General features: G+C 43.9%; 2 protein-coding genes across 2 annotated transcripts; one reads left to right on the forward strand and one right to left on the reverse strand.

The window, feature by feature from the left end:
* Nucleotides 1–4418: 4418 nt before the first annotated feature.
* VDAC2 (voltage dependent anion channel 2) lies at nucleotides 4419–21702 on the forward strand. Its single transcript, XM_069980861.1, has 9 exons — nucleotides 4419–4522; nucleotides 7300–7372; nucleotides 7921–7970; nucleotides 12649–12801; nucleotides 14401–14453; nucleotides 14896–15123; nucleotides 15522–15672; nucleotides 19573–19630; nucleotides 21098–21702. The coding sequence occupies exons 2-9, from the start codon at nucleotides 7306–7308 to the stop codon at nucleotides 21187–21189; spliced, it is 852 nt and encodes a 283-aa protein (XP_069836962.1). The 5' UTR covers nucleotides 4419–4522; nucleotides 7300–7305; the 3' UTR covers nucleotides 21190–21702.
* A 6654-nt stretch (nucleotides 21703–28356) lies between these two features.
* COMTD1 (catechol-O-methyltransferase domain containing 1) lies at nucleotides 28357–53582 on the reverse strand. The gene is made up of 7 exons (XM_069980862.1): nucleotides 53463–53582; nucleotides 50792–50919; nucleotides 47905–47995; nucleotides 45885–46003; nucleotides 42671–42725; nucleotides 39060–39196; nucleotides 28357–30236 (listed from the first exon to the last, which is right to left on the reverse strand). The coding sequence occupies exons 1-7, from the start codon at nucleotides 53542–53544 to the stop codon at nucleotides 30084–30086; spliced, it is 765 nt and encodes a 254-aa protein (XP_069836963.1). The 5' UTR covers nucleotides 53545–53582; the 3' UTR covers nucleotides 28357–30083.
* Nucleotides 53583–72089: the final 18507 nt, after the last annotated feature.

Below are 72089 nucleotides of genomic sequence, written 5' to 3' on the forward strand. Positions count from 1 at the left end.
AGGGAGCTCTTAAACAAAGTCATAATTTTTAAAAACTGTGAGTTTTTAAAGGGGTAGTGCGGCACTAAACAATTATTCACTAAATAACACACATTACAAAGTTATACAACTTTGTAATGTATGTTATGTTAGTGAATCGCCCCCTTCCCCTTGTTTCCCCCCACCCACACCAGACCCGGAAGTGTAGTGCTCTATACATACCTGCCTCTTGCCGACCCCCTTCCGCCATCTTGTGGCAATGATGTCATCTTCGAACGGTCGGCCAAACCGATCCGACCGTCCCTCCCTAGTGCCGGCCGTCCCTCTGCCGCGTCATCAGCTGCTCAGCCACGATTGGCTGAGCACAGTTATGCTCAGCCAATCGTGGCTGAGTAGCTGATGACGCGGCAGAGGGCGGCCGGCACTAGGGACGGTCGGAGCGGTTCGGCAGGTATGTATGGCTTTTAAACCAAGGTACCACTGTATATACATAAATATACATACATATTGAGGTGATGTGATGCAAAATCTGTAAAAAAAAACCTGTCCTGTGTTTATTGTGCAATGCTAATGGCAGCAGTCGGCAGGAAAGAAAGCTAAGGGGGCGAGTACGCAAATGGAGCAATCAGGGAAATACATGATGGGAAATGTAGTTTATATCATGGTTATAGATCGGCTTTTAAAAAAAACTTGTAACTCAGGAATGGCAGCAGTTAGAAAGACAGGAGATGGCTGAAAATACTCAGAGGGACTGTGTAAAACCAGCTAGCATTTAATTTTTTGCACAAGCCAAAAAGACAGAAATGGCTGCACATCTGGCTGCGGAAAAAGTGGACGCCAAGCAACACAAGTGTGAACAAGCTCTTACCTCTCTCTCCATTCCTCTGCAGGTAGAATGGGAGAATATTAGGAGATCCTCCCCTTATGTACACAGGTGCTTCCTGCTAATTTGGATCACATGGGTCTTACAAAGCACGAGTGCTAGCCAGGGCAGTATTACCAGCTGCTGCTGCCCTAGGCACTAAACCTGAAGATGCCCCATCGTCACGCACCTATTGGCGATACCAGACCTGACCAATACCACCATACCCCCCACCCCCTGGAAAAGACACCAGATTTTCTGGCAAGTCTGAACAGGAGGAGGGAAACTAAAAAAATAAAAACAAAAAAAATTGTTTTTTCTGTCCCCCTGCTCCCTGGTGCTGCCCCCCTGCAAGGTGCTGCCCTAGGCACCGGACCACGGGTGCCTAGTGGTAAATACGGCCCTGGTGCTAGCCACAATGAAAAAAGGGACAGAATACATAAAATATACACAAGCCAAAAAGACAGAAATGGCTGCACATCGCACCCATGGCCGACATGAAAGCTTATTCAGCTACATTTAAAACCAACATCAGAAGTTAGTATATAATTTGGCCAAACCATATTGCCTCATGTACCACGTGCAGGTCTTCTAATACACGAGTCCCTAACCAAAAAACATCACTGCGCCGGTCAGCGACCACAATCCCCGCAAAACGTGCGCAAGCAGAGAAGGGGGGCCACGGGTGGATAACCCCTTTAAAGCCTGCAGCCTGATAAGCAGAATGCAGATTTGCTTTGTTCCTACTTTAGATTTACTCATCTCTGTCAGTAACTTCATATCTTGGAAACAAGCTTTTATTATGGCAAGTGAGGTATGCAAAGTGCCACAAGCTAGGCATCTGGGCAGAGACCAGGCCATAAGTAATTATGGCTCTCTGTCTGTCAATCACTTTCGCATAGAGTGCTGTAAGGCAAAGAGGCTTCTAATGGGCCCCTTTGCCTGTCAATCGCCCCCACAGAGCGTGCGGAGAGTGGTGAATAGTTATGGCCTGGTCTCTGCCCCATTACCCCCAGGGTCTGCATACCCCCATATGCTGTAATAAAAGCTTGTTTTTCAAGATATGAAGTTACAGATGAAGATACGGAAGGAGAGCAGATTAGCAACACTTTTAGGTACTGTGTGCAGCTTTATCAGCAAAATCATGCCGATTGGTTTCCTTTAAAGCATTACTGTCATTGACAAGCCAAAAGTTCAGACTGGATGAGGTGAGGACAACCAGACCCCAAACAATCATTAGAGCCAGAAGCATGGCACGGCTGAGCGCTTCACTCCCCACCTTTCTGCTCTTCCCAACTTGTATACAATGGATTCCATTGTAAGTCTACGGAGCCCGTCTTATGTAATCCGTTGGGGAAAGTCTGAAATCCCAACTGATCTAAACGTGTGACATGTTATTTAACAGTGTTCAGATTAAAAAATTCAGGTAATTTTTTTTTTCACACTAACATACATTTTTATAATGGCTAATTTCTCCTAAAACTAAGGCTAACATATTGCCCGATACAATACAAGGGATAATACAGCCCCTATTACGATCAGTTGATGAAACGATCATCGGCTGATTGTTTCTTTAGGCCCAGGCCTAAAATTATCAATTGCCCAGTTAATACTTTACCTGTCCACGCTCCCAGTCTTCTGCGCTCTGCATGTCTGAGGCTGCCCAGGTGATCGCTAGATTATCCGGGCAGCCCATGGAGGATAGTGGCGGCCTGCTTCTGCCATTCCTGCCCTGTGACATATCCCAGGGCCATGAATCCACCCTCACATACACCATGCATACACCCTCACATACACTATGAATCCACCCTCACATACACCATGCATACACCCTCACATACACCATGCATACACCCTCACATACACCATGCATACACCCTCACATACACCATGCATACACCCTCACATACACCATGCTTACACCCTCACATACACCATGCTTACACCCTCACATACACCATGCATACACCCTCACATACACCATGAATCCACCCTCACATACACCATGCATACACCCTCACATACACCATGCTTACACCCTCACATACACCATGCATACACCCTCACATACACCATGAATCCACCCTCACATACACCATGCATACACCCTCACATACACCATGCATACACCCTCACATACACCATGCTTACACCCTCACATACACCATGCATACACCCTCACATACACCATGCTTACACCCTCACATACACCATGAATACACCCTCACATACACCATGCATACACCCTCACATACACCATGCTTACACCCTCACACCATGAATCCACCCTCACATACACCATGAATCCACCCTCACATACACCATGCTTACACCCTCACATACACCATGCATACACCCTCACATACACCATGCATACACCCTCACATACACCATGCTTACACCCTCACATACACCATGCATACACCCTCACATACACCATGAATCCACCCTCACATACACCATGCATACACCCTCACATACACCATGCTTACACCCTCACACCATGAATCCACCCTCACATACACCATGCATACACCCTCACATACACCATGCTTACACCCTCACACCATGAATCCACCCTCACATACACCATGCTTACACCCTCATACACCATGCTTACACCCTCACATACACCATGCATACACCATACTTACACCCTCACATACACCATACTTACACCCTCACATACACCATGCTTACACCCTCACATACACCATGCTTACACCCTCACATACACCATGCATACACCCTCACATACACCATGCATACACCCTCACATACACCATACTTACACCCTCACATACACCATGCATACACCCTCACATACACCATGCTTACACTCTCACATACACCATGCTTACACCCTCACATACACCATGCATACACCCTCACATACACCATGCTTACACCCTCACATACACCATGCTTACACCCTCACATACACCATGCTTACACCCTCACATACACCATGCTTACACCCTCACATACACTATGCATACACCCTCACATACACCCATTCACAGCTCAGGTGTTATGGCAGTCCTGTGTACACCAGACAGTTTTTGGAAACATTTTCCACGCTTGGCACAGTGCAGCCCTGACCTAAAAGTAACTAATAAAGGCCTGTGGTGGTCATGTTATGGCGGCTTCACTTCCCCTCATGACACGGAATTCTCTGCTATGAAACATATTAAGAGCTCGTTTGTATATGAAACCAAAGCAACCAAGCGAGGTGAGGAAGCCATACTACTAATATATTACAGCGCCACCTGCTGCACAACTGCCGTCAGGTCGCCCAGTACAGCTCCCACCCCGCCTCACTGGTTCTCCCGGCTATATTCCCGCCCTCACAAGGCCCCATGTTCGGATAGGGCTACCTCTCGTTTTGCCAATTGACATTTTCAAAAAAATAACGCGCAGTTGTATCTTCTAGTACGGCCTTCTCGCACCGTTAACCCGTGCCTTGTGTGTATTAACGGGAAACAACGCAAAGCGTTACCGATGAAGAGGAATCTCGGTGAAGACGTGCGGATAGCGGCGCAGGCGCTGGGCGGGCAGCTGTGGGCGTGTAGGGGCGTGGCCGGGTGGGAGGAGCCGTTCCGTGACAGGCTCTGTGTCTCCTTCACTTCGCCCTCCAGCCGCACGCTCCGGATAGGACAGGCCGCTCCGCGCTAAGCACAGGTAACCCGGAGCCGGCCGTGTGCTGGAGCCTCCGCGCCGGGCCTAGGAGGTCACCGGGGGGGGGGGAGCGGCGGTGTGCTGTGCCGGGGAGTGGGGACGGGAGGTGTGCGGAGCGGAGGCCTGTGCCGGGCGCTGCCGCAGCTCCATAGTGTATATGTATATATGTAGTATATAATGTGCACTATATCAGGTATAGGCTGAGCCGCTCCCACGTGTGACCAGCAGGTGGAGGTCACGTGTAGCCGGCTGTCTGCACTGTGTGAACTGTGCTCTATGTGCGCTCCCCAGCATGCAGCAGAGCTGGTTCTGTACAGTATATATTATAACACGTGTTTATTGCTCCAGGCTTCTTTGTATAGGTGTTGTGTGGGATTCCAGCATTGTGCATGCCCTGGGGCACTGCAGCTCCCAGCATGCCCTGCTCTATAGCTGCTGGGATTAGTAGTTCCCCCTCAGCATGGTGGGTGCTGTCCCCACCCTGAGGGGCTGCCCTTACAGCTGATGCCCCAGTATTGGCGCTGGGCACACTACTATTACTATACTACATTCTTGTCCTCAAGGAATTGTGTTGAGGAAATGTGTTAATTTCCCCCAGGGATGTGCATGCTTCCAAGATGGCTGCCCCCACTGTGCGCCTGCATACCCTTGTAGCGGCTGCTATATATAGGATGTCACTATGTGACCTTAGCCGCATGTGTGTGGCCGCTGCTGCTGAAGTCTTGTGACTTTATAGTCCGCACACGTTATAGATGTGTCCGTCAGCTGTCGTGCCGTCACTGTGGAGGTCACACATGATGGCTTACGTATGGGGCCCATTCTAGATTTTCAGCATTTGTTGCCAGTGGATTAGATGATATGAGGAGTGGACCCCTGGGAGTAGTCGGGGATTGGTGGGCTGTAAGGAGTAAGCTGCTGGCCGCCTCTGCAGTGACGTGATGGACGTGACCCCGCTGCTGCTGCTGGTAGAGCACAGCTCTTCTGTTACTGGATGTTGCATCAGTGGCTGCGGGGAGGGGGACAGGCCTCATTGTGACACTTCTCATTACATTCAGCCTCTGCTTGGATGGGCACGAGAGACTCCACAGCATGGCAGCACAGAAGCTGGGAAAGTGAGGAGCCCTCCAGGGCTGCCACCCAAATATCATCTCAAAATTTGCCGGGACTAAAGTCACATGACCTGTGGTTATAGTAATTCTACAGAACACAGCCTGCACACTCCGTGCCATGGCTTCTTATTTTAGCAGGCTCCTCCTCAGTCAGGGTGTGTGCCGTGAGTGATCTGTAAAGTATGCAGGAAAGAGCCACAAACTGGTACTAAAGCAGCCGAGGCTTAATGTGCACTGGAATGTCCCAGTCATAGACTGGGGACTGGATGGCGTATTATAAAGAGTGCATATAATAAACCTGCCTGTAGGTTGTGACATCTGGGGGGGTGAAAATATGTATATATAGATATGTGTATAACACTATAGCGATATGTGTGTAATAAAAAAATAAATAAAAAAAAAAAAATATATATATATATATATTATATTGAAAATCCACAGAACTCTTAAATGTACAATGAAGAAAACTGGTTTTATTAAATCACAGCGCAAAACATCAAGGCACGATGTTTCAGTGGCATCTCGTCATCATTTTCAAGCGTGCATATGTGTAAAACATCAAAGTATATATAGGTCACATAGTAATCACGTTTTGCATTAATTTACTACTGTTTCTAACCTATATATACTTTAATGTTTTACGCATATGCACGCTTGAAAATGGTGGCGAGATGCCACTGAAACACTGCACCTTGATGATTTATTCAAAAAAATAAATAAATCCAGTTTTCTTCATTGTACATTCAAGAGTGATGTGTATTTTTTACAATATATCAATACCGGTCCGTGGTCAAGACCTAGATCTGCAGGCACCAACGACTTATCAGCCTCCTTTTTCTATCTTAAAAAAAATAAAAAATAAAATATATATATAATTCTCCCTCTCCCCACACAGCGTTCTGCGTTACCTTCTGTAATGTGAGATGAGGTGCATTCCTTGGTGGGAGACCCCTGGTTGGATTACACTAGATAATTGTTCAAGGGGTTATTCAGGGTTAGGGTATGTGCACACTGAGTAATTTTGTCGGAAACTCCGTTGCGGAATTCTCAGCTCACGTCCGCCGCAGTCCGTGAGTGGGCACGAGCTGAGAAATCCGCAACAGAGTTTCCGTCAAAATTACTCAGTGTGCACATACCCTTAGAGAGACATAGCTGTTTTTTTTTGTTTTTTTTTCTCCCCAGAAACAGCACTAGAGATGAGCACAACCCCAGCATGCGGCATTTGATTAGCAATGGCTGCCTGGAAACCATAGGCTGTATCAATGTTTTCCAGGACTCCCTAGGGCTCCATCCAACTTCTGCAGGCACTGCTAATCAAATTCAGCATGCTGGGCCTGCACTTAAATCTGAACAGCTCCTTTCCTTAGTCTGTGAAAATGATATTGCAGCTTATTTTGATTCCATTCAGTTCAGGTTATCAAATTCAGTTTTGCACTGGCCTCTTGTAGTTTCGCTCCCCTGGTCACCACCATTCCTCCTATTGACCTGTGCTGTAGATTTTACAGTTGTCGGCCTGGGACTACCAAGTTACAGGCTTTTAAAGTTATGGCTTTGGGATAGTTCATCATTTCTTCCATGTGTCGGTGTATCAGTACTAGGGAGTATGTTTTCTGGTCTTTTTGACCTAAGCATTGATTCTAGAGGATTTTAATGATTTTTTTTCTTTTTTAGGTAACAATGGCTGTCCCACCATCTTATGCTGACCTTGGCAAGTCTTCTAGAGATATCTTCAACAAAGGATATGGTAAGACTACAGTGGACATTAGTGTAATGATGGCGTCTATATTCCACAGCCGTGACTAGCCCAGCATTAGCTGAGAGGGTACTCTACTGGCTTTGTAGTTTGTGATTTTCTAGATTGAATTTTTAGTTTTAAAGATTGTTCCCTTGATTTGAGTTTGAATCCAAATTTACAATTAACCCCTTGATGTATGGTGAGAGGCATCTCTGGATAAACTATTTAATAATCGCAAACCTAGATCTATTCTCTCAATTGCTTGTTGGGGCAGAAGTTTCTTGCACTACAGAGGTAATTTGACACTCCAGGGCCCAATGTAGGATCTATAACAGGGCCTTCACCTACCGTGTGCTATTTAGAGACGCTGTAGCAGAGAGGCCTATGTGCTCTGTAAGGCCACCAAGTCCCACGTCCTGAGAGCCATTGCTATCTTTACACCCTCTTCATTAATCAAGAACTGAACAAAAATTCAATAAGGAGTTTAACTTGTGTCTTTTCTTTAGTTGTGAATTATCTGAATCTTTACTAACTATCTTTACTCTGCTTCTGTTCAGGCTTTGGATTGGTGAAACTTGATGTCAAGACCAAGTCTGCTAGCGGAGTGGTAAGTTTTTGGCCTCAGTAATTATTTAAAGGGGCACTTTCATCTAGATATTTGACGCATCTACAGGCTATTGAAAAATGTAGGCCAGTATTTTAACAACAAGACCGCCAGGGTATACTGTGAACGGAGCCAGAGGCAGTTGACTTTGTTTACTCTGTAAGGGTACAAACACACTGGGTGTATCCGCAGCGGGTTTATTGCTGCGAATTCGCAGCGAGACCCCTCTGTGGATCCCTGCACTGTACACTCTATGGGCAGACAAACTCGCAGCAGGATGGACACCCTGCTGTGAGTTTGTAAGCAGCCCGCCCCGTTGTATACGTATCGGTGGTGGGGGGTTATCACCTGGTCCTCGCTCTGGCTTGCTTCAGGGGTTCCCGGCAGGCCCTGTTCAGCCAATCAGTGCGCTGCCCCGCCGCAGTGCACTGATTGGCTGAGCGGGACATGAAGACGCCGGGAGCCCCAAAGCAAGCCGGAGCGAGGACCAGGTGATGTATACGCGTCGGTGGGGGGTGGTAACGGGGCGGGCTGCTGACAAACTCTCAGCGGGATGTCCATCCTGCTGCGAGTTTGTCTGCCCATAGTGTACAGGGCAGGGATCCACAGCGAGAAATCCGCTGCGGATACGCCCAGTGTGTTTGTACCCTAAAGGCAGGTTCACGCTACGGAATTCTCGTGGAAAATGTCTGCCGTTTTCCGTCAGCTGTCCGCCGGCTCCATAGACACCATTCTATGGGCCGGCGTATTCCGCTGAAAGAATTGACATGACACTTCTTTCAGCGTATAGTGGAATACGCCGGCCCATAGAATGATGTCTATGGGGCCGGCGGAAAGGCGCCCAGATGTGCGGGCGGACAGCTGACTGAATTCCGCGGACATTGTCCGCGAGAATTCCTTAGTGTGAACCCGCCCTAATAATGGTTTGTGTTACGAATGTAAAATTTCTAGAAAACCCCTTTAGGGTCCATTCATACATACAGGGTCTGCTGCAGATTGATTTTGCATATTTAAATCTACAGATATCCGTGTAACTACATGACTAAACACTATAAAATCTGCAGCATCAAATAGGGCTGGGCGATTAATCGAATTAATTCGATTAATCGCCCAGACAGTTAGAATCGATTTGATTTTTTGTGAATCGTAAATTCGATTTTCACAAAAAATCATTGCGGGCGGCGCGGTAAAGTGTCGGGTCCGGAGAGAGTTGCAGGACGGCGCGGTGAGGTGCAGGGCCGGCGGTCAGGAGAGATGTGGTATCGGCGGCTCCAGCCTCTTCACAGAGCCGCGGCTGACCTCTCCCGCCCCTTACACGTTAGTGCCGCGCTGAGCTGCGTCCCGCTCTCTTACTGTCACACGTGCAGGTCCCGTTCTGTGGAGGAGGCGGCAGGGATCGCAGCAGAAGGAGAGAACGTCGCTGCGGGTCCTGGAGCTGTACAGCGGGCAGCGACGTTCTCTCCTTCTGCTGCGATCCCTGCCGCCTCCTCCACAGAACGGGACCTGCACGTGTGACAGTAAGAGAGCGGGACGCAGCTCAGCGCGGCACTAACGTGTAAGGGGCGGGAGAGGTCAGCCGTGGCTCTGTGAAGAGGCTGGAGCCGCCGGTACCACATCTCTCCTGACCGCCGGCCCTGCACCTCACCGCGCAGTCCTGACACTTTACCACGCCTGCCTAGTCCCCCTCAGCTGCCCCATACCCCCTCAGTGTCCCCTCAGCTGCCCCATACCCCCTCAGTGTCCCCTCAGCTGCCCCATACCCCCTCAGTGTCCCCTCAGCTGCCCCATACCCCCTCAGTGTCCCCTCAGCTGCCCCATACCCCCTCAGTGTCCCCTCAGCTGCCCCATACCCCCTCAGTGTCCCCTCAGCTGCCCCATACCCCCTCAGTGTCCCCTCAGCTGCCCCATACCCCCTCAGTGTCCCCTCAGCTGCCCCATACCCCCTCAGTGTCCCCTCAGCTGCCCCATACCCCCTCAGTGTCCCCTCAGCTGCCCCATACCCCCTCAGTGTCCCCTCAGCTGCCCCATACCCCCTCAGTGTCCCCTCAGCTGCCCCATACCCCCTCAGTGTCCCCTCAGCTGCCCCATACCCCCTCAGTGTCCCCTCAGCTGCCCCATACCCCCTCAGTGTCCCCTCAGCTGCCCCATACCCCCTCAGTGTCCCCTCAGCTGCCCCATACCCCCTCAGTGTCCCCTCAGCTGCCCCATACCCCCTCAGTGTCCCCTCAGCTGCCCCATACCCCCGCAGTGTCCCCTCAGCTGCCCCATACCCCCTCAGTGTCCCCTCAGCTGCTCCATACCCCCTCAGTGACCCCCAGCCTGCCTCATACCCCTCAGTGACCCCCAGCCTGCCTCATACCCCTCAGTGACCCTTAGCCTGCCCCATACCCCTCAGTGACCCTCAGCCTGCCCCATACCCCTCAGTGACCCCCAGCCTGCCTCATACCCCTCAGTGACCCCCAGCCTGCCTCATACCCCTCAGTGACCCCCAGCCTGCCTCATACCCCTCAGTGACCCCCAGCCTGCCCCATACCCCTCAGTGACCCTTAGCCTGCTTCATACCCCTCAGTGACCCTTAGCCTGCCTCATACCCCTCAGTGACCCCCAGCCTGCCCCATACCCACTCAGTGACCCCCAGTCCACCCCATACCCCCTCAGTAGTACTACTACACCCATCATCTATACCTGTACTACTACCACACTCCTCATCTTTACCTGTACTACTACACCTCTTATCCACTATACCCTCACTACTACTCCCTACCTAGATGAAGGCACAAAGAAGATCGCCTATACTATATGGGGGCACAGAGTACATAGGGCACATATTTGGGAAAACTACTTATATGGGGCACACAATGTGTTTGTCTACTACATGGGGGCACAGGGGGAGTACTGTTACACTGGGAAACAATATAGTTGTCTCAAACGTCAATAAAATCGTATCTGATGCTGCAGGGAGAAAAATGTCCTATTTATTTAGCAAAAACAAAAAAATCGAGATTTAAATCGAGAATCGTCCAAAATTTTTTAAAAATCGAGATTTTATTTTTTGGCCATATCTCCCAGCCCTAGCATCAAATCAACAACTCAAATCTGCTGCAGATCCTGTAGTGACTTTCTCAGCTGCAGTTCATGTTCCCAGTTTCTGACACTGTTTGGTAGCTGTAGTGTCAGTGTCGTTCTCCCCGTTCCGCCTCCCATACCTGATTGACAAGCAGCTGCACTTTAAGCAGGGGAGGGGAATGAAGAGGTGTTACAGCTTGTAGCACTAGAGGGGGTCAGGAAAGCCACTTTAACCATTTGTACTGGAGAGTAAAAGTATTTTTGTGGAAGCACAGACAGATATACAAAAGGTACCATGTATCTTTAAGCTGTCTGACTGTCCGCAATTAAAAGTGAATTGCAGCTGACAGATTTACTTGAATGATGGAAGTGTTGTCTAGAGCAGACATTGGATAAAAATGTTAGCATTTCTTACATTATCCAAACATCTGTCAATATCTGGGTCAAGGTTGTTTTTCAAAAGAAATTTTCATGCCTTATCCCTATAAACTTACTTTGGAGGTCTGACCACCTAGTACCTCCTGGGCACTTCATTGTGCAGCCAGGAATTGCAGCAAGTCCCATACACGACCCCTTCATTCTAATTATAAGGAGAGGTCAGACCCCCTCTAATCAGTCATTGATAGCCTGCACTATGGATGGACTATCTCTTCACTGCAGCAAACCTCTTAAAGGATGACCTGTGGCCTTTCCTAACCTGCCATAGTAAATGCATGCCTTCACCAATTTGTCTTTTTTTTTTTTTTCCTTACTAGAAATATAGGACTTAATAGCCAACCGGGTGTTGGCGTGTGCCTTATAAAGTCTGGCACTGTGAGCTCTGATTGGATAGTGTCAGTGTCGAGACACATCACCGACTAGTAACACCTGGTTGGCTATTTAGTCATACATGTCTAATAAGAATAATAGAGGAACAGCACAACCCTATAGCTACGACAAATTTGGTCAGTTCTCCTAGAACACCATTCACACTAGGCAGGAGCACGTTGCTATGGCTGATGTTGCAAACACAAAAACACAAAAAAGATCCACTATAGCTAATCCATTAATAATAAAAAAAAGTGTGATCCATAATTAGTTCATGGGGAATATATGTATATGCTAGAATAAGCAGGTCAGGAGAGGCCATGGATCCTGTTCAAGCCTACGTCTTGGATTACATGCTAACATTTTTAAGCTAAATGAATGTTAGCCCCCATCCCATTGAGTTGTAGTGGATTTGCAGTATGTATACTGTGATATACAGTTTACCAGGACTGGATCCAGCTTTTCCTAGCACCTGCGGAGGAGCGGCACGGAGCAGACTTCAAAGCCTGCAACCTGATAAGCAGAATGCAGATAGGAACTAAGCCCTTAGCTTCTTTCCTACTGTAAATTCTCTCATCTCTAGTCTCTATCACAGGCTTAGCTATGCAGCAGATGAATATCACAAAGTATTAATCTTGAAACTGATCAATATGATATGTATGACAGTGAACCATTGCTTCTGTTCTCATCTTCACAGAAACTACAAGTATGATGTCTGCCTGTTTCCAGCGAATTTTGAGAATTTTTGAAGCTGAACCCGTTTTACAAAAAGTCTGCCATACTAATATTGTCGACTTTTTTGTTTCAGGAATTTACAACATCCGGTTCATCAAACACAGACTCTGGGAAAGTGAATGGCAGCTTAGAGACCAAATACAAGTGGGGAGAGTATGGGCTGACATTTACAGAGAAATGGAACACGGATAATACTTTAGGAACAGAAATTACCATTGAAGACCAGGTAAGCAGCCATATTCTTCTTTTAGCGACATGTGACATATGATATACATTAGAGGGCTGTAGTACAGATTGTGTGTAAGTTGCATCTTGGATCTCTTGCTCCCCCCCCCCCCCCCTATGTAGTTATGTACATTTTTCTCAACCGCATTCCATGGTTAGTTAAAACAGGAATTTCTGTATTAACTTAAGGGAAAATAGGGGATTTCCGGGCAGGGAGGGTTTTTTCATTAAATGCTAGGGCTGCAGGGAAAACATCAAAGCATTATACAACATGTAGAGAAAACACTGTGGCACCTGCCCAGAAAGCTTTTTCAGTGCTTTTATTAACAGAACAAACATGGGCAGAGTCTGTGGCACTCAGTATCCTTATACATGCAACCCTGCTGCTACTGTACTTCTGAGCACCTGGTCCCTGCACTGGCTCTCTACTTTTTCCTTCCTATGACTATGCCGTGTGGACAGGAACTGCCCTCTTAGCCAATCATTGTGCTGAGGAGGCATACACGATACATCACAGGAAGGAGGAAAGATTACCCTGGGGGAGACTGTGCACTTGGCAGTACATTGGGAGTGGGGTATATTGCTTTGTTTTCCCTGCAGCCTGAGCCCTTTAAAGCAGCACTATCAGCAGGTTCTTCCCAGAGAACCTGCTGATATGCCTCAGTAGCTGTGTACCTCAGTAGTACATAGCCATTAGTTTAACCTCTGTCCTTCCCTGCATTGTTTGTAAACTTGCTAAATGCTCTTATGCAAATTACTTGCTTAAGAGCATCTAGGGCTTGCTTGGAGCCGGAGACCATTGCCGCGCCTGCCCCCTCCTGTCCTGCCCACTATGCATATTCATAACTGCATAGTGGCCTCTATACACTGCGGCTGCGCAGGGAAAACTGTCCCGCTGGAGACAGGCTGCTTCCAGTGCATTCGTGGATCCTCCCCAAGGTTCCTCAAGACGTCTATCTCATACTTACGTCCTGAGGGACCTCTGGGAGGATCAGCAGCGGCCTTGGGGGTTCACGCATGCGCTGGAAGCAGCCCATCTCCAACAGGACTGCTTCCCTGCGCAGCCGGCGTGTATAGCGCCCACTATGCAGTTATGAATATGCATAGTGGGCAGGATGGGAGTCGGCTCCTGCTGTCGGACAGTCCAGTCCTCAGTGTGGTCTTCTTCCTCCGCCTGATGTCCTGCAGCTTCTGTGAGAGATGAACATCATTGGAAGGAGGCAGTAAGTGTGCGTGTTTGTGTATATATGTAAGGCTTGCTTCACACACACTTTTGCAGTCCGTTTAAAATATGCATTTTTAAATAGTTACTTAACATACACAAAAACGTGGTCAACCACATTTTTGTGCACGCTAAAGAAAAAAGCATCAGGTTTTTGTTTGTTTTTTTTATAATGGAAGTCAATGGGAAATTGAGTTCAAACTGATTGCACGATATTGCAACTGTTTTCCCCCACATAAAACGTTTGTTAAATGGACTGCAAAAACGCAGTGTGAACACATTTCCTTTAAGACTAGCTTCGGTTATAATGCACTTAAGTAAATGGAGGGTTTGTGGTGTTGTGTGTTCACTCCCTGATGGCTTTCTTTTCCCCCTCAGATTGCTAAAGGTTTAAAGCTGACATTTGACACAACATTTTCACCAAACACAGGGTGAGTAGCAGTTTTATTAATACAGATAAAAAGTCGTTGTGTTCCTTCCTCAGCAGCAAGCTGCTTTACTTGTGGAGATGAAGGTAAGCCGCTGACAAGGATTAAGCTGCAGTAATAGATGCTGAGCCCTGGCAGAGACTTCCTTTTTTATGGTCAAGCTCTGTATCATAGTACACTTGATCCCAGATCAAGGCTTCTTTGCAGGGAAGCGACTTGGTTTACTCAGACTTGTACCAGGAATATGGCGTGTATATACAAAGCTGATCAAACCCAATATAGGTTCTTCCGTCTACTTTGTGTCAGAAGGCTCTAATTTATTTGTATTTTTTTTTTTTAAACTCCAGTCCCTGACAGCATCAGGAAGCACCAGCTACGCACTTCTCATATGTAGAACATGCTGGTTGATATGAATTATTTTTATACATATTTTCTGTTTGATCAGTAAGAAGAGTGGCAAGGTTAAAGCTGCCTACAAGCGTGAGTTTGTCAATCTTGGCTGTGACGTGGACTTCGATTTTGCTGGTCCTGCCATCCATGGGTCAGCTGTCGTGGGTTATGAAGGCTGGCTTGCTGGTTATCAGATGACTTTTGATAGTGCCAAATCCAAGTTGACCAAGAATAACTTTGCAGTCGGTTACAAGACAGGAGACTTCCAGCTTCACACCAACGTGTAAGTATAATTCAGTCTTCCAAGGACACCACAGTCATTGTGTCACAATGGATGACTGCTGCTTATGTTTGGCTAGAGCTTTTGCAGTTGCAGAGGCACAGTGAAGTCAGTTTTAACAGGGAAAGGATATATTTGACTCTTCTTGGTTTAATGGAGTCAGAAAACAAGATGTATGTATTATATTATGTGACCGTACTCTGGCTGGTTGAGCTACGGTACAAAAGTTTGGGAAAGTGCCTCCTATTTTGGCTAAAATTAAAGGATCAAGAAGGTGGCTTGCAGAACAACGTTGAACATATACTGTGGAGCTCTGAGTTAGAATTTGTGTGTTGCTCAATGTTAAGAATACAACTTAATGGGTAACATACTGATTTGTGCATTGTTCCTTCTCTCTTTAGCAATGATGGAGCTGAATTTGCTGGCTCCATCTATCAGAAAGTTAGTGATAAATTGGAGACCGCAGTTAACCTTGCTTGGACATCTGGAAACAACAGTACCCGCTTTGGAGTTGCTGCTAAATACCAGTTGGACTCTCATGCATCTATCTCTGTGAGTATTGAACAATCACCTCTGTTGTTTTTTGCGTGACCAGTGCTGTTGCAGCTGCTTGCACGTGTTTACCATATGTGAACGCCAATAACGTTGGATCTCTAAGAATCTCCTGGCCCTCTTCCCAGAATTTCCAGTGACTAGGGGTTGTGATATAGTATGCAGGAAGGTTAAGATGACACCTTGTTTTCCTGATGTACATATGACTGAGTTTGCATTTACGCTAAATGTTCTGTGTGGGTTGTATATGTACTTTTTGCCAAAATAGCATAAGCTGTAACTCCCTACAAGACTGCACAGACTGGTGTGTGGCTATGTGAATGCATCCTACGTGTGCCTTCATTTACTTTTACATGTGTGTTTAGCTATTATATAATGTCTCATTAGGAAACAGTGGCTTAAAGGGGTATTCCCCCCCCAAGAGCAAAAAAAAATGTAATGTTCCCAAACCTAGCTGACCTTACTCACCAAGCCCCCCTGAGTATTTTGAGCCGTCTCCCATCTTTCTAGCTGCTGCTGTTCCAGAGTTACAAGTTTTTTTTAAAGATGGTCTAATATAAAGATAAGAAACTACATTTCCCATGATGCAATGCTTATGCCTGATGGTGATCGTGGAGCTGAGATGGTGAGCTGGGGTAGGAGAGCTGCGCTGGGGTAGTAGAGCTGAGGAGGTGTGAGGGGGTAGCAGAGCTGAGGAGGTGTGATGGGGTAGCAGAGCTGAGCTGGGGTAGCAGAGCTGAGCTGGGGTAGCAGAGCTGAGCTGGGGTAGCAGAGCTGAGCTGGGGTAGCAGAGCTGAGCTGGGGTAGCAGAGCTGAGCTGGGGTAGCAGAGCTGAGCTGGGGTAGCAGAGCTGAGCTGGGGTAGCAGAGCTGAGCTGGTGTGATGGGGTAGCAGAGCTGAGCTTGTGTAGCATGCAAGGGGTGTTGGGGGACCGCGAGTGAGAGGGAGGGTGGGTGCCGCGGTGAGAGCATGGTGCCTGACCGATCCCTGCACAACCATAACGGGCGGATGTGGTCTTTGTGCCAGCTCTGCGATTTAGCCTGGGGGGGGGGGGGTGCCGTGGGTGAGCGGCGGGTCACAGGCATCTAGGGGGAGGTTGTTCGGCGTGGGTTTGTTAGGGGACGGCGCCGCTGCGGGTGACGGTGGGGGTGCTGCGATTTAGCCCAGCGGGGAATGGCGGTTGGACTGCCGCGGGTGAGCGGCCGGGGACAGGGGTGCCGCGAATTAGCCCAGCGGGTGAGTGGCGGGTCACAGGGGTCAGCCAAGGCACCGTGGGGGCACCGCTAGGGGTGGGCGATATGGCCTAAAATTTATATCGCGATATAATTTGATGCATGCACGATATAACGATATATCACGATATATCAATTTTTTTGTGTGTGTATACAAATTACAACACTAAGATTTTTTTAAGATGTGTATTGTATAACAGATCTTTTTCCAAACAATGCAAAGATTAAGTGTTAGTAAAACACAAAATTGTTTAAAATAAAGTGCAAATTAAATGTAAAAAATAAACATAAAATTTCGTCCTGTTGTCCTGATAACATAATTATGTGCAGCTTAAGGCTGGGTTCAGCGGCTCAGCCCTGTGCAATCAGCCCCCCTTGTGCCAGTCATCGGCCCCCCCCTTGTGCCAGTCATCGGCCCCCCCTTGTGCCAGTCATCGGCCCCCCCTTGTGCCAGTCATCGGCCCCCCTTGTGCCAGTCATCGGCCCCCCTTGTGCCAGTCATCGGCCCCCCCTTGTGCCAGTCATCGGCCCCCCCTTGTGCCAGTCATCGGCCCCCCCTTGTGCCAGTCATCGGCCCCCCCTTGTGCCAGTCATCGGCCCCCCCTTGTGCCAGTCATCGGCCCCCCCTTGTGCCAGTCATCGGCCCCCCCTTGTGCCAGTCATCGGCCCCCCCTTGTGCCAGTCATCGGCCCCCCCTTGTGCCAGTCATCGGCCCCCCCTTGTGCCAGTCATCGGCCCCCCCCCCTTGTGCCAGTCATCGGCCCCCCCTTGTGCCAGTCATCGGCCCCCCCCCTTGTGCCAGTCATCGGCCCCCCCCCTTGTGCCAGTCATCGGCCCCCCCCCCTTGTGCCAGTCATCGGCCCCCCCCCCTTGTGCCAGTCATCGGCCCCCCCCCCCCTTGTGCCAGTCATCGGCCCCCCCCTTGTGCCAGCCATCGGCCCCCCCTTGTGCCAGTCATCGGCCCCTCTCAGTTTTCCCTATGTGCCAGCCATCAGCCCCATGCCAAGCCATCTGCCGCCCCTGACCCCTCTGCTACTTACCTTTCCTGCAGGGCTGGCTGATGGAGTCCGCGAGGCGAGACGGGCCGCGTCTTCTTCCCAGCATGCACTGGGAGAGACCTGACGTCACACGCATCGTCAGCTAGCGCGCTGACGGTGCGTGAACGGAAGGCCCTGCAGCGCGGTACCACGGAGCGGTAAGTGAGAAGCTTATTCACTACCGCTCCGTGGGCATGTATCGCGATATAACGATATGCCAAAAATCTATATCGTCAACCGAATTGATGACAATATTTTGGCATATCGTTTATATCGCCCAGCCCTAGGCACCGCCACCAGTCAGGGGGAACAGTCAGAGGGCGAGGTCTGGGGCTGGGGGGCACACGGTGTGAGTGACAGGGGTGCCTGCTGTTAGAGAGGGAGACAGTGACAGCTGCACTGATCACTGTCTCCCTCTCTAACAGCAGCGGTGCCACAGGTGAGAGGGAGGGGGGTTTCAGTGATGCTGCGGGTGAGCGCCGCCGGTAAGCGCTGCCGCGAGTGACCCACGGGTGCCTCTGGTGACAGGGGTGCCGCAATTGAGCCCAGCTAAGGGATGCTGCCAGTTAGCGCCACCGCGGGTGACCCACAGGGGTGTCACGGGTGACAGGGGTGTCGCGAATTAGCCCAGACAGGGTGGGGGGTGCCGCCGGTAAGCGCCACCGCCGATGAGGGGGCACAGTCAGGGGAAACAGTCGGGGTGAGCTCTGGAGCTGGGGGACACGGCGGGTGACGGCGGTGGCTACTGTTAGAGAGGGAGTCAGTGACAGCTGCACTGATCACTGTCTCCCTCTCTAACAGCAGCCACCACCGTCGGTGTCCTCTCTCACTTCAGATTGGCTGGGTTAGAAGCCTAACCCGGCCCATTGAGGACACATGATGCCGTCTCGGAGGGTCGGGGCCAGAAGCAGGGAGCGTGTCGGAGTGGACTGAGGTTTGATGATTCTATATGTTGGTGGGGGTGAATGTACCTAAATAACAGCAAAACTGCAGAATTCGTAATACATTGATATTGGAGAGATGGAAAGCTATGGGTGGGCAATGTATTAATGCAAAAATAATTTTGGGGGGAATACCCCTTTAACACTAACTTTAAAGTGTGATAACCAGTTTTGTTTTTAAAGGGACTTTGTCACCTTCAACCCATCCCCCTTTAAAACCTTTAACTAAAGTCATCTGTCAGTAGGATAAAGGATGCTGACTCCAAATCTGTAATTTGTAGCTTTCTACTCCGTTGTATTTTCCCATCTGTAAGCCTGCAATCTGGGCATGTTGACTACTTAGCTCAAGAATATAATGGATAGGACTACATAGACTCCTTCATTTGTGGCTTATAGCAGAGGAATGCAAGAAAATAGAAAGATAAAAATTGTGTATGTAGAATCAGAGTTGTATACGCTATAATTGTATAATCTACTGATAACTTAAAGGGGTAGTGCGGCGGTAAACAATTATTCACAGAATAAAACACATTACAAAGTTATACAATAATTGTTTACCGCCGCACTACCCCTTTAAGTTTAGCAGGTGTTTTAAAGGTGACATAGTCTCTTTAAGTTAAATATCCATGTATTTGAGTAAGAATGCACAGAATTATAAACTATTCTAATATCTAAATTTATCTCCAATAGGCTAAGGTGAACAATGCCAGTCTTGTTGGTGTTGGTTACACACAGACTCTCAGGCCAGGTGAGTGTTTGACCTGTTCTTCTTTCTGTGTTCAATGTAATTCTATGTAATACTTTCAATCATATTTTGGTGATTCTAATGGATAACTATAGGATTATGGATCTTATTCACGAGACCGATCATCAAATTTCAGGTATTGCGCCTAAGCTCTGACTTGAAAGGGGTAGAGCTGCAGTACACCATACATCCTGTGGTGCTGTTTTTAGAAGAAAGCAGCCAAGTTTTTCAAATACTTGATTACAAATGAACGAATTCTCCATGGTCCCCATTGACTTTTGATTGTGGCCATCTCCTGCAGTAAGATCGAAAATAGTTTTAAAGTGTACCTGTCACCCGAAGGAAAAAAAAAATGAACATCCCTCAGAGCATGTCAAACGTTTTTATCAGTATACAGACAGCGTGACCGATTAGGAGAACAAGTGTGTAAAGATGCGCGCTGCCTGCGCCTCTCTTCCCGCTTTGCATCTATGTGAGCAAGACGTTTCATAGGCTTGCATTATGAGTTTGTCTTGGTCAAAGGATGGAGCCAGGAGAGATTGTGCCAAGCACAGACTTCTCCCAGGTCCTCCTCCAGACTGGCCAAGACTGAACACTCAGACACCAATATTTAGCACCTGTCCCTGAATAATCATGACGCAGGGGTCCCGAACACTTACGCTGACAGGCAGGGGTAAAACATTTACCTCCGTCCTGTTGGATTGGCGATCTGTGCAGAGTCTCTGTTCTCAGGCAGACTCTATGCACAGATCACCCATAGTACTGATCAATGTCCCTAATAAAAAAACTATATATCGCAGTGTGCGGAAATGGCTGATCTATTAAAATATAACAAGAGGGGGAGAAATCGGGATTGCTTTTTTAATTTTTTTTTTTTTATTATATTTCAGAAAATAATAAAAAGAAATGAAAATTTTTCTTTTATAATGCCAATAAAAACTAGAGATCATGGTGCAAAAAATGACACCCCAACCAGCCCTGGAGGTGAAAAAAAAAAGCATTATGGCTCTTAGAGGGCGAGGAGGAACATTGATTCAATTTGACCTGGACATCTGTGCATTAATGACCTTTGGCATAAAAGGGGTTAAAAACCCATTTGAGGGTGCGTTCACACGTACAGGATCTGCAGCCGATTTGATGCTGTGTTCAGTCATTTAGATCAAATCTGCTGTGGATCTGCAGCATAAAATCCACTGCGATACAGTGTGTGTGAAGGTAGCCTAACCGCGCTTGCTCTGACTGTATAATCTTTACAGCAGTCACTGTGCTTTTCATCCATAGTTTTCCTTATGTTTACTTTGTATCTTGGGGCTCATCCACACCAGTCTTTTTTTTTTTTTTCTGTCCATGTATTGGGTCATACACACATCAATTGATAGCTCAGTTGCTGCAGCCGCACCTGTAATTTGTTATGGCAAGATATAATTGTAGTAAATGACAATGTTTTTAACAGACTGTTTCTTTCTTTAGGGGTGAAACTGACTCTATCTGCATTGGTAGACGGAAAGAACATAAATGCTGGTGGCCACAAACTTGGCTTAGGTCTGGAATTGGAGGCTTAAGCTTTTCCCTCTTCTTTTTGCAACCACCAAGGGATATCCAGGAAACTCTGCCTTACCTATATATTTGTTTTCTGAACCATAACCAGCAAAGCTTCTATTTTGCCTCCCTCTGTTCTCCCCTACCCACTTCATAGGACAGGAGCTGCATTGAGGTAGAATTTCCATGCTCTCTGGATGAGCTTAGTTAAATTTAAGAGTAGCTTCCCTCTTGGGATCTACAGAGAAGCACTCCCTTACATGTTATTTATATGTGTAACTAATAGGAAGTGCTCCCCCCCCTATGGTTCACATAGGCCTCTGAAGAGAGGAAACACCAAATGTACATGTGTATGCATGTTTGTTTTTATGTTCCTTTTTAACATTTGATAACGCTAAGTCCAACACAAGCATTGGAGTAGGTCTGATCATCCAGAGGGACAGCAGTTTTCAGTAAATCACCTTTATTTTGTGAGGGTTTTTGATATCCCAAACAGGAAAATTAAATATGAATTAAAACATAACTTACATGTGCAACTTGTAACAGTGTTTTATTTACAGTTTCATATTTGTGCAATGAGCTTTTCTAGAGCTTAATAGTGATCAGTGAACTTGCCGAATGTTTGGGCTTGTGCAAACTAGGACGCTGTGCATTTGACTCCCGCTGTCTGGAGAAATTTAGATGCAGCCCTAGGGAGTCCTGGAAAACATGGATGCAAGCCATTGGTCGTATCCATGTTTTTTTTGTTACCCCTAGGGCTGCATACACCTTCTCCAGACAGCAGGAGTCAAATGGGTAGCATCGGATGAACACGAATGTTCAGCAAGTTCACTTATGCTCTGCATTTGATTACCGGTGACTGAAGGTGAGTTGGATGTAGCTCTAAGACTGCCAAGAAAAGCATGAATACAGCCTATGGCTAAGGGTACTCTTACAAAGACCAATGAAGGCCCGATCAATGTTTAAAATGGGCGTCGATCTGCGTTTACTGGGCCTATTACATGGCCTGATTGTTTAGCAAGCACTGCATGTGCTTTGTTAGCGATGCCTGTGCAGCCCTTGCCCAAACAGTTAATACATTACCTGTCCACATTCCCGATTCGGCACCAGAATGCTTGCGCAGCTCAGGAGAACATCAGGTACAGGAAATGTGTTTAGCTAGCTGTTCAATGGTCGGCCACACATTGCTATTACACGTAGCGTCGCACGGCCAGCCACCTGATGATTTTAGGTCTGAACTTGCAGCTCTCCTGGCGTCATGTATCAATATGATGCTGAAAAAGAAAGAGGCCTGGCGGCATGTGGAAAGCCTTAGCAGGTGGGACAAGAACAATCAGAGATGTGGAGCTGCTCACCTATTTGGGCCTTGTGCATATCACCCCTCATGGATTTTGGGGGTACCTATGTTGGTTTAGTCTACATGATGCTGTGTAGACAAGCGGTATGCTCCCAAAAGGGGCCTGTATAAACAGTAGGAAAAAGTGCTGTCCAAAGGAATGCCCATGATAGCCAAAGTAAGTAGAATGGAGTTTATTGCAAATGGCACAGATATTACATGTCAGGAGTTGACAAATCAAGATGCTATACAGAGCGCTATGCCGCAAGAACAGTGCGCAAAAGGGGAGGAAATGTCACATGTCAGGGGAATTAGATGCAATACCACTTGCGGTATTGCGCTCCTATCATAATTTCTGACAATCGTTGACATAATGCCATCTGCTAATGTTTTGTATTAGATCTTATTCTGTGTACATGTTTATTTACAGTTAATCCCTCCCGTTTTGAGGAGTGCCTTTATTTTTGACCTTTAAAATCTGTATAGCATCTTGATTCATACACCGTTATCTGATGAAGGGAGTCAAGCTCCTGAAACGCAATAAACTCCATTCTACTGACTTTGGCTATTATGGGCATTCTTTTGGACACAGCTGGTAAAAAGTACCTTCCTTTTTTTATTTTTCATACTCCATGTACTGCTGGGAGAGCCAAAAGGCGTTTAGATCTTTGTGGGACTGTACTGATACAGTATTGTGTGTGTGTGTAGATGTCTCTCTCTACTGGAGATTGCAGAGAAGAAAGTCCATATTTTTCAACTAATGGATATCCACTATGAAAGGTAGCTGACAATGTAAACACTGTATAAGAATGTTTAGATGGGATAGACATCCTTTATTATACCACACTGCAGTGTTACACCTCTGTTCCTGGAGCTTTTATCAAAGATATGTGGCTTTCCTTGTGCAATGTCAGTAATAATACAGTATTAGTCACTTAACACATATAATTGATGAAAGTATCTTCTATATGATGAATGTATTCTCCCAGGTCAGCCACATCTGCTCTGTAAACAGCAGACATTTTCTTTGTACATGACAGTTAAAGTGACACTGTCACCCCCTTTGTGCATTCTGACATCTCTACACAGGTGTAAAGGGTAAATTTAGCGTTTTTCATACCTTATTTCATATCATACGTCATGGTGTTTGTTCAAGTAAAAAGTGTACAAGTAAAAAGTGTCCTTTTATCAACTGCAGATTGTATTCAGTGGCCTCGCGGCATTAGCGCCACTTAGCCTCGCCCACAACGGCGCCGTTGGTCCTGCCCCCTTGAGGCCCATTGGTTGGCTGTCGTAAAGGGGGTGGGGTCTAGACCTTTCGCCCACTTAACTCAATCTGCAGTTGATAAAAGATGACTTTTTACTTGCCGTACTTGACGTATGATATAAAATAAGGTATGAAAACCGCTAAATTTACCCTTTACACCTGTGTAGAGATGTTAGAATGCACAAAGGAGGTGACAGTGTCACTTTAAAGGAGCATACCCACCAAAACTCTTCTGGGCACTTACTAAGCATCATGTAATGCCAAATGCAGTCATTTTGTTTAATGGCATCTTTACTGCAGAGCTATCTGCTCCGTTCTGGTATCCGGCTGTACCATGTGAGCGGCAAAAAGACTTCTTAAATCTTACACCGTCCTGTAAGGTGAGTGTTAGAGTATAAATCCTTTCCTATAAGACGTACATTGAGCCTCTCATAGCCAGGAATACAGAAACAATTCTTAATAACATGATACAACCAGAGTCCAGAACAAAGCAGAAATCCCTCCAATTAAGGTAAGCAAAAAAATGCTGATTTTTAGTTACATAATGTAGTTTAGTAATGGACCAGAGGATAAAAGGTTTGGAGGAAGCGCTTCTTTAATGTGCATTATGCTTAATATTTGGTAGGTATCATATAAATTAAATAGGCACATAATTTACATTTTATTCATCACATTGTACTCCTCTAAGATTTAAAGGAGCAATAATCCTACATAATAAAAATTATTCAATTCCTTCTCTTTTCTCCTTTATTATTATAATTTTTTTTAGCTTATTTAACACACATTACAAAGTTATATAACTTTGTAATGTGTTTAAATAACCGGTCTGGCCTCCTTCCCCCACTTTCGGACTTTTCTCCCAGTACGTCACTAGGCTTAATCGAACAGCGGAAAAAGCTAGGTTTGCTCCAACTCAAACCTAGCCGGATCTTCCGCATTTCATTCCTGATGCCTTTTTTTATGTCCATGTGGAAGGAGGAAACGTCCCGGGGACCACCTGGAATTCCGGGATACAGCCTATTACCTAGGCTGAATCCTGGAATTCCAGGCGTTCCCTGGGATGTCTCCTCCTTCCCCACAGACCGGGAAGGCATCGGGAATCAAATGCGAAAGGTCCGGCTAGGTTTGAGTTTCATTGAACCTAGCTTTTTTCGCTGTTCGATCAAGCCTATACATCACGTCCCGGGTTCAAAGACCCCCCCCCCCCCCTGCCGCCTGTAATGATTTTTTAACATCCCCCCCACTGGACTACTTTTTTTTTTTTTTTTATTAAAAAATGGAACACATGAGCTAGAGATTATAGAGTACCTGTCACTATGCGCCTCTCCATAATTACAATCTTCTGTTTACTTCTGTCATTCTTTTCTAGGTTTGATGTACCTTTATGCCTCTGCCCTGTTTATGCTTAAGGAGTGTTCTTTTAACCTTTACCAGCCCAGTATACATTGGTATATATCTTGTTGTGGCACAGAATAGCATAGCAGTAAACAGTACTTGCATGGCATACTGTACTTTTTTTTTCTTTTAAAGTGGAAGCCTATTAGAGACATCCCACTGTATGTCTACCTAGTGCGACTCCTTATAACTGCCTGTCAGAGGTTTATGCTGGGAGATCCTACAACGTTGGTTGATCGCTCTAGTGATTTGAACAAAGCAAAAGCCATATATTTTGTGTTTTTGTGTTCAATTTAGCTATTCTATACTGCTATACTGTAATACTCTTGACCCAACCAATATGATTGCACAGTGAATTAGAAATAATGTACACATAGTATGCTGCAATATGTAGCAGACTAATGTCTCTTCACACCCACCAAAAAGTAGCTGTACAGGATCCATATGCAATGGATTTCAGCGGCTGTGGAGTAGCCTTAAATTTTTACATGTAACATGTATGATTTTGCCTGCTGCATAAAAGTGATATCTGTGGCAAATTATAAAAAATAAAGACATACGGCAAGGTGCCCTCTAGCAGTGCCACTATGGGGTTTTGTTTCATCTGATCTATGTGCATTGTATTTTACCTTTGTCTGCCACAACAGCCTTGATTGATAGTTCCATCATTATACCCAAACAGATCTAATAATCAAGGCTACGGTGGGGAGAAGCCACTGGGAACCATCTGGATGGCTTATGGTTCGGGCAGTATGAAAGTGATGACAGGTTCCCTTTAAATCTGCAACATAAAAGCAACATTTTGTTGCAAAGGAATTTTATATCCTACATTAAAGGGGTTGTCCAGCGAAAATTTTTTCTTTCAAATCAACTGGTGTCAGAAAGGTATATAGATTTGTAATTTACTTCTATTAAAAAAACCTCTTCCCATACTTATCAGCTGCTGTATGTCATGCAGGAAATGTTTTATTTTCAGTCTGTTACAACGCTCTCTGCTGACATCTGTTTTTTTATGAATCCCCATAGAAAACCTCTCCTTCTGGACAGTTCCTGTCTCGACCAGAGATGTCAGCAGAGAGCACTGTGTCAGACTGAAAATAAAACATTTCCTGCATGACATATAGGAGCTAATAAGTGTGGGAAGACTTGCAATTTTTTTGATAGAAGTAAATTACAAATCTATATAACTTTCTGACACCAGTTGATTTGAAAGAAAAAGATTTTCACTGGATAACCCCTTTAAGGCAATATTAGATGAGTGCTAGATTGCTTTGTTTTAGTCAGCTGTAGGATGCGCATCAGTTATTACGTGGATTGTGCGACCAATGATTTTTGCGACATTTTGGAAGACAACAATCAGCCAGCGAGTGCTTGCTTGCTTTGGGTATGTGCACACTACAGAATCTGCTTAGATAACTTCCAGCAGATTTCGTGTGAGCTCCCGCTTGAAGTTCTGCCCGTCCCATAGGCTCTATTCTGTGCTCAGGCAGATTCCGCAGATTCCGTCAATTCTTTGGGGGGTAGTGTCGGAATCCGCTGGAAGTTAACATTCTGGATGTTAATGTGTTTTCCCATTAGTCTCAACAGCGACACAATGATGGGGTTACTATTGCCTCAATGAGCTTGGCAAGACAGGAATTTTCAATAGTAAATTAAACAATTAACATAGACTCCTCCACAGAGTATATAAGGTAGCCTGCCCTCCACCCCAGTGAATAATTATCATGCAAAAACAAAACAATAACAAAAGGGAGGGACGCTTGTGCCGCTGTTGGGACTAAAGAGAAAACACTAACATACAGAATGTTAACTTCCCTTACGTCCCACAGCGGCATAATGATGGGGATATAGCACTTAACAAACCCACTATGGGAGGGCCTCACGCACTGCAGAAGTTAACACAGACCTAGCAAATGCCACGCTGGAGGATGTTACACTAGTAATTCTATAATGAGAGAAAAACCTCCTCGGAGTGGACCAAGAGGCTGAGAGACAGATCTGGTCCAATGGTATCAAAGCCTTTTCAGCCCAGGAAATAGACACTGCTCTGGTTGTATGGGCATTAGTAAATTCTGGAGGCTCTTGACCCTGATTGCAATAGCAAAAGTTAATACATTCAGAAATCCACCTGGATATAGTGGGCTTTGATGCTTTATTGCCTCTATTTTTTCTTATGAAGGAAACAAACAGATTCTCCACTTTTCTGAATTCTTCTGTTCTTTGGACATAAGATTTCAAACATCTGACAACGTCCAGATTTTCAAGCAATGGATCTTCAGAAATTAGTTCAGTAGAAATTCAAGGAATTGACACCATATGGTTTAGATTTGGAAAAGAAGGATATTTAGGCGAGAAAGATGGTAAGTATCTTAATAACACTTTATCCTCCAAAAAGGTAGTGTATGGTTCTTTGGCAGAGAAAGCTTGGAGTTCTCCAATTCTCTTAGCTGATGTGATTGCCAACAGGAAAGCAGTCTTCATGGAGAGCAACTTGAGAGATGCACTCTCTATATGTTCAAAAGGAGCAGAACCTAAAGCTTTAAGGACAAGCGACAAATTCCAGGGATTAACTGGCCTACAAATCCAAGGTCTTAGGTGGGTTATGGCCCTGATGAAGTCTTTAATCTCCTCGATCTGAAGTAGCTTTCTTTGCAAGAACGCAGACATGGCTGCTAACTGAACCTTCAAAGTGCTTGGTGTCAACTCTTTATCATATCCATCCTGGAGAAACTCAAGGATCTGCGGCACTGAAGGGGTCTATCTGTTTAGGAGTTCACCAGTTTTGGAACACTTTCCTAACACGTTCATATGAATGATTGGTGGCCTCAATTCTAGAGTGGGATAATGTAACAAATACCCTTTCAGAGAACCCACCGGTGTTCAATAGGGAGCGGCCAGCCTCCATGCCGTCAGATTCAGGGAGAGATTCTGGGGCCCCAGATGTCGGCAGAGCTGTGTGCACTGAGACACCAGGTTCTGCATGGGTGGAAGCCTCCAATACGTGCCCCGACTTGGGCCAGAACAGTATTATCGCTATCACTGACACCTAATCCTGTCTTATCTTCACCAGAACCCACGGTATCATGGCGGTAGGTGGAAATACATACACCAGGCTAAAGTTCCATTTGACTGTCATCGCATCCACTATCTCAGGATTGTCCTCCGGATACAGGAAACAGAATCTCGGCATTCTTGCGTGTTGCCATCAGGTCTATCTCTGGGTTCCCCCATCGAGCCACCAGTTGATATATTAACGGATTTAGAGCCCACTCTCCTGGTATCAATAGGTTACTGCTGAGTCTGTCCGCTAGGACATTCCATGGTCCCTTCACATGGACTGCGGATATTTTCGTCAATGACGATTCTGCAAAAGTAAGGATCCTTCCAACTTCCCTCATCAGGGCTAGAGAACAGCCGTCGTCTCCTAAATGAGCTCCCCACCCTGACCCCGAAGCATCGGTTGTCAGGAGGGTCCATCTTGGCTCTAGGAGACTGGCGCCATCTTGAATTTGGAGCCACCAAGTTAAACATCATCTTACCGTGGGAGAAAGTGTGATCTTCCTGTATAGATCTGTATACCTCCTGTTCCATGCTTGAAGTACTTCCACCTGGAGGGGTCTCAAATGCCACAGTGCCCATGGTACAGCCTCTGCTGATGACAACAGTAGGCCTAAATAGCTCATGAGAGTCCTAAGTGCCTTAACGAGGTGTCCTCAAAAAGTTTGCTCCATTTTGGATTCGGGTTTTTCTTTCTTCTGTTAGTCTCATTTGTTGAGAGTTTATGTGGAACCCTAGATGCCTCTTTGTTGAAGATCGGATTTCTCCTGGTTCCATCCCAGAAAAGATAGGAGTTCTAGAGTGACATGAACATGGTGGTTTAGAAGACTGACTGATTTTGCTAACAAGAGCCAATTGTCAAGGTAAGGTATTATATTTATACCCTGCAGTCTTAGGATTGCAACCACTGAAGCCACAACTTTCGTAAAAACAAAGGGGGCAGATGTTATTCCGAAAGGTAGTACTTTGAATTGAAGATGTTTCAATTGTCCCTTGAGGTATACTGCAATTCTTAGATATTTCCCATGACCAACGAATATGGGAATATGGAAATAGGCATCCTTGAGGTCCAAGGATGTCATGAGGTCCTTCTTGTAAAATCATCTTGACCGATCTTATTGTCTCCATACGAAACCTCTCTTGGTTTTGTAGCGATTGAGAAATCCCAAGTCCAAGAATCAGTCTCCATTTGTTGAAGGGTTTGGGAACTAGGAATACTGGTGAATAAACTCCCAACCCTTTTTCTTCTTCTGGGACTAGTTCCAGAGCTGATAAGTCGATTATTTCTAGAATGGATTTTTCTAATATCGACTGTTTGGAGGAAGACGTGAGGATACTAAGTATCTTCCTGGGGGTAGAGGATTGCCTGCCATTCTCAAGGTCAAAAATAAACTCACTGGGGTGGAGGGCTGGCTACCTTATATACTCTATGGAGGAGGAGTCTGTTGATTGTTTAATTGGTTTTACTATTAAAAATTCCTATGTCCTGCCAAACTCAGAGGGGCAATAATACCCCATCATTGTGCCACTATGAGACATAAAGGAAGTTATCCACATGGATCCCGTAGTGTGCACATACCCTTATTGGCTAATCGCTGTCTATTACATGGGGATATATCAGCCTGATTTGGCATATAATAATAATAAGGCCTGTGTAATAGGCCTTAAGGAAATCATTTTCACCTGACTTCTGATACAGGCTAAACCCAGAAATAATGCAGTGCCACAGTTTCTGCTGTTTGCCTGTACATCTATGTGCAGGGTATTTGTTTTGTGTTCCATAATTTACTCTGTGTGCATGAGGCACAAGTCTTTTTAAAAACAATATACATATTTTCTATTTGACAGAAAGATAATTTGATTTAAAGTTTAAAACATAACATCAGTCCATCACCAAGAGGTAGTATGCTTAGGAAAACACGAGCATCCCGCAAGATGGCTTCATTCATCTGTTGTATGCTTTGCACCTTGTCTGTCAATGAGTTCATTTTAAGGACCGCTCCATTGCACAGCACCTGTTTTATAACATAACATTTTTAACTATACAATAAAGTATAAACCAAATAATAGACACAAATACATCAAATCACAGAAATGAGAGAAAACAATGTTTACTAGCTGAACGTTCTGGCCTCAGAAAACATACAAACAAATAAAAAGGAATTCAATTAATTCAATGTGTTTTCCAGTTTAAGTAATGGGAAAAAAATTAATTAATTAAAAAAAATAATATGGACTCCATTTATAATATCCTGAAGATTTTGAGGCTATCCGGACTGTTTGCTTGTCCTTGATTTAGTTATGACTTTTCTGAAGTCTTCATGAGAACCTGTGTACTGATCTCCCCGGGTCCTCTACCTGACATGCAGCCCTATATCATAAATGAATAGGGATTTTTTTTTAAATTAGAATATTTAGATCGATAATTTATTGGATACTTTACCAACTTACCAACCAAGTACTGGTGGCAACAAACAGATATTAACTTGTTTGGACAACTACCCAATCGTGGATGATGGAGGATGAATGTCGGTGGAGTTAGGGATTGACGTGATGGAAAATCACTGCCTAACCCCTTTGCTCTCAGACAGCTAAGCTGCAGCCAGAGCAGTGTGGTTGAGGCTTAACCCTCCCCATGGAGGGAGGATGAGTTAAGCATGCCAGTATATGGGAAAGACAAGAGAGATAACGGTCAGCCAAAAAATTGTTTGTCTGTTTCAGTAAAAGTGGTCATACACCTTCAAAACTATCTTTACACTGTAGGTACAGGCATTACACCCCAGCTCTATACCTTATTTTTAACACAGTATTTCCAATTGAGCTATTCTTTTTTATGTATTTAAAACTAGACCAGACAGGAAGAAGACTGACAAGTTCCCCACATATATGTTCAATTCATAGTATGTTCAAGATTCATGGTAAAAAGCGTATTACTTGTAGTGTTTTTGTTTTTTTTTCTTTACAGGATCCAGCTCAATGGAATAGCATGAGCCATCCTGCAGACACTATTGCATACATCCAAAATAGAGTCCAAAATAACACACTTTCCTACCTACCTCTGCTGGATCTGGGTCTTGGGTCTGTTTTACTAAAGGGCCGGACTGGAACTAAAATATAGTCCTGACAATGAATAGCACAAAGACCCACTCTCTGTCTAGTTTATGTTAAATATGTTTAATGGGGTGGGGTTTTTTTTACAAAATTTTTGGGTGTTTTTACACAATTTCTTAAAGGGGGTTTTCTGGGAAAAAGAGACTGACGAGCTTTCCTGTGGATGGCTCATCAGTCTTTTTTGCCTGGAAAACCCCTTTAATTGCTTTAAAAAAAGGAAAAAAGACAATACAGGGTGTACAGCAGGGAAGACCATTTTATTCCACACTAGACCTACATAAATTAGGCCCTAAAATTTGTTCCCCTCTATTAAGGTCGTTATGCAATATACTATAGACCCCCATTATCAGGGGTATAACAGATCCCATAATTAGACAACAGCATCAAGCCCCAGCATAATACAGACCCTGAATCAGGCTCCCAGCCTAATACAGACCCCAGAATAGGGCCCACAGCATAACACAGACCCCAGAAGCATGGCCTAAGCATAATACAGACCACAGTATCAGGCCCCCAGCACTAGTATCCCTGATGTCTATTCTAATGCATCTTAGCATTACAGACGTTACACTTGGGAGAGCTGTCTGCTGCACAGTGAAGCAGAGCGAATGGGGATAACTGTCTGCTGTCATGTTGTACAAACCGGCTATCTCTGCATTGTCCTAACTGTACAGTTTGGGCGATTTAAAAGGAAAATTCTCAAAAAAAAATACACAAGCCACGCCCACAGTATGTCTCACCCCTAGTTGTTAACCCCTGTACGTCCTCGGTCGGGTAGGGGAGTTCAGAGCTGGGTCGCTGCGCGATCCCGGGTGTTATTAGTAGCCCGGGCTGACAGCTGCATCTAAACCGCAGTTTGTGCCCCATCCCTGGTGTCTAGTAGGCAGATCCCCCCCCCCTGCGCGATGCGATCGTGGAGGGGCGATCCATTTAACTTACACGGCCGGGCCTCAGCGTCAGAATGACGGTGATCCCGGCTCGGTATTCTGCTGATCTGTTCTGCAGCAGACCAGACCAACAGACCACCGATCTAATGGATCGGTGCTCTGTAATATACGCAGCATTAATCTCAATGGGAGATTAATGCTGTGTATATAGAAGTGTATCAAGTTTTTTAATTAATAAAAAAAAAACCTTCCCTAATAAAAATTAAAATCACACCCCTTTTCCCATTTTATGAATAAAAATAAATAAATAAACATATTTGGTATCAAGTACAGATCATGGTGCAAAAAATGACACCTCTACCAGCCCCATAGACCAAAGGATAAAAGCGTTATAAGCATGGCCATAGGGCAATTTTAAGGAGCATTTAGATTTTTTAAAAGGTTTTAATTTTTTAAAAGCCATCAAATAAAATAAAAGTTACACAAGTTACATATCGTAATCGTACTGACTTGAGGAACATAGATAAAATGTCAGTTTTACCATAGGCCAAACGGTGTAAACACAACACCCCCCCCACCCCTAAATAAAAAAAAAATGGTGTTTTATTTTCAATTTCACTGCGCAAATATTTTTTTTCTGGTTTCGCAGCATATTTTATGGAAATATTAAGTCTGTCATTGAAAAGTACAATTAGTGGCGCAAAAAATAAGGGTCCGTGTGGGCCTGTAGGTGAAAAAAAGGAAGTGCTCCGGCCGTTTAAACGCGAGGAGAAAAAAACAAAAGCGCAAAAACGAAAATTTGCACAGTCCTGAAGGGGTTAAAGCCAAAGCATCCCTGGAAAAAATTCAAATCTTGGTAACTATATAACATGGTATGATGTATAGTGTAGAGATGCCTGTACTGTAGGGTCAGGTTCTGTATTTGTAATAATTTATTATATACTACTATTTAGGTGGCGCTCAGTACATTGTATGTATTTAATATTGATTGGTTGTTAATAAAGTTTCAACTTCCATTTTCAAATCATTGTGCAGTCACAGAGATCTGAGGGTCATCGACCAACTGCTGCGGTGAGTGGAGCTGTAAACAAGTCTTGTGGTTTCTGAGGGGCAATTTCCTGCCCATTTTTCCTTTCCCAGACGCCTGATGGACGGCACAGCTCCCCGATACATCCCAGAACATCTGCTGGTAAGTGTTACTGGTACACACCGCACACAGGACAGCGGAGGGGGACAGGTTGGGGGAGTCATGTTAGGGGTCATGTAAGTAGCTGACGTTTATATGACTGATCTGTACATGACATTAGTGATGGCGGCCATGGACGTCTGTAAGGAAAATAAGACTCCAAGACACATCAGCCAGTAACCTGTAGTGGTATATGGCCGCCATTCATTTAGTTTATATAGAGATCCACACATCCTCCATCCATTACTAGACTCCTCCACATCACAATATGTCTCCTCAGCGTCGTATACTAATAAATATAAAACTGTTTACAAGCAAAACTCTCCTTGTTGCCCATAGCAACCAATCACAGCTCTCATTTCTGAAGAACAAAATACAAAAAGAAAGCAACATAGTGATTGGTTGCTATGGGCAACGAGCAGTGTTTTTAACAATCTGCCCCTATTAAATGTAGGTAAACATAGAAACCCTCCTTGTTGCCAATAGAAACCGATCCCAGCACTTGTACTGAGCTCCCCAATAATGAAAGCTGGGTGCTCATCGGTTACTATCTTACTAATCTGTTCTGCCTTGGACATTGCACATGAAGCACCATCCACAGGAAGGAGAGAGCCATGATGGATCCGGGATGTCAGCAATGGTGGCCGTGAGTGGAGGGTGGAAGACATTGTCTTCCCTGTGATGCTGAGGTAGTTTGGACTCCACTACTAGAAGGTCTAGCGGGGTGGTGATTTCTCTGAACCTAGACCCAGAGTGGACTCTGTGCCTTAGCACCCCATGGGCAAACTGTATATATTCCGGTAAGTTTAGGTGTTAGATGTTTCAACAATGTTGTTAGCCTGAATTTGCAAAATGTTTATATTTTTAATGTAGCGGGCCACTTGGAAAGGAAACATTTAAATGAAATGTTTTTATTATTTTCACATACAACATACTTCAAGGAGGTAGGAAAGGATAGCATATATCCAGAAGGGATTTTGATGCAAACTTGGGGGCTGGGGTGGGCCTGGGGTGGGCCTAGGCTGGGAAGGGTGCCAGCTTCCGCATTAGGAAGCTGGCCTGGGTGCTGGGTGGGTCTGCAATAGGGTCCTGGGAAAGGCGCCAGGAGCGACCACATTAGGGGTCAGGAATGGCCTGAGCTGCAGCAGGCATAGGGTGGGTCTGCGTTAGTGGGTTGGGGCCAGTCTGGACTAAGAAGGACGTCAGAAGGGTCCAAATTAGACCTTCAGGCCATGCAGGGTGTTGTAGAGTTCAAAACTACAACTCCCGACATACACGGAAAGTTTTTATCTGTTAGGATACCCTGGGTGTTATAGTTTAATATATCATGTTATAAAAGAGACTGTATATTGACTGTTGGTAAACTGCAATGCCCAACATATCCTGAGCTCTGAAAACCTACAGAAATCTACAAATCTCAGCATGCACTAAAAGTCTGCTACTTTTAAATTATGCTTTTTTTTGTATTGAAACTTAGTAATTGAACCTACATTGGATGTATAATTAAAAAAAAATATATATATATATCTTATAAAAGAAAAGGAAATACAGGATGGAGACAACCGTCTGCAGCTCCAGCTCGACTGCCCCTTTTCTTTGAGTGGCCCCTCAATGTTCTGGAAACAGGTGGAGGACATTGTCTCCATTAGAATGGGCTCCCCTGTGATGCTAAGGTAGTTTGGACTCCACTACTAGAAGGCCTAGAGGGATGGTGATTTCCCTGAACCTAGACCCGGAGTGGACTCTGTGCCTTAGCACCCCATGGGCAAACTGAATATTCCAGTAAGTTTAGGTGTTAGGTGTTTCAACAATGTTGTTAGCCTGAAGTTGCAGAATGTAGGGTATGGTGACAGGCGAAGGGATAACGGCAGACTTTGTACAGCTCTACATCTGGCGATCGGGGACAACTTGGATGGCGGTAGGCGACGGTCTTTATGTCCTGCGTGCCGCTGCTCTGTAACAGATGGTGAAGTTAGGGGACAATGGCGATGGACTGAAAAGAATCTCAGCTGCATGCCCTGGTGTTCTGTTTTGTGGGCAAGCTTCCAAACAAAACCTTTGCTAGGTCTTACTTTCGGGGGGAGGCCTTTCATTTAGCAATTCAGCAAAACCTCTATTAGGTGTTATTTTCAGGGGATGTCTTATTTTCAAGGAAACCAGTATTTAGAAGAGATTTTTAAGCAAACTTGGGGTCTTGGTCGGGCCCACGCTGGGAAGGGAGACGGCCTCCCCAATAGGAAGCTGACCTGAGTTGGGTGCTAGGTGGGTCTGCATTAGGGGGGCGGGAAAGGCACAGACTGGGAAAGGCACCGGGAGGGTCCACCTTAGAGGTCGGGAAGGGCCTCGGCTGGGACATGTGTCAGGTGGGTTCACATTAGCGGGTTGGGGCTGGCCTAGGCTAGAGAGGGAACTGGGTTGGTTAGCATTAGAGCGCTGGGGCGGACCTGGGACGGGCGATTACACTTTGGGGGCTAGGAGGGATGCTGGGTGGGTCTACATTAAAGGACTGGTGTAAACCTGGGCTGGGAAAGGGGCCAGGATGGTCTACGTTAGGGGCTTGTAGCAAACCTGGGTTGGGAAGGGCAGATGTAAGGTTCCGAATTAGGGGGCCTGGGCAGCACTGGGTAGGGTGCCAGGAGGGTCTGTTTTAGGGGGCTTGGTGGGCATAGGTGAGTTTCAGAGAAGGAAAGGTAAATTAAGGGTTGGCATGGGTAATCGGGTTAGGGTGGAGGGGCTCCCTCTTGGTGCCTTCACCTTGACGTGGTGAGGGAGCTTGCGTGCCTTGGTGATCCACTGAGCTAAGCTGGCGGGAGTAATACTCCTGGCGGGGTCACCCGTGCCAGACAGGTCAATGGGGAGAGGCCAGACTAAGCAAGGCACCCGGAAGAAAGGGCTGGCATCCTTCTTCTGTACCCTGCCACAAAATATAGACAAGTGTAATTCTGGAACATCAGCCACAGTCTTCTGACAATGAGCTGTAGTCAGAAGACAAGCAATGGGTTAGTGAAGTGTTTCTAGCTGACGGTATTAATGCAGTCGTACATTCTGTGGCCTTATATGATATGGAAGATTTGCAGTAAAGAAGTTGTAGAGGATACACAGATGGTTGGAAAGTTAGTCCTGCGTGATAAAAATCAAGACTGGACAGCACCCCAATGATCTCTGTAAGACCAATAACTTGTTCCTCTGCAACAATGCCCTGTATACCTGGACTCCACCAAATCAACTACATCAATCAGGGCTGGACTGGGACTAAAATGTAGTCCTAGCATTGGAGAGGCCTGCTTATACCGTCTACAGAGGCCCGTTTGCTGCCTGGTATATGTTAAACATGTTTAAAGTCAATGTACTATCAGGTACATCATTTTAAGATTTTTATATAAATAGACTGGCGCGTGGGCAGGGATGCCGGTGCAGCTGTCTTTTTTTTGAATGGCGCGGGTGTATTCTTGGGCATCGGCTCAGCCTGAAGCACTGGAGCTGGGTCCGCCCGCCTCCAGTGTTACAAAACCCCCTCCCTTCTATGACACAGCTCCTTTAATTGTATTGGAGTCGCTTCACAGAGGGGAGGGCAGAACGTCTAGGGAGGACGGGCCTGTCTCCAGTGCTTCAGGCTGGGCTGGTGCCCGGGAATACACCAGTGCCGTGCTCGGGAATGGGGACTGTGGCACTGGCATGCCCGCCCCGAAACCATTCTATTCATATAAAAATCTTAAAGCGACTCTGTTTCCACAATGTGCCCCCCAAAACCATTCCTACCGTGGGAGGCTGCTTTTAATCTAATAACTGTCCTGGGGTCCGTTCAGCAGGTTATGCAGTTATTGTCCTAAAAAACAATTTTCAAACTTGCAGCCCTGTGTCAAATTGGCGTGGTTTAGAGTGTCTATGCTCTAGACCTGCGACGCCACCCCGCCACTCCGTCCCTCCTCCCCATCCTTCCCCTTATTTAGGAATGCCCCAGCCAGGATTTCTCCTAATCATCACTTGTCTGAACACTGCACATGTGCCTTAATCATCCAACACATGTGCAGTGTTCAGAAATATTGCCTGGGGCATTCCTAATGATGAGGAGGGTGGGAAGGAGTGAGGGTGAGGCGGTGCAAGCCTAGGGCATAGACACTCTAGGCCACCCCAATTTGACACAGGGCTGCAAGTTTAAAAGTTGTTTTTTAGGACAATAACTGCATCACCTGCCGAATGGACCCCAGAACAGATCTTGGATTAAAAGTAGCTATTCGACGATACAAGCAGTTTGGGGGGGGGGCAGATTGTGGGTACAGAGTTGCTTTAAAACGATGTACCTGATGGTACATTCACTTTATGGGGTTTTTTTGCAATTGTTTTTTTTGCACAGTGTTAAAAGGGGTTTTCTGGCCAAATAGACTGATTGACTATGCACATGATTCTTTTCTCCAAAATAAATAATATATTCATCCTTTATTTTTTTCCCCGTAGGCTTATGAATAGGAAATAAACACTTAAAGTGACACTGTCACCCCATTTTGTCATTTTTACATCATTAAAAATGTTTAAATGACTAATTTAGCTGTCTCCATTAGAGATGGGCGAACCTCGAGCATGCTCGAGTTGATCCGAACCCGAACTTTTGGCATTTGATTAGCGGTGGCTGCTGAACTTGGATAAAGCCCTAATGCTATGTGGAAAACATGGATATAGTCATTGGCTGTATCCATGTTTTCCAGACAACCTTAGAGCTTTATCCAAGTTCAGCAGCCCCAGCTAATCAAATACCGAACGTTTGGGTTCGGATCGACTTGAACCCGAACCCGGTTCGCTCATCTCTAGTCTCCATACCTTATTTCAGATTATTAATCATGGTGCTTGTTCTTGTGAAAAGTGTACTTTTATCCGCTTTTTACTGTGCCAAAGAGGCGTGGCTTAGTCTCTAATGCGCCACATTGCCGCTCCCCCATCCATGAAGTAATCGCCGCATAGGCCCCGCCCCCTTAGCGCCCATTGGTATGTGTCAATCTAGGGGGTGGGGCCTAGATCTTTAGGCTGGCCCTTCCAATGGCTGCTGAGGGGGCGGGGCCTATGCGGCTATGGCGTCACGGATGGGGGCGGGGCTAAGTGGCGCTTAGCCCGTATAGCCTCACCCACATATACCAATCCACAGATAATAAAAACCACTTTTTACTAAAACAAGCACCATGACGAATAATATAAAATAAGTAATGAAAGCTGTAACATTTACCCTTTACACCTGTGGAGAGCAGTCAAAATGTAAAAAGGGGGTGACAGTGTCACTTTAAATAAACACCATGGACCCAACAAATGTAGTACAAAAAGTAATATATACTGTTATATATAACACACTAGAAATGTAATTCATACTATATACATGCTAATCACAGTACCAAAAACATACCATCAAACAGTAGACATACTCCATTCACACAATGGATATATACTGCATGTGCCACTAAGTCACATACCACATGTGCCACTAACATGTCCGCCACATATCACGTGTACCACTCATTTACTTATCAGAACACCCCCAGTGCTGGAGTAAATTACATATTGAGTTTGGAACAGGCCTGACCGTGGGTTTGATGAATCATATACAGCATCATGGGGATCTAATCTTTGCCAGGGACTATATATTATGCCCATACTGAACAATAACTTACCCCGTCTATGGCTAGTACACCTCTGCTCTTCACCAGACGTAGACATTTCTCATAACATTTTCTACAGTTTGTCTGATCACTCATATTTATAAAGATGAGGTCAAAGGTTTCAGCTTCCCCAGCAGAGAGTAAGTCGTCTACACAGAAGAGAGGTAAACAGAAGAAATTAGAGGGGCATGGCTTGCTGGTTTACTTAGGTTCATTAAATCTATCCAGTCTATTTGTATTAGAATACTCCTATTTGCGAACCTCTGCAGAAATGCCATGACATCTCTGCTAACATCTCTGCTAGTACATGCGCTGACAGCGAGCGGTTAAATGCGGGGGATGGGTTTTCACGGAAAGCTGCAGGGGGGCTCCTTGTGCCCAGGAACAGAACTACACCCCGCGCACCCACTGCCTCCTCAAGAAATACTGAGGCGGCGCTTTGCAGTGATATCACTCTGGCCGCTCACTGCTGCAGAGCACCAGATGAATACTTATAAGAAGATTTAACTAGGTTGCTCCAATTGTCCCTGGCCCTATGGGAACATAACAGCAGGTTAGAGTCTTCTAACTTTCTGTTAGTTTCCCTTTAAATGGGTACTACGGCTGGGACCCCTTTTTTCACAATCGCTGGGGAGGGGTGAAACAATTAAATATACTTACCTCCCTGGCTCCAGCGCTGCTGCCTGCTTTCCGCTGCTCCAGTCCCTGTCCTCCCGCTGCTTTCTGGTCTGAGGAGGGACTTAAGAATTAATCCCAACACTCCGGCCAGGATTTGTAGCGGCCGCACAAAAAAGTAACAAAAATGTCAGTTTTGTGTGGCCACTATTCATTAAATATGACTAAAAAACGGAACTCAAGAACAAGAGGACACAGTCAGAGGTTAATTGAAGGAAAGATCAGAAGCAACATAAGAAAATATTACTGTAACTGAAGGAGTAGTAGCTGCTTGAAACAAACTTCCAGCAGATTAGGTTAATAAATCTAAAATAACTGAATGCAAACCTAACTGGGGTAAACAAATATCTTTCCTAAGATAATAAGAAGAGAAATACTAAAAGGGCAGACTAGATGGAGCATGTGGTCTTTTTCTGCCAACAAACAATGTCTCCATCACAGTCTGGGTCTCAAACGCTTGTAATGTCTGCTGAGTTTGTGTTGATATTTAGAATTAACGAGTAATTTTAAAATCAGGGGCAAACTACATGTCAGAATAGTCTGCAACCAAACTTTTACGGAATAAGGACAATATGTATACCCTTTGGTTGGCTATACATGATGTGACCACTGGGCCATAGGATGCCAAGCAGAAACAATGGTTTTTATATGTGATCTGAACAGGTAAAGCACATAAAAAACATGCTCCACCTATACTAGCCAAGCTGCAGAAAAGTGTTATTTGTAAATCAATGGAAACTTGTTTTTAACCCCCATGCACAGCACCTCCTGCTGCTGCATCATGTACGGACACCCTTACCCTAGCCATACTGTAACAGCCCGAGCACCTTTGCGACCAGGACAGTATTTTCCCCCAGACGTTAACAGTGAAGAGTCTTATAAAATGACAGCAAGTAAGGCTTTTAGAAACTGAAATAAATAAATCCAGCCTTATAATAAAACTTGCAGCCATACTACAAATGCAAAAAATTCATTATACTACAACACAGAAACCATTAAAGGGATATTCAAACAGTGCACTTGGTTATGCAGCTAGCCCAGGTCAAGTTCATTTAGGGTATATTCGCACATACCATATATGCTGTGGATTTTACACAGCTGATGCTGCTTGAAATCCACAGCGGATTTGTAATCCACTGACTTTATTGGGTGGCATAACTGCTGTTTAACGTACAGGAGCCAGTCATATTTACAGGAGTTCCTGCTCTGGATGGGGTTTTCTTTCAGCAGTTTGTTTAAGTGGTCAACAAGGGCAGTGGGGTGTATTTTGTTTTCTATTTTTATTCACTTTACAGGCTTTACAGACAAGTAGTAACAAACAATCTGATAGTGTCCACTACTATACTATGGCTTAAATCCCTGCATATTATTATTAACCCAGTACCCACTGCCACAGTGATACTGGGGAGAGCAGTGTACCATCAGATCCAAAGAGTCTTTATTAAGGTAGTATTATCAAAATAAATTTTTTTACCTGCTGTTCACCCCAATTTAACCCCTTCCTCGTTGGGGTCTGGTGTGTATGCACAGCATTGCCACTATTTCCTGGCAGACTGAGTAAGCGGTATTCAAGGTATGCCTCCCGATCACCCTTAGCTGGCCTCAACTATGAAGCCACAGGTCCAATCATGAGCTGCTCTGCTCTTGAGTGGCAAACCGCATTCAGAGCAAGGACAATTGTTATTATGATGGTAGTCCTTGCTCCTTTACAGAAAACAGCAATGCTATGCACTGCTACATATTAACTCCACACTCTCTGTGGCCCAGACACTCTGCATTAGACCTATGGAGTGTAAAACCTGTGAAATCAACAGCAGATACAGTATGTGTAAACATACCCTAAAAGTGCAAAATCACAACAAAACCACGCCCTCTAAATTTACAGTAAGGCTGGAATAAAAAAAAAATAATATATATATATATATATATATATATATATATATATATATATATTGCATCCATGGTGTGGCGAAACTACACTTACATACCAGTAAACACAGTTTTCACACTGACTGCAGCAAAAAGCAGTTTGCTCATGGAAATGTGGTAAACAATAGTTATTTTTTTATGCAAATGGAATGGAAAATATAAAGGTTTGACTAGTACTTTCCTTTCCTGTTGGATTCACATCTGGTTTTGGCACAAAAACTGCATTGCCAGTTTTCCAAAACTGCTGTGTGTGATTGCAGCTAAGCCATTCTCTAACAAGCTTATTACTATTTTTTTTGCATCTTTTATATGACTGCAAATTTCACTATAAGGCTGGGTTCACACTATGGGGGAGATTTATTAAACATGGTGTAAAGTGAAACTGACTTAGTTGCCCCTAGCAACCAATCAGATTCCACCTTTAATTTTCCAAAGAGTCTGTGAGGAATGAAAGGTGGAATCTGATTGGTTGCTAGGGTCAACTGAGCCAGTTTCACTTTACAGCATGTTTGATAAATCTCCCCGTTTTTGCAATTTTTATTTTTTTTTGAAAAAAAAAAAAAAAAAAAAAAAGGAACAACAGATACATTTTGTGTGCATTATTGACTTCCATCATACTTTTTTTTTCCCCACAAAAATGTGGTGACATTTTTGTGTATGTTAAAAAAGGATGTGTTTTGATCCTTATTTTTTATAATGGAAGTCAATGGAGAAACAGATCACAATAGATGCACACAAGTGCTTCCGTTCTTGTTAAAATGGATGAAAAAAACAGATTGCAAAAACGTAGTATGAACCCAGTGAAACTTGCAGCCATACTAGAGATGCCAAAAAGAAATAGTAATAAGCTTGTAAGAGAATGGCTTAGCTGCAATACCGGGCAGCCATTAACAAACTACTTAAAGTTGCAATTAATCTGAAAACTGTGCTGACTTGCATGTCACGAGGCTCCACAACGATATTTATGTTTCAGCGGATCAGTAAATAAGGAGCAAGTCACCTGTGAGGGATTTATTTACCCAGAGTTTGTTCTTCAGATTTTACTTCTACTTGAATCCTATTGTCTACACCAGCCTAAAAAAAAGAGGAAGAACAAAAAGAAAGGAACAGTTATTTACCATTAAGAGAAGCTGTCAGCAATTGTAAGTGTATTACAATGCACTCTATGGGAGTTCCGTCTCCAACTCGCGTCAGAAGACGATAGAGTACCTGCAGGATTTTTTCAGCGTATCCTGCCACGGTCACCAAATGATAGGTACGCTTTAAACACAAGGGACAGATTTATTAAGCTGTGAGGACCGTCTCTGTTGCCCATAGCCCATATCACAGCACATCCTTCATTTTTTCAAAGCACAATTCTGCAAATAAACAGCAAGTTTACTCATGAAACCAACAGCCATTAACCCCTCGCCTCTTCAGCCTGTTTTGGCCTTAATGCCCAGGGCCTATTTTTCAAATCATACCTGTCTCTCTTTATGTAGTGATAACTCTGTGGTGCTTTTAACTATCTTGGTTATTCTGAGATTATTTTTTCGTGACATTTTCCTCTTTAGCGTCTGGGTTGCTATGGTGAAGGGGGGGGGGGGGGTCGGAGGGAGCTGCTCCATAGTGCTCCACGGTGTCTATCGGATTAACTGCCCAGGGGGGAGCGTGGCTCCCCTCTAGGCAGAGGCAGCGGGAGGAGGCTGTGTAACACAGCCTCCTCCCGCTGCCCGATCGCTGCTAGGGACAGAGGGGGGAGGCAGGGACAGCATGATGTTACGGGAACTTCATTTTGCGGGAAGTACCCGCATCCCATGACATTCCCGTAACGTCATATTGCGGCAAGGGGTTAAAGGGATTCTTCCAAAATTAACTCCTTAATGACCTATGACATTTATTTAAGGGGAGAGGGCTTAGGGTCCATTTACACAGAAAGATTATCTGACAGATTATCTGCCGAAGATTTGAAGCCAAAGCCAGAAACAGACTATAAACAGAGATCAGGTCATACAGGAAAGCCTGAGATTTTTACTCTTTTCAAATCCATTCCTGGCTTTGGCTTCAAATCTTTGGCAGATAATCTAATCTGTCAGATAATCTTTCTGTGTAAATGGACCCTTAGGATTAGGATTCAAGCCTGCTCCATATCTGGTGGTGATTGTTCCTTGTCAGATATTTAACCAGTTAGATGCCACTGTCAAAACTGACAGTATTGGTGGTGCAGTGGTTTGTCAATTCATTGTCAGGGCTGTACCGATTGAGTAATGGCAGCCACAGGAGGCCTAGGAGAGTGGCTCTCCTAGGCCCCCTGTGGCTGCCATTACTCAATCGGTACAGCCTTTACTGCCTATGGCAGGCTGTACCAATAGAGCATCAATCCAATGGATCATAGGTACTACAATGATATGTATCAGCGACTCTGTACCCACAATCATACTCGCCCAAACCACTTGTACCTTCAGATAGCGGCTTTTAATCCAAGATCTGTCCTTGGGTCAGTTCCGCAAGTGATGCAGTTATTGTCCTAAAAAACAACTTTTAAACTGGCAGCACTGAGTCAAACTGTCGTGGCCTAGATTGTGTATGCATTAGGCTGGCACACCCTCTCCGTCCCTCCTCCCCGCCCTCCTCATCATTAGGCATGCTCCGGGCAGATTGTCGCCTATTCCTCACCTGTGTCAGCACGGCACATGGGCTGGATCTAAAAGGCACCTGTGCAATGTTCAGACAGGAGAAAATGGGGCATTCCTAATGATGAAGAGGGTGGGGAGGAGGGACAGAGGCATGGCATGCTAAGGCATGGGTACTCTAGGCCACGCCAATTTGACAGAGGGCTGCAAGTTTAGGAGTTGTTTTTTAGGACAATAACTGCATTACCTGCCGAAGGACAGATCTTGGATTAAAAGCAGCTATCAGAAGGTACAAGTGGTTTGGGAGGGACAGATTGTGGGTACAGAGTCGCTTTAAGTCCCCTTGGGGGACTACATAAGTGTATGGATAAAAAAAAAGTGTACTCATTCTTTGCTGGCGGGAGAATATGCTGTCAAAATCCTGAGACGGAATTCTTCCAATAGTGCCACAGTATACAAAGTAGTAAACGGTGCTGCCAGAAAAACTGCAGTGTGCGCCTGAACAGGGAAGGCGACACCAGGATTTTTACATGATATTTATACTTTAAATATGCTTTTAAAAATATAAATAAATTCATCCCATAATAAAAATTCTAATTACCTAATTTTCCTATTTTTCTAATAAACAAACATATTTGGTATCACCGTTTGTGGAAATGTCAAAACTAATAAGATATAATGTTATCGAAACTGAATGACAAATGGCGAAAACATAGAAAATTACCAAATGCTTGAATAGTTTTTTTTTATCCTATCATTCCACAGAAAATGGAATAAATATTGTTCAAAAGGTCTGATCTATACATGGTGGTAATAGTAAACATTACAGATCATGGCCCCAAAAATGAGCCCCCCCATACAGCTCCACAGACAGAAAGGTAAAAAGGTTACAGGGGGTCTTTATTTCCTTTAAAAAACTCTTTTATCCTGGCTGTGCAAAAGAGGTGGGGTCTAGGGTGCCCTGAGCAGAAGATGCCTCCCGGGGCTTACTTCCTGTTGGCGGGCGGATATAATCAATCATTGCATGCAGGCATGGTTTAGCCCACACACAATGATTCGTATATTTTGCCCAACCCCTCCATGTCTTGGAGGGCTTACTTCCAACATGTGGATTCGCAGGCAGTAAGCAATGGGGAGCAGAAGGCTTTGGCCATCTTTAGCTCCCTTTAAAGTCTATGGAAAAACAGTCATCTATGCACACATTTACAAAGTGTGCACAGGTAGCTGTTTTTTTCATAGACATTAATGTAGCACATTATTAGATTTAAAATTTTGGCTGTGTTTTATACCTATTTTACTGTCGTATTTTGCTTTAGTTTTACTGTTTGTGAAACCTAGCCTTAGGGTATAAACACACACACCGTATACGCAGCGTATTTACTGCTGCTATGCGCAGAAAATATGCAACAAATACGCAGCAGATTAGATCTAAATAACTGAACACAGCTTCAAATCTGCACATTGGCTTATTATGGCCACGAGTCGCAGTCCAAGACCTGAATTAACAGAAGTCCTGGTCCACAACCCAGAATTGCAGGTGCTAGCTACTGTGCGTACAAGTTTGCTTACAGACATGGGCCAGAAGTCCCCTATTTCTATATATGACAAGTGAACACCATACCTCTCTCCACAATTCCCTCGCATGACTCACATCCTCCGCTTCTCGCACATGTGCAATTAGTTTTCCATCAGATGGCAAAACCAAGGCTAGGATTAAGGGGTTATATCCAGAGCTGTATCCTGTGGATAGAAAAGAAGATATCACATGATTATAGCAGCTTTTATAACAGACTTAAAGTATACCATATATATTTAAAAACAAAAATACAATGTGAACCCAGCCCTACTGTCTACAGTGACAAGTTTTTTTCAGGCATCAGTGCCACCCTCTGTTGCGAAGATTCGACCTCTGCGCCAAAGACTGCGCGTTTGGCCATGATCCGTTCCTGGTTTTACTGTGTTCACTGCTTGTGTCTTTTGTGTTCAGGTCCATGTTTTCTTAGTCCTCCCTGCACTTTTCTTGCTGTGGTCTGTTCACTGATTGTTTCTGCCTGTGTTGTGATTGACAGCTGACCTGGCCAGTTAGCTGTCAGCACCTAGGTTCCTATCCACTATTTAATCCAGCCCTAGGCCTCAGTCCAGTGCCCGTGAAAGAGCTTTTAGCCGGGATCAAGCGGTTCTCTGTTTGCTAGCTTCTGATATTTTGACCTTGTATTTTGTTTCCTGACTTTGCATACGGATCCTGATTTTGTACCTTAGCTGCCCGGTTGTTGCTGACCCTTTTCTGCTGACCATTCTTTGTTATGTTTGTTCGTCTTGTTCTGTCCTGTGTTGCACTTTATTCAGTGTAGGGAACGCCGCCCAGTTGCTCGCCGCCATCATAGGATGGATTTAGGCAAGTAGGTAGGGAGAGCTGGGGCGGTGCCAGTGCAGGGCTGCACTTGTCTTATTGTTTTCCCAGAACCCTACCTGACAGTATGTTTTTTTATTTTTAGCACATGGGGGAACAAGTAAGGGAAACTACCTTCCTAGTGGGGGGATCTGTCTGCCTAATGGGGGAATTACCTACCTACTGGTGAGACATACCTGCCTCATCTGACCCATATAGATTTAGCCTATGGCTATGTTCACATACTGTTTTTCTGCTCTGTATTCTGGTCAGTATTTTTTCAACCAAAACCAGGAGTGGATTGGAAATGCAGAAAGGCTATCTTCACACACTGTTGAGATTTAGTGGATGGCCGCCATTTAATGACAAATATTTACCGTTAATTTAAAATGATGGCCTTTATTTGCCGTTAAATAGCGATCATCCACTAAACAGTGTGTGAACATAGCCTTTCTGTGTTTCTAATACAATCCTGATTTTGGTTGAAAAATACTGGCCAGAATACTGAGCAAAAATACCATGTGTGAACATAGCCATAGGCTAAATCTATATGGGTCAAATCAGGCAGGTATCTACTGACTAAAATACACAGTGTGAACATGACCTATGGGTGTATTCACAAATTGTTTTTTTTTTTTTAAATGGCTATGTTCATACGTTACTTTTCTGTAAAGAACGAACACTGATTGCAATGGAATCAGCGTCCGTTCTTTGCTACAGGGGCGGCATTGCATTTAAGTCAATACAATGCCGCCTGCTGTGTTCACACATTGTTATTTTAACACCCGTTCTAAAGATAATGGGTTAAAATAATGTACATGCCTAATATTTCCGGACACTGTTCAATGAACAGCGTCTGGAAATGATAGCAGTTCACATAATGTAAAGTCATCCGGTGGCAGTACTTTACATTGAAGTGAATGGGTAATTGATTTGTGGGCACACTCGACGGTGCTATGCAACAGACACTGTTAAACGAAGTGTGAACATAGCCAAAATTTGCATAGCTGTAATGTTTTTCTATGACTTCCCTGCAGATTTGGAAAGACACCTAACTGTAACCAATCCTGTGCCTTACTTTATATCACATGACCACAGACAGCCTCTTATCCTAAGGAAGTAAAGAGGAATTAATAAATGAAGTATATTACAAGAATTGCATCGCTTTTCATTATACAAATAATAAAATACACTTACCTAAATTGGAATACCCCTGTGAGACTACAATGAGAAATTTCACATGAATCCTTACCCATTTCTAAAATCTTCTTGGAATTAATAAGTTTAGCCAGATTTGCCAACAGCTGGGCAGCATCACTGCTAACAGTGGTTCCTAGGAGATGCTGGAAACAGACATTATTAAATGGCATGTTTTACTAGAAATATGTGAATGAGCACAATATAATCAACACAAGAAATTAGCTAAATCCGACTATAATGAAAAAAAATATTAAAGGAGAAGTCCGGCCAAAATTATTTTTTTATATGTTATTACTTATGAAAAGTTATACAATTTTCTAATGTACATTAATTATGGGAAATGCTCATATACTTCTATTTCCCTTAATTTAGTGTATCAGGAAGTTTTAGAATTATCTCAGAAGCAGTGATGTCACGACGAAAGGTGTAATTCCTATGGAGTGTCCAGCAGGGGGCGCTCTTTATATAGAAGTCAATGAGTACCATTGACTTCTATATATAGTGCGCCCCTGCTAGACACTCCATAGGAATTACAGTGTATGTAATGTTATGTTATGCACTGTACTTTTGGGGGACTTCATGAATACATTTATAGAATACTTTGGGGAGCAAGTGTCCTTGCTCCCCAAAGTATCCCATAAATGTATTCAATGAATAGATTTGCAGGGCACCGAGCAGGGAGGGAGAGCTGTGCCATCTACCTCCCCCCTCCCTGCTCGGTGCTGGGAACATATACAAAGTACTACTCCCCCATTATCTGCAGATAATGGGGGAGTAGTACCTGTGCTATCCCTATCACCGCCGCCGCTCACACAGGGGCTGCCTCTGACTCCCACCTACCCGCCCGCACCACTACTCACTATCCGGCCGGCCGCGCCGCTCCTCACTATCCCTGACTCCCGCCCGCGCCGCTACTCACTATCCGGCCGGCCGCTCCTCACTATCCCTGACTCCCGCCCGTCAAGGCGGACTTCTCCTTTAAAGTGAATGTACCATCAGGTACACCGCTTTAGGGTACAAACACACACACCGTATACGCAGCGTATTTTCTGCTGCGATACGCAGCAGATTAAATCTAAATAACTGAACACAGCATCAAATCTGCACCATCAAATCTCCTGCAGATCTGCTGCGTATACGGTGTGTGTGTTTGTACCCTTAAGGTTTTTACATGAATAAACTGGCACAGCCGTGCCTTAGTTCCTGCGCACTGCGCCGGTCTATTCATGGCATTTACCAACCAACACCAAGATATAGAGTAACAATGGTAAGCACACCATGACATATTAACTAGAATTCATTCTTTATTGAAAAATCACAAATACAAAATAATCTGGCAAAAATACATGTAAAAACCCCCCTAAAAACAATTAAAATCGATCCTCATGAAACAAGAGAAGTCAGGTAAATAGCCAACAACTCACTCCCTGACCCATATATACAGTGAAGCTCGAGGAAGAATCGTGCCTCCTGTAGCGATCCGTACAATCTGTGACGTCACAGAAGGATTTCCATCCGGGATTCCTGTAACTAGGGCTGAACGCGCCACCGGCCGGGGCGCGCGCCCTATCTGGAGAATATTCCGGTGTAAAGAACGTTTTAGGAATAGCAACTTGAAAGGAATTAATGACTAATAATTCACCGAAGGAAGCCACACAAAGGAAGTCACACAAGGGAAGCCACAGAAGTCTACAAACGGGGAGGACTACAAATCCAAGTCAACATCTACACGCACTAATGGTGAGTGCTTTGGTTTAATACCCTGCACTTGTTCACATTATGCACTGATATTGATGCCTCCTGTTGTTGTTTTTACTAGTACTAGCGCGGCACGGCATTTTTTATACAATTTTACATTATCTTTAGTGGTGGCAGATACCACTGGCTATAGCTCGCAGCAGTACGCACACTAAATTTCTTAGTGTTTTATCAGGAGCGCGATTGTTTGAAACCTATATTTTTTTATTTATATATTTACAATATATGTTTACAATCTTGGCTAGGTTCAAACTATGTAAAAATGATGGCCGTCATTGCACAAATAATGTCGGTTATTTTGAAACAGTCCGTTAAATTTTGAATAGTGTGACCCTAGCCATGCTTTTTTTTTTCCCTCATGGGGGGACATTTGAATTCCACCATGTCGCCACAACCAAATGCTTCACAAATCCTAGAATCCCACTAGTGTAATATGTGCCCGAGGCTCTGTCCACTTCCCATATGGAGCTCCATGCATCTATGGCAAATATATCCTCAAGACTACATTCACTCAACAGAGGCCAAAAGATTGTGTTCACACTATTCCATTTATCTCTGTCCACTCAGTACACCTCCCTACAGACCTCTGCCTGGCAGCTTGTATTGTTGCAGTATCAATACATTTTTACCACATTTTTACAGCAGTTTACTTAATCGTGGTAAAATGGTAGAATTATGCAAAGTTGCAGTAAAACTATGCTAAATTGTAGGGAACTATAAATGACACCGTGCCATAGAGTGTTTATAGCCAAGAAGAAAGTTGAAATTGTTAGGGGAGCTTTACGCTAAAGGACAAGACTGTACTTTCATGCTGGGTTCACACTATGTATATTTCAGGCTGTATTTGGTCCTCATGTCAGGTCCTCATAGCAACCAAAACCAGGAGTGGATTGAAAACACAGAAAGGATCTGTTCACACAATGTTGAAATTGAGTGGATGGCCGCCATATAACAGTAAATAACGGCCATTATTTCAATATAACAGCCGTTGTTTTAAAATAACAGCACATATTTGCCATTAAATGACGGCCATCCACTCAATTACAACATTATGTGAACAGAGCCTTTCTGTGTTTTCAATCCACTCCTTGTTTTGGTTGCTATACAGCCTCAAACATACAGCCTCAAATATACGTAGTGTGAACCCAGCCTTAAGGTGGACTTTGCTCTGTATTTTATACCTGACGCAGTTTTTTTGCAGATGGATGCTCTCTAAGAGACAAGCGCAGTAAATATGTTCTTCGTGGGTCATCAGCACCCTCAAACATCTTCTGAGACTTTTTCCTTCGATACATAAAGTATCTTTTTCCTAAAAGAGATAATACTGCACTTATTAGAGAAGACTAGCACTGTAGACATATAAAGCATCATATATTGTACATGATTAAAGTCGTTTTCTCATCTCATAGAGAAATGGATAGGACCACAAGGGACTTCAGCATCAGTGTTCCCTCTAAGTTGCGAACTCTGAAAAGGAAAAAGTGAAAAGAACATGATAATAAGAGTTAAAGGACATGATTAGAAACATACTAAAACTTGTTCTTTTGTTCTAATCTGTTTCTATTTTCTGACTGCAATTTTTCTTTTATTTCACCTTTAGTACATTGTTATGGAGGCTGCCATCTTGACTTAGCTGTTTTAACAGCATTTAGTGACATGCTTTACAGCCAGACTCATGGACATAGATGACAATAGACAGAGTCTCTCCCCTTGAGATAAATGTGACCTTTAAAGAGGTCATTCCAAAGGGAGCTGCTATTGTCTCCTCTACCTACTGGTGTCACATGCTACTGTAATGCTGTACAGATCGCTTTACAGCAGCCTCCTCTTATCACCACAAACAAAAGAGGAAGTCTCAGTTTTAGCCCCAGTGGTGAAAATGAAAACTGCAAGATTTTATTTTTATTTTATAATATAATCAATATGATCTTATGGCTGAAGTGCAAAAGTTTGGGGATTGAAACATCAATGACTCCTGGTCATGAAAGGGTTAATAAACCGATAGATTTAATGAAAATGGGGCTGAGGGTGGAATTAAGAAAACTACCTTCATAGAGTCTTCTAATCGGCTTTTAGTTTCTCTTTAGGACCAGCAAATTAACTTCCGACAAAGAGACATATGTAGCCATCTGACAATGTTATTAATTATTAAGCCTGTGTTCTTGTATGAGACAAACAGTATGGAAAACCATCAGACTGAGGCCGGCTACATTTACAGGTATGGAAGATAGGAACGCCTAGAAGTCTGTTCCTTTTTTAATTCGGCATCTGGGTAATGAGGAAACAGATTTGAAGAGTATTTATTGCCCTTCCAAAATGTAGAAAAATATTTTTATTCTCCTGTGCAAAGTGTCAGTGAGGCTTTCTTAAGCTCCTAAACTGCTGCAAGCTGCAGCACTAACTCACAGACGCTATACGTTTATGTAGTGGATACAAATGAACTCTGCTTAAGGGTGCCCTAACGTACTGTATCCCAGTGGATTTCACGCTGTGAGTTCCACAGTAAAATCCACTGTGCTTCCATAACTTAGCATCTGCCGGGCCTACAAGCGATTACTTGTCCACTCTCCTGGCTGCTTCTCCGGCTCCCAGGTCACTGCTATCCCGGGTCAATCAGTGGCTGCGGTGGGACGTCAGTGACCAAGGAGCTGGAGAAGCAGATGGGAGCGTGGGCAGGTAATGTATTTGTCTGTGGGCCCAGCAGATGCTGAGTTAAGCAGGTTGTGGCTATATTTTCATGGCGGAATGAAAATCCGCTGTGAGAATGTAGAGCCCATAAGCCGTAACAGTACACGGTATTACAGTAGAACTCGCACTGTGAAATGAGTGTGAAAGCACCCTAATAGGTTCTTGGAGCTGAGAAGCCTGAATGATACATATAACAAACATGGTCTATTGTTTGCTACAATGTGTGAGTTTTTTAGTGCAGCTCCGGCTGATATACTCAGCTCCCACAGCATTGTCTACATTGGAATATAACTGATGGGATTATCAGCATCTGAATGTAAACATAGGGGGAGTTTATGAAAGTGTCCGGTGCAGAGAGGTTCCTTAGCCATAGCAGTAGATCCCAGTCTGATACTTGGTTTAGGCCCGCGAATGTGATCACAGCATTCAGTGGAAAGCACATCCCCCTGCAGTCACCAATAGCCATGCAATGTTGCTGATTGATCCCAGCAACATTGTGCTGCTGTTGGGACCAGTATGATTTTGTCCTCATGCAATGCGGGAACGTGGCATCATTCTTTGGCTTTTACTACCCAGAATCACCCAAGATTCTCCAGAATGGTTTTCAACTGTTGAAGTAGAACAGAACTAATTTTTTTGTATACTATACATACATGGGGTGGACAAAGCATGACTTTCATTGAGAATCTATGGGCAACAACAAGAATCTTACTATATGACAGCTTTATAAGTCTCCCCCTTGTGCATCCTGTGAGATAAACAGGGGTCCAGATGGTGACAAGAATGGTCACAGATTTTGACATTTCAGGTGAGAAGAATAGCAGCATGCAGCACTGTTCTTCCCATCAAAAGAATGGACGCAACAAAGGAACCTAATGGACCCCACTGTAAGTCCATCTGCATCCATCTCAGCCTGAAATCCCCTTTACTGCTTCTATGACGGAAAAATCTGCAGCGTGGAATCTGCACCCAATACTGCGGTTTTCATTGCAGATTTTACATCCAATCATTAAAAGGAAAATTAGGTTATTATTAAAACTCATTTATACTGCGGATTTACCTGCAGATTTTATTGCATGCTACATGTGAACATACCCGTATTACAGCATAGTTAGGAAGTCATTTCAAACCTTTATAGGAATTGAAGGGGTAATGTGCACTCACCAATGTAGACACCAGCAGCGAAGGTGACCCCTAGCATACCTATGCCGACCACAGCTTCTCTGGTGATTGTGGACAGGGACATGGTGGAGCAGCAGGTACAAAGGACAGCAGCATGCACTGGAGGCACTGCACATCCTCATACTATTTCTGGTCATGTGACCCTCCATCGAATAGGAAGCCGGCAATTACAATACTCATATAACAAAAGGTGGTGTATTGCTGACATCTAGTGGTACATGTGCAGACTTACAAATTTATAAAACCTGTATTTACTAAATATAAGGTAAACTATACATACAACCGAATACATATGGGGATAAAATGCTGATGTGAGATATTACATATTATTTTATAGACAGCCTATACAGTATGAATACATGAACAGCCTTGTCTATTTAATTTTCAACTAGTAGTATGTAAGCTGATGCATGCGAGCAGGGACCTCACTCCTCATGTATGGATGATTATATGTATATCTCTGTAATGTCTATTTTTTGTCTATGTATGTACCCCCAGAATTGTAAAGTGCTGCGGAATCTGTTGGCACTATATAAATATAAATTATTATTATTATTATTATTTATTATTATTTTCAACTAAAAAAATATTTTATTGTTTATTTTTATGTTGTTTATACATTAAACTGCAATACTTATGTCTTTGGAGAATTTATTTTTACTAGTATATGCAGGAAATAAGTTGCATACAGAATATATTGTTTTTCTTTGTTCTTTGTTTTAGTTTTTTTACAAACCGGTAGGACTACAGTGGAAAGAAGGATCAGTAATGCAACACAGCAAGAAGCCTTCTTTGCCTTTTTTTTTTTTTTTTTTTTGAAAACGCTATTTACTAATATTAAAGCAGAGACTCCAATAACATTACAGGTGATGAGTAAATGAGATATAAAAATTGAAATATGAAATATTGTTAGTAAAGAAAAGTGGATAATCTAGAAGAAAAGAAAAATAGAAATAGAAAAGTAGATTTTATCCCTCTGCGCATATAAGTGTTAGATGCCTCTGTGCTGGTATATGATTATTTTTTAAACACGTACTTAGTTTTCCCACCCTTCTGTATAAATAGAAGTATGTGCATATAAATGTCAGACTTGTTCAAGCAAGTCCTATGGCGGCTTGTAAAATACGCATATTAATGTACAGCCAGCCTCTAAAAATGCAAAGCCATTGCATCACAGTCATAGTATTCACAGCATTTACAGTAAGAGCAGACTGTCAAATTTGCCTTCTCGTTCTATGTTGGCAAAACTTGGCAAAGACTCAGTCTTGTACAAGGCACTCAGTTGAAAGGATTAGAGAATCTGATTTCCTTTTACATGTGACGATATGTGGCGATATGTGCTATTAAACAAGGCATGTTTAATAACAAGGCATGTTTAATAGCAAGACCAGGCCGCACAAACAGTCACGCAGCCAGGCGACACGAACAATCGCTTTATACTTTGTGTGGCTATTAAGATACATTGTTATTGGCTGTACATTTCCTGTTTACACACAGAAAGTGGATAAAAGAATAGTGCACTTTCTACAAGTCTGCATGTTTGAGAAGATGGGGAAGAGGAGTAGATAGTACAGTAATTTAGCAAAACTTCTTATTTTTAAAATACAGCCTCTGCCTGTCAGGAATAAAGGCAGGTCCATCCATTTTTGCTGTTCTTTACAGATTTTATACCGAATTGGTTTATAATTAAATTTTTAGATAAATTAAGGGGTACACCCAATGTGAGTGTCTAGGTAGGTGATATAGGGGGAGGCACAATCAACATCAGCCGGAGGACAAAACAGGGATGTACCGAGATAAAGCAGCTGGCTTTTGGAAGCATTCATTTTATAGCCCAAAAAGATACTAAATTGGGTGAAGCAGAAAGGCAGATGTGGGAGACATTCTTTGTGGGAAACCAGTAGTTTTATCTTCATTTGCCCCACCTCACAGGTGGATTATTTGGAACTGTGTAGAATATATTCAATTTCTACTACCTACAAGGAAATGCAGTACTTATTCACAGGCATCATACTCCAGCTCTGCCCACTATATTTACTATAGAGGAGCAAATTATAGTACAAATGAAGCAAATCACTTTGTTAGCTCAGCAATCTGCTTATCATCCTGCTGCCTTTGAAGTCCACGCTGCTCCGAAGTTTCCCAGGACTGGATCCAGCTTTCCCAGGCGCCTGGGGTAGAGCGGTACAAAATGGTGTGGACGTCAAAAGCAGCAGACTGCCGAACTAATGAGGCGATTTGCTTTGTTAGTACTGTAAATTTGCTCATCTCTACTCTTAACTCATCAATTCCTAACTCTTTGTTGCAAATACTAAGCAGACCTTGATTCATGTCTTCTGGGACAGCCCTAGCCCTATTACACAGAACAATTATCATGCAAATTATGATTTTATTGTTTGAATTTAAACAATCGTCACCTTGTTTACATGCAGACAATGATCAACGAGACCAACGAGAAATCGTTTTTTTAAAAGAAGTAAATTACAAATCTCTGGCACTTTCTACCAGTAGTTAATGTGAAAACTTTTTCTGTGAACTACCCCTTTAACTGGGTTGATCCTCTTGTGTATCTGCTGAATGTGTTACTGAAAAGCATGAGAAAATCCGGACAATACTCTTTCTGTACATTCTTTTCTACTGTAGCTTAAAACAAGTCTAACAAAATTGTGTGAGGGTAGAAACGATACCCGAATGCTCATGATGAGATAGCTGCTGCCCTGGCTTAGTGCTCTATACCTATATAGAGGTAGAGAATATTGCTGCCAATCTCATTCCGTGTAATCATTATGTATACAGTAGAGAAGTGCAGAGTTTTTTTCGATTTATTGTTTTATGGCAAAGTGTTCTTCACTTTTGTTACAGGGGGATTGTACTGTAGACCACCTTCCAACCACTTTTATGTGTAACTATAGTGGGTCCTAACACATGTCTTCCTGGCCAAATTTGTTATTGCTTCCTGATCTGTCAAACCAAGCAACGAGACAATCTGGTGTGTGCATTGGGCAAAGCATAGAGCAGACAGACTTTAACAGAGAGGTGTAAATTATTGAAGCAATGAAAGCACTATGTCGGACACACGATACAAGAAGTCATGCAGATGCACAAGGGCCCGCTTAGTTAGGGGAATCATTGTCTTTTTAAATCTAAGGGGGAGATTTATCAAACTGGTGTAAAGTAGAATTGTCTTTGTTGCCCCTAGCAACCAATCAGATTCCACTTTTCATTCCTCACAGATTATTTGAAAAATGAAAGGTGGAATCTGATTGGTTGCTAGGAGCAACTGAGCCCATTCTACTTTAGGGTATATTCACACGGGCGGGCTCGCAGCGAGATTCTCGCTGCGAGCCCGGCAGGTCCTGGCAGTTCCCATAAACTACATACTTGCTGCGGTCTAAACGACCGCAGCGAGTATGTAATTATACCGCCCTTAACCCCTTCTACTCCCGCCGGCTCCCCCGCTGTAAGCAGCATACATTACCTGTCCTTGCTGCAGGGGTCCGGCGTCCTGCTCTCCCGCACGGCCAATCAGTGGCTGCGGCTGGGCAACACACTAATTGGCCGGACGGGAGAGCAGGACGCCGGACCCGTGCAGCAAGGACAGGTAATGTATGCTGCTTACAGCGGGGGAGCCGGCGGGAGCAGAAGGGGTTAAGGGCGGTATAATTACATACTCGCTGCGGTCGTTTAGACCGCAGCAAGTATGTAGTGTATGGGAACTGCCAGGACCTGCCGGGCTCGCAGCGAGAATCTCGCTGCGAGCCCGCCCGTGTGAATATACCCTTACAGCAGTTTGATAAATTTTCCTTCTGTGTGATAGACTGCATGCAAGAGGCTGGGCTAAAATGGCTAATAAATTGTTATAAGGAAAGTGTTCTACGATCAATTAGTAGAGGCCCCTACACTGTTTGATGTCTGGGTCTGCCCTGTCCTCCATCCATGTTGTTTCCAGGTTCAGACGAGTGTAACAAAATGTAGGCGAATCAGATGGCCCAATGTCACGTCTCCCATAAAGAAACCCTAATGACCTAGAGGTCATCCATGACCACACATGATTAGACAATATATTTAGTTATAAATAGAAAAAGTAATTTTTAAAATTTCCTTAATTTACTGCAATAGCAAACAGATTAAATAAATGGGGAGAATAGGTGGTTATGAGTACAGGGCATGGGTATAACTTGGGTGCCTTCTAATGTGTAGGAATAAGTTGTCATTTATTTATGCGGAAATAATGACTTTGTTTTTTTGCTGTGTAGCTTTGCCAGGCGGGTTCTCCTCTATGCAGTACAGTCATGGGCAAAAGTTTTGAGAATGACACAAATATTATATTTTCACATGATCTGCTGCCCTCTGGTTTTTATGTGTGTTTGTCAGATGTTTATAACACATGCAGAAATATAATTGCAATCATATTATGAGTAACAAAAGCTTATATTGACAGTTAGAATGAGTTAATGCAGGAAGTCAATATTTGCAGTGTTGACCCTTCTTCTTCAGGACCTCTGCAATTCTCCCTGGCATGCTCTCAACTTCTGGACCAAATCCTGACTGATAGCAGTCCATACTTGCACAATCAATGCTTGCATTTTGTCAGAATTTGTTGGTTTTTGTTTGTCTACCCGTCTCTTGATGAATGACCACAAGTTCTCAATTTCTCAAGTTCTGGGGACTTTCCAGGTCATGGACCCAAAATCTCTATGTTTTGTTCCCTGAACCATTTAGTTATCACCTTTGCTTTATGGCATCATGCTGGAAAAGGCATTGTTGATCGCCAAACTGCTCTTGGACAGTTGGGAGAAGTTGCTCTTGAAGGACATTCTGGTACCATTCTTTATTCATGGCTGTGTTTTTAGGCAAGACTGTGAGAGCCGATTCCCTTGGCTGAGAAGCAACCCCACAATGGTTTCAGGATGCTTTACAGTTGGCATGAGACAAGACTGGTGGTAGCGCTCACCTCGTCTTCTCTGAATAAGCTGTTTTCCAGATGTCCCAAACAATCGGAAAGGGGATTCATCAGAGAAAATGACTTTACCCCAGTCCTCAGCAGTCCATTTCCTGTGCATTTTGCAGAATATCAGTCTGTCCCTGATGTTTTTTTCTGGAGAGAAATGGCTTCTTTGCTGCCCTCCTTGAGACCAGGCCTTGCTGCAAGAGTCTCCGCCTCACTGTGTGTGCAGATGCAGTCACACCTGCCTGCTGCCATTCCTAAGCGAGCCCTGCACTGCTAGTAGCCCGATCCCGCAGTTGAAACACTTTTAAGAGACGGTCCTGGAGCTTGCTGGTCTTCCTTGGGTGCCCTGGAGCCTTTTTGGCAACAATGGAACCTCTCTCCTTGAAGTTCTTGATGATGCGATAGATTGTTGACTGAGGTGCATCTTTGTATTTGCGATACTCTTCCCTGTTAGCGTCCATTTACACACAAAGATTATCTGACAGATTATCTGCCAAAGATTTGAAGCCAAAACCAGGAATGGACTATAAACAAAGATCAGGTCATAAAGGAAAGCCTGAGATTTTTCCTCTTTTCAAATCCATTCCTGGCTTTGGCTTGAAATCTTTGGCAGATAATCTTTCTGTGTAAATGGACCCTTAGGCAGTGCAATGATGACTGCACATGTTTCTTTAGAGATAACCTTGGTTAACAGAAGAGAAACAGTGAGAAACAACCAGCCTCCTTTTAAAGTGTCCAGTGGTGTCATTCTTACTTAATCATGACAGATTGATCTCCAGCCCTGTCCTCATCAACACCCACACCTGTGTTAATGGAGCAATCACTGAAACGATGTTAGCTGGATCTTTTAAGGCAGGGCTGCAATGATGTTGAAATGTGTTTTGGGCGATAAAGTTCACTTTCTAGGCAAATATTGACTTAAGCTGATGACTCTTTATAACATTCTGGAGTATATGCAAATTGCCATTTTAAAAACTGAAGCTTTACACTTTGTAAAAATTTATATTTGTATCATTCTTAAAACTTTTGGCCATGACTGTAGATCTCTTATGACAGCACTATGGATCTTTTTGTTGCTGCTGAAATAATTGTCGCTGACTTTGCTACTGAGTCCTTGGAAAAGTTTATGTAAGAAGCTAACTTCAGTCACTTCTGCTGTACAGTATGGTAATACTTTTTCTCAATAATTTCCAACAGCAAACACCTGGTCTAAGTTAATAATTTACTGTACTATCTTTTATTATGTCCGTTAACAAATCTAATCCAGGTCGTTGCCGGCCGCAAATTAGAGGGAAATGGAGAAAAGGTAGATCATTTTGTTGTGGCATCTCAGTAATATATAAAAATGGACAATGATCTATAAAATAATCTTTTAGATTGCATTTATGTTAACAGTTATGCCCAATCTTTTTCCAGTTCCATAGATAACTTTATTCTTGTTAGCACTGCCCTGCAGAAATATCAGCTCCGAACCGTTCCCAATTCTTTGCACCCACATTGTCCTTTACTGACCTACATCCTGAAAGACATGATATTTCATTAGAGGAAGATATTATAAAAGAGACAATTAGGGAAAGAGAATGTGGCTAGAAGCTCATTAACAACACCCATCTCTGATTATCTGTATTCCTGGCCTGCTTCGCCACTCTCAGCACTCATTTGCTCATGTTAACCTTGCAGTGTCTCCAAGCCAGACCCCATGTCCAGCTCACATCTGCTGCGCTGACATCAGACCAAAATCCATCTTGGTCCAGAGATGTTACTCACATCGCCAAGTCCAGGTAGGTTCCAAATATAAGAGCAGCTGCAAATTATGATCTGAGCACCTGGGCACTCTCTGCAGGTGATACACATCTAACTACAACAGAGCGGCCGAGTAATAGGCATAGTCGGCTCAATGTGTTTGTGGCAGATAGAGTTGCGTTATTTTTAACTCATTCACACCATTGCAGCTTACTATTACGTCATAATGTCTAACAACCTTAAAGAACATGTTGTTTTTTCTCTATTCATTTAAATTATTATTAAACATTGGACAGGAGAAGAAGCAGAAGTGTACATAACTTGAAGTTTCTGAGCGCCAATACAAACTACAAGAGCTCTACATCCCCCCATATGTTTTATGTGGCAGAAGAGTCTTTGGTCCTTTAAAGATCCCGGGCCCCATTGTAACTGCAGTGTCTATAGCTGTGCTATACTACTTGCCTAATGGGGCGGATATACCTGCCTACTGGGGGACATACCTGCCTGGTGGAGAGAATACCTGTCTACTGGGGAACATACCTGCCTGGTGGAGAGAATACCTGTCTACTGGGGGAACATACCTGCCTGGTGAAGAGAATACCTGTCTACTGGGGGGACATACCTGACTGGTGGAGAGAATACCTGTCTACTGGGGGGACATACCTGACTGGTGGAGAGAATACCTGTCTACTGGGGGGACATACGTGCCTGGTGGAGAGAATACCTGCCTACTGGGGGGACATACCTGCCTGGTGAAGAGAATATCTGCCTACTGGGGGGACATACCTGCCTGGTGAAGAGAATATCTGCCTACTGGGGGGACATACCTGCCTGGTGGAGAGAATACCTGCCTACTGGGGGACATACCTGCCTGGTGGAGAGAATACTTGTCTACTGGGGGGACATACCTACCTGCTGAAGGGACTACCTGCCTAATTGTGTAGCATACTGTACTGATAGCAGGAACTATTCCACTGTACCCCTTGTAGATGTGCTGTTTCTGCCAAACCAGTGGATCATAGAATTTCGGAATTATTCTCACTAAATTATATAGCACTAATCAAAGTTGTATTTTTTTTTATTATTCTAAAGCAAAAAGCAAAAAAGTAGGCGACATTTTAAATTAGCTTTTAGTCTTTGCTTGTTTGTGTGGATATTTTCCTTTGATAGCCATACTATCTTAGGCTGGGTTCACACTACGTATATTTCAGTCAGTATTGTGGTCCTCATATTGCAACCAAAACCAGGAGTGGATTAAAAACACAGAAAGGCTGTGTTCATACAATGTTGAAATTGAGTGGATGGCCGCCATATAACAGTAAATAACGGCCATTATTTCAATATAACAGCCGTTGTTTTAAAATAACATCAAATATTTGCCATTAAATGGCAGCCATCCACTCAATTTCAACATTGTGTGAACAGAGCCTTTCTGTGTTTTTAATCCACTCCTGGTTTTGGTTGCAATATGAGGACCACAATACTGATTGAAATATACGTAGTGTGAACCCAGCCTAATGCTATTATAAAACTGCCATATGTAGGCCATACTGCACCTACATGCGTTTCTATGTTTTTTTCTGATTGATAATGACTCTGTGTAAAAAGTGGCCTGTTTCACCACTGTGAATGCAATATAGAACCGCAGGAACTCCATATACTGCTGTACTGGAAGCAAATCCAATGCGATGCATTCTTGTATAGTATTGAATATATCATGTTCTACAATCTGAAATATAGATGTCATATAGATGGTCAGTTTTTCAAAAAGTTCTCAGGATATTCAGTAACCTGTAAAAATAGTTTGTTTGCAAAATCACATTTAATTTCATGTACAGCGGATTTTTTCCATCGTGAATGAAGAGGCCATTTATTGCCTGTCTCCGCTCCCAGTTCATTAAAAAGGTGATAGTGCATAACTTGTATGTGATTACCACTAGCCAATTGCTCCATTCATTCCCATTTGTGTTCTCATTACCTGTTTAAAGGTATTTTCAGAGGGCACCTGAAGAGTATGTGTATGGTAACAGCACTGTGATTGTTCTGCTGTCCATCTGCTGCCTTCTCTGGGCATTCCAACACTACCATCTATGCGGGGTGCCAATTTTGTCAGTGCCAGGTGAGACACTGTTTCAAAGCCAGAGAATAACTGTAAGCCTTTAAAATGAAAATAGAGACACCGTTTCCCTTGCAGCTATTAAATGAAGCGCCTGCCCCTTAACTTCATCTTTTATTGTCATTTTTTTGTTACATCATTATGGGGGAAAATGTTTAACATTCATAGATCTGTTTTTACTGTTTTACAATATCACAGGGTGAAAGGCTGTGGTATAATAAAATAATGACAGTAAAACAGCATCATTAGAGAAATGTTTGATGAATATCTCTACAAAATTCTTCATGTGTTTTTTCAAGGAAATCCAGTATACAATACATATACTAAGTTAACACAGCGTTTAATTAAACAACGGCCATAGTTTTCCAACCACAGCCGGCATTTAGTAAAACTGTGGATTACATTGTTTGTAATGGAATCCTGGCCGTAGTATATACACTCTGTATACATCCCGTCTGGGATTCCTTGCGACCGCAGAAAAAACTGACATGTCAGTTTTGTGCAGCCGTTGTTCATTGTATAACGGCCGCACAAGACTAACAGAGCAAACAATGGAAAGTACGGCTATGGGTAATTGGAATGAGGGCACACTGGAATGTGCCCGCATCCCAATTCTAAAGAAATGAAGTTCATACGGCCGGTGTCATACCGTGTGTAAACCCAGTCTAATATAAGTACTGTGTGTCTTTAACATTCGCAATAATGTGTGACAATGTGTATTATCAGGAGTGTGCTAGCCATGAGGCAAAGTGAGTACATCATTCTCTTAGGGTATGTTCACACTGAGTCAATGTGGCGGAATTCTGTGGCGGAACTGTGACTTACACATTATGACATTGCGCCCTGCAATAGGTTGTCATAGCACAAGTAACCAATAGTTAGAATAACAATAGTCTTCAAAATATTCACCAAGGTAAGCCAAGCTGTGGAGGGTCCTCTGAGTACAGATATTGTTTTCCTGTACTGTATCTTTAAAGTAACACAAATGCTTTAAGTCCTTGCTAGAGACTCACTAAACCACCTCTGCTAAAAAGCTACAGGGAATAAGGGGATTATAACCTATTCTAATACACGAAAGCCAAATCTGTGTAAGGGGGGGTTCACACTACGGAATTCTCGCGGATAAGCTCCGCGGAATTCCGTCGGCTGGCCGCGCGCCTTTCCGTCGGCTCCATAGACACCATTCTATGGGCCGGCGTATTCCGCTATCTGCCGAAAGAAGTGACATGTTTTTAACATAAAAACTTGATTTAAGGTCATGTTCTGATGACTCATTCCCTTAATGTCTTTAGTTTAATCCATTACAACTAGGAAACTATTAAAACCAAATGTCTCCAGGAGCATATTAATCAACCAACATGTTTATTATGGACTCTTACTGATACTTAATTTTTAACTAAAAGTGTACATGTCAAGAAAATAAACTTTTGACATGCCTGAACACTCAGACCCTGACCAATCAGAGGAATGAATGGGAGGAAGACTAGAAGGTAGGGATGGTCCGAACCTGCCGAGGTTCGGGATCGTACGAACCTGAACTCTCGGCAGTGATTCCCGCTGTCTGCCCGCTCCGTGGAGAGGGTGGACACAGCCGGAGGACCGCCAGGAAAACTGGGATACAGCCATAGCCATAGGCTGTATCCCAGTTTTCCAGGCGGTCCTCTGGCTGTATCCACTCTCTCCACCGAGGTGGAAGACAGCGGGAATCATTGCAGAGAGTTCAGGTTCGTACGAGCCCGAACCTCGGCAGGTTCGGACCATCCCTACTAGAAGTATTGCAACATTGCGAGACACCCTCACCAGAACTTTTGGCAGGGTCCACCATCAACCTTAATCTGGCCCTGCCTGGCATACATCACTTAAAGAGGTACTCCAGCGAAAACATTTTTTCTTTCAAATCAACTGGTGTCAGAAAGTTATACAGATTTGTAATCTACTTCTGTTTAAAAATCTTAAGTCTTCCAGTACTTATAAGCTGTTGTATGTCCTACAGGAAGTGGCATTTTCTTTCCAATCTGACACAGTGCTCTCTGCTGCCACCCCTGTCTAGAGGAGCCAGGTGGTGTTTGCCAGGGCAGATGTTAGGGTACTGCTAATGCACTTGTCATGGTGGCCAGGGGTGGTATGTGCCCACCCATTGATATACCAACACACGCCGTTAATAGGTTAGTGTAGTGCAGGTGTCATGCAGAGGAACTACAGTTAAACTTAACCAGTGTAAACTTTTACAGTAACTTCTTAAAGGCACGGTACCGGATATAATGGTCTCTCTTTTCAATAAAGGTGCAATACAGTTAACACTTGACTAACTGAGATGCCTTGATACCTGGGTACTTGGAATACTTTTAGATATATTTGAGAAAATACATTTTATTTGGAACAGAATAATTTTACTTCACAGCTTCTTACTGGTGGATAGTGTAGATAAATCATAGTTTCTTGTTGGCAGAATATAGTATAGTCTCTGATTACTTAGTTACTTGGAATAGACTTTATTTGACTTGAGACTGACTTTACTGACTTTAGTGACTTGCAGTGGTGAGGGAAGACTACCTGTAGGGTTAGGGTTGCATAGGGGCCCCATTCAGTACCTACAACCACAGGTATGAACATCCATCTGCTGCTGTCCGTGGGCACAGAGTCACACGAGATTCAGGAATGCAGGCTCCACTTAGTGGGTAAAGTTAGCCATTAGGGAGACCCCTAAGGAAACCTAGAAATTAGCAGTAGAGTTTTCAACTTTAGCTTATTTAGCTACTGACGTTTTCTCCTGTCTAGTTATGAAGAAGGTTATCTGCCCAATGTCGATATGGTTTACCCTTCCTACCACAGCCTCCCTGCTTACAACTCTAGCCAGACTAGGACTGAGGTGCTTGGGAGAATAAAGATAAAACTTTCTTATCAATAGTCCCGCAAATTGGTCCTGGCCTCCATGCCAGGCCCTGTAATAGGCTTCAGCAGGAACACTCTTTGGTACACTTTTAGTCACAATATTTTACTAAAATGAACTGCCTTAAACAAGCTCCACCCCCACTATATATACTTCTCGGGGGTAAACTGATTGTGCAGGAACATAGTAGAGGTCACTGAACTCTCTAACTGTGATAGGTTAAAAGATATATGAGGAAATAGTGTGAGGTACCCAGCTCAGGGATTGGTTCTCAGTTAAAATAACATACAGTGACATACACATGAAAATATTCACTGAGTAAACCCCTTGATAAGCTTCCCCTCCGCCATGTTAGGGCATAAGGCAAAGTAAGCAAAGTGAGACATCTAGTGGTGGGAGTGCAGAATGCAGGCCTGTAAGCCCACAGCATACCAGACAATAGTACCTATCTACAGGTGTGCTAGAGATAGCAGTGGCACACCTGCTCTGGGACACTGGATACATGCTGAACCATATACCGCCCAAAGGGTGTAATGAGCATTAGAACTGGTCCTTGGAGCAAAGGAGGGACGTGGTCTGTTCTGATGCATCTTTTTTTTTTTTCTTGCATCATGCAGATAATTGGGTGGGGCTGCAACACTTGCCTCTTACCTGAGGAACAGGCAGAATCAAATTGCACTGTAGAAAGAAGACAAGCTAGCAGTGGAACTAGATGTTCTGGATAATATTTTGCTATGAAACTATATGCCCAGGCATTCATGTGGATGCTGCTATGGTACATACCACCTACCTAAACATTGTTTCAGACCAAGTAACCCCTCAGGACAACAGTATTATCTAATGGCAAATGGTTTCTCTCAGCAGGATTATGAACTCTTCCATATATCAAATAGTTGTTGAGTAATGGTTTAAGGAACATGACAAAGAGTTAACGGATCCCTGGCATCCCTGCCTTGCAACTCGAATCACTTTAAGCATACCCATCATAAAAACAAACGAAATAAACTGTTAATCGATGAGGGTCTTTCGGCTAAGACTCCCACCAATGAGAACAAAAAGCAGCGATCGGCAGCACTTGCAGTGAAATACGCTACCAAGCACTTCCCTTGTCTACTTCTTTTTATTGGTGGGAACTTGACCAATCAAAACTCTTGACATGTCTCTGTGTCGTTTTTTTTTCTTTTTCTTTTTAAACACAGTGACCATTAAATGATCTGCTGTTAACATTCTATTTCCAGACAACACAGGTCACCTTCAAAGGTCTTGTGGAGTCCATGCCTAGACAGATGGGAGCTGTTTTGTCAGGTTTTAATGTTATGGATGATCAGTGTACCTGTAATAGAGCAATAAAGGCTGAATGTATATTATTCTGAAGTGTATGGTAAGAGCCCTTTGGTACTTTAGCTGTTGCATTCCGATTTGTGATTCTATTGGCACAATCAAAGCCCAAGGCCCCTGTTTCCCTACCATATTCTCTGCACAAGTGATATAAATCCTTTTCCTTTTATTTCTTCAGGGTGACTCCGGGGTTGACCTCAACTTTCTCTAATGCACTAGAGCCCTCTCGGAATATCTATAAAACTAAGAATCTGTAAAGTCTATTAGAGTGGAGCACATCTGACCTGCTCTTGTAATAACACAGCCCAATTAATGTCAGCTTTGTTTTCATGATAAATTGGGTTGGACGAATTGATTTGGCTTTTCAAAGGAACTAAAACAACAGACAGAAAAGAGACTTTCCATCCAGATCTGACAGCAGCCTGGCCTTTTATACCTTGCCTCTTATTGCTTCATTTTACCAGATGACTTCCTGCATTCTCATTTTACAAAATAAACATGGACTTTGGGTTGTAAGCTCTGCCTGTGATAATCTTTATTCAAAGCACAAATAGTTATATACAATATAAGAAAATACATGTGTCCTGGGTAGTCGTGTTCTGCATTTACTAGACAAGACATTGCACATGACTATGGCAGTAACGGCACATTTGAACTGATAGATGCAACATGCCTTCAGGTCACTGAGGGTTCTACAGTATAAACTGGTCTCCGACTATGCAAAGAGTACAACTGAGAAATCAGGGACTGGACGGTGTATCTTCCACTATACTAGGAAGCATGTGGGCACAATCTGGGTGCTGGCCTGTATCATATCATGGATTTAAAGGAAAATCAGACAATCATACAATTGAGACATTGGGAGGAATTTATCATTTCCTGTGACAGCAAAGAGTAACAATGTTGTGCAATATGTTTTTGTAGAGAAGAACAATTGCACAAAGTAAGAGTGTGTGCAACATTTTTTGCACAAAAAGAGGGCTTGCATAAAAAATTGGTGCTTGTACTCTAAATTGGCAAAAATGTCCACCCACCCCCTCCCATTTTGGCATTTTAAAAACAGGGGTCCTGCCTGGAGTTCTTTTTTAAATGTTACCCAAGTCTCCTGTATAAAACTTGCTCTTCACCTTCAAGGGCACCACACTTTACTACAGTCAGGAGACATTACACAGGGAGTGCCCAAGGTGAGCTACTACTATCATCACTCCTAAGGGCAACCTGATGGAAGGATGCCAGCCAGCACGAATACTGTAACCAAAATGTGATGGGTCCTATAAGGTTAAACAGGAACCCCATGGGGCTAAGAAGGTTTTAGGTTATGTTCACACTACGTAAAAAAACGGCCGTTGTTGCCGATGGCAACAACAGCCGTACTTAATGTAGTGTGGAACATAGCCGTACTTTCTATGAGATCCCGCCCGGAGCGTAAACACATCGTATACGCTCCGGCCGGGATCCCGTACCGTGCCACAAAGAACTGACATGTCAGTTTTCTGCGGCTGCAATTCACTGAATTGCGGCCGTAGGAAACCCTGTTAGTTCACGCAGGCTCCGGCTGCTCGCTTCACTGTGTGCTATGGGAGGTTCTGATGCGGGCGCACGCTGATGCACCCGCATCAGAACCCCACGGCCAAAAGATCATCCGGCCGGTACTGCAGTGTGAACTTAGCCTTAAGGGGGACAGGTTATGACTTTTGGTGTATTAGTTCACAAATGCAACATATGCAATAAAAGAACATATAATTGTTCGCTATGGCTTATGGGTGAAACCTTCGGCTGCACTTTACATTGTCTGCTGTGGTGATTTGGAATTCCGGGCACACCCAAATGCGCCCGCATTCCAAATCAATAGAAGTGAGGTTCATCCAGCTGGTACTGCTGTACTGGCCAGCGTGAACTTCACTGACAGAGGCAGTTCTGTGACATGGCAGTGTCACAGAATGGCTGCTGTAAAACACTGTGTGAACCCAGCCTTACTAATCTTCAATGCATTGCATGATTAGTGTAATAAGAAAACTATAACCCAAAGCAGCCTATAGACTGACTGTGTAGAGGCTATGAAAGGTAACAGTTAAAGAAGGAGCATATTTTATCACCAAAAAGCCTGAGATATTTTTCATGAAAATAATTAGACTAAAAGATGTGTTATTTATTCATTAATGAGTCCATCCTTTTAGCACAAGCAGGTTGACAAATGAGGAGCCTTGTAAAGCAGATAAGCCCAATGCATCAGTTCTCCGCCGCTGTATGCACACCACATATTTATGTCTCAGATAAACATAATTGCAAACTCGTAAAAGTCACCATTGCACAAGTGCAGTAAGCTGGAAGATCAATATCAAGGCTTGGATCGGTTTTTATAATATATTTTTTCTTCTTTCTCTGCTTAAAGGGAAAAAACTGTATCATTTTACAATTAAATTTTACAATTAAACTGCAAAATTAACATTTTCTTGCCAAAAATGTAATTACAATAAAAGACCTTTATAGACTGAAGACCTTAGAATTACATGTCTTAGTCCTTTAAAGAAAAAAACAAGATTACTTTATCCGATAATATTTGTGTTAATATGTGATGTCACTTTGAGATGGGATGTGTGAATTGGGTGTTGGACATTTATCATTATTGCTGACATGTTTATGATATTTCACTGTTTTATATGGTTCATGTGTGATTAGGCTGTTTTACACTGATGTGCTGCGAGTGACAGGGGTCATTTATTTGCATTACCTCTCAGCAGTACATTAGGAAGATTCTGGTGAGAGCAGCCTACTGTAGCCAGGCTTCTCTCCTCCCGTTTTCCCTGTTCATTCTAAGGGATAGAGAGAGAAAGTTACAGAGACAGTAGTTTGCAGGGAGAAGTTGGAATAGGGCCCTATGACCTAAGACCTTTTAGGCCACGCCAAGAGACTTTGTTGTGCATGCCAAGCTTTGTGCATTTCGCAGAACCCTGCTTTTACTGATGCCAAATGTATGCATATGTGTAGTAACTGTCTAACATTTATTCCATGTCTACAGGTTGTTCTGAGGATGAAGGGTACTAACACTGCATTGCTATATTTTTCCTATTCACTCACAAGTATTTAGACTGTAAAGGGTTAAGTGTGTACATGACAATTCTCTCTGCCACCTGCTTGTGGAGCCAATCGGTCTTGGGTTTTCTCCAGGTCACCCTATCACAGGTTACCAACTAAGCTGTTTTACTTTTCTGGCCTCTGGTCTATCAGGGCCTTACCCAAAAGTCTCACTGAGTATGCTGGTGTATCAATAACCAAACCACATCAGGTTGCCTCCACTAATGGGATCCCTTCCCTGAAGTAAGGAGGTTAATATAGGCCTAAGGTCTGTCTACAGTTCTAGTTTTCTGCAGTTACTCTGTCTAGTTGTTTGCAGAGTAATTTTCCAAAGTCCTTACTACTGGTCAGTGCCTGAAACTAATCTGTGTTCTTGCTTTTCTGTTTCTTCAGTGTTTCTGCCTGACTGCTAGACACACCAAAGGTGTGACTATGTGGTGTTCCACCACGGGTGTTCCTTGTCTGGCACCTCTCGCAAAAGCCTAGTACTGAAACTTAAGGTGGTGATGAGGTTGTATATGAGTTTCGCCACTAGATGTCAGTGTTCTATGTATAACCTTGTATGTATATGTTGCACAGCTGTAATCACTATAGGGTTACTGTTTTTGTTATGTGATTCTGTGCCGACCAATGGGAGATCCTCCTTTCTTTTCTATCTCTATTCTCCTTTCTCTACTCTTCTCCACCACTCACAGGGACTCTTACACACCCTGTAGGAAGTAGTCACATGGGGAGAGGAAGTGTAGCATCAGTCAGTCACTCAGTTAGTTGAGTTTTCCTTCTCTGAGGACTAGGACACACACAGACCAGGCATCCCTGCTGTACTTAGCCAGGTTCCCTGTCCGGGACAGACCAGCTGTGTTAGTGAACAGAGACACACGTGTATGGAGAACCCAGGGACTTTTCACTTCCAAGCTATAACTACAGAAACAATACAATGTTAAGCCCTAAAGAAGGACAAGTCAGAGATCACCCCAGTCCATACCATCAACCTCTCTTAAAAGTGCAGGGCGGTATCCTAAGGCAGAGAAACTGACCCGGATAGAGCAAAGCTACCGTAACCAAAGTCTATGTACTCTATCTCACAGCGCAGGTGAAACCGGGACACGCTCGAACACTTAAGTTCACCCAGGTAACATAATCCGGGGCTTGTGTCACCCTTGTAGGACGGGTACCCCGACACTGCAGGGCAGTGGGTGGTTTAGTCAAATTTGAGCACAAGTATTCTTCTCTCAAGCCTTCTTCTCTTCAGTACTCTCCTCCAAGTTCTGGCAGAGCACACTACTACCCTGGGTTTGGGCTCTCCCGACAAACTCCTCTACTCTCCCCAACAGTAAACTAAACAAGCATTGCTATTCTACCTCAGCACTTAAAACATCTCCTAGCACAGATTCAGGGAGCTCAAGTCTGTATCACAGAAGTTATCTATTTCCAAGCTATCCTGTATTGCAAGAGACTATCAGTAAAGCCTTTTTATTTATTCTACTGGGACTTAGTGATCATTGCACCAGCGCCTACACATACCGGCTACACCTTCCCTGGGTTACTCTCCCCTTTCTGTTGGTGGGTCCAGCTGGGTCATCTCCCCACTCCGGACCACTGTGACAAGAGCCCAAGGGACCCATCACAACCCGGCAGGTCACCGACCATTGGGGTACAATCAGTACAGTCAGCCACAATTAAAAGCAGGTATACCACCACACCTGTGTGCATTACGACAGTACCATCACCGGCTGAGCTGTCCTATACCACCGACCAACCACCGCAGAAGTGGCATCACCAGGGACAACCTAGTAAGTGACCGGTCGAGAGAGCCATCATTCTCAAGTCAAGTCTTCAGTCTCAAAAGCCTGCGCTCTGCAAAGATACTACAAAAGTATAATCAGCAGCTGGAGAAGTTGTATGTCGCCAACGGGCCCTGCTGCTTCCACTGAGTCCGATTAGCCAAAGATCGAAGGTCAGATTTTCCTAGTGATGCACTAGGGCTAGATACTACTGGACGTGCTACTTGATGTACTCGTCACAGCTTGACGGATAAACTACTGTGGGTACTGGTTGTCTCTCTTCTATCAAATCTCTATTCAAGTCTCTTTCAAGTTACCGTAACTGACCCAAAGTTGTTAGTACCCTCTCCAGCAGTACAGTATGGAAAGTTCCCCTCATTATTGTCTGCCTTGTCACTTCTGTCTAAAGTAATCTCACTTCAAGTAACTCCAAATCAGAGACTATTTCCAAGTCTCCAAAAGTCACTATTTCTAAGCCAAGCAGCATAGTAAGTATTTCTTAAAGGAGAACTAAGCAACAGACTGACTCCCAAGCTACCTGTGCATGTGAACAAAGAATTATTGCTACAAAAGTCTGTTATTGTATGCTTTACCTGCATGTTAAACAACTATTCAGTAAAGTTAACAGTTCCCAAGTTAATCATGAACTCCTTGTAATTGTTTCTCATGACAACACACTGCAGAAAGGGGTAATAGGAACATTTACATGGTG

This window comes from Dendropsophus ebraccatus, chromosome 8 (genome assembly GCF_027789765.1).
Source record: "Dendropsophus ebraccatus isolate aDenEbr1 chromosome 8, aDenEbr1.pat, whole genome shotgun sequence".
Taxonomy (NCBI): domain Eukaryota; kingdom Metazoa; phylum Chordata; class Amphibia; order Anura; family Hylidae; genus Dendropsophus; species Dendropsophus ebraccatus.

Coding starts and splice junctions, on each gene's coding strand:
- VDAC2 (XM_069980861.1), top strand. CDS start 7,306: ATGGCTGTCCCACCATCTTATGCTGACCTTGGCAAGTCTTCTAGAGAT. Junction 15,673..19,572: donor ACTCTCATGCATCTATCTCT/GTGAGTATTGAA, acceptor TATCTCCAATAG/GCTAAGGTGAACAATGCCAG. Junction 19,631..21,097: donor CACACAGACTCTCAGGCCAG/GTGAGTGTTTGA, acceptor TTCTTTCTTTAG/GGGTGAAACTGACTCTATCT.
- COMTD1 (XM_069980862.1), bottom strand. CDS start 53,544: ATGTCCCTGTCCACAATCACCAGAGAAGCTGTGGTCGGCATAGGTATG. Junction 46,004..47,904: donor CAAGAAGATTTTAGAAATGG/GTAAGGATTCAT, acceptor TTCTATCCACAG/GATACAGCTCTGGATATAAC. Junction 42,726..45,884: donor CGAGGGAATTGTGGAGAGAG/GTATGGTGTTCA, acceptor TCTTTTTTTTAG/GCTGGTGTAGACAATAGGAT.